General features: G+C 48.9%; 7 non-coding genes across 7 annotated transcripts; all 7 read left to right on the plus strand.

Annotated features, from left to right (window-relative positions):
* The first annotated feature begins 3,495 nt into the window (after positions 1-3,495).
* Positions 3,496-3,636, plus strand: LOC137315068 (U4 spliceosomal RNA). Its single transcript, XR_010961275.1, has one exon. It is a non-coding gene; the product is annotated as a U4 spliceosomal RNA (small nuclear RNA).
* A 5,609-nt stretch (positions 3,637-9,245) lies between these two features.
* On the plus strand, positions 9,246-9,386 carry LOC137315069 (U4 spliceosomal RNA). The gene has a single exon (XR_010961276.1). It is a non-coding gene; the product is annotated as a U4 spliceosomal RNA (small nuclear RNA).
* Positions 9,387-11,712: 2,326 nt separating this feature from the next.
* Positions 11,713-11,853, plus strand: LOC137315070 (U4 spliceosomal RNA). The gene has a single exon (XR_010961277.1). It is a non-coding gene; the product is annotated as a U4 spliceosomal RNA (small nuclear RNA).
* A 13,287-nt stretch (positions 11,854-25,140) lies between these two features.
* On the plus strand, positions 25,141-25,281 carry LOC137315067 (U4 spliceosomal RNA). The gene has a single exon (XR_010961274.1). It is a non-coding gene; the product is annotated as a U4 spliceosomal RNA (small nuclear RNA).
* A 2,279-nt stretch (positions 25,282-27,560) lies between these two features.
* LOC137315065 (U4 spliceosomal RNA) lies at positions 27,561-27,701 on the plus strand. Its single transcript, XR_010961272.1, has one exon. It is a non-coding gene; the product is annotated as a U4 spliceosomal RNA (small nuclear RNA).
* A 9,542-nt stretch (positions 27,702-37,243) lies between these two features.
* Positions 37,244-37,384, plus strand: LOC137315066 (U4 spliceosomal RNA). Its single transcript, XR_010961273.1, has one exon. It is a non-coding gene; the product is annotated as a U4 spliceosomal RNA (small nuclear RNA).
* Positions 37,385-42,756: 5,372 nt separating this feature from the next.
* On the plus strand, positions 42,757-42,897 carry LOC137315072 (U4 spliceosomal RNA). The gene has a single exon (XR_010961279.1). It is a non-coding gene; the product is annotated as a U4 spliceosomal RNA (small nuclear RNA).
* Positions 42,898-72,089: the final 29,192 nt, after the last annotated feature.

Genomic DNA, 72,089 nt, shown 5'->3' on the forward strand with positions numbered 1-72,089 from the left:
CCCGGGGACGCACACTGAGACGGACATCAACTGCTGCTGGAAGACCATCAACTCGGTGAAAGACGCCCTTTGGTCTGCCCGAAACCTGCTGGTCTTCCAGTGCAAGGAGCTGTCCTCGACCGAGTGTCGCAGACTGGCACATTCCAAGGTCCAGGACTACGTGCTCAGAGACACACTGAGGACGGGTGCGGCCTCCGCAAAGGCTCTGTGGGGAAAGGCAACCGTTTAGAGCCTTCCCGCCATTGTATACCGAGGGGCTGCAATCAGGGAAAAACCCCCTCGGGCAGAATGTAAAATTCAAATTGATGTAATGTACCTGTAATGAATCTGTAATGTACCTGCAATGAATCTGTGATCAATAATCTGTATTGAGTGTAATGTAATGAGACACCCCAGAGTGTCATGAACTGTAATTCTGTCCAATGTGTTCATTGAACTGTACTTGATGGAACCTGCAAATTGTATAATCTGTATTGTGTACGTTTGGAATGTGAGATGAGAACTGTATTTTATGGATTGCTGCAAATTTTATGAATAAAGTATATTTTTGCAAAAAAAAATTGCAATATCATGGACAGGTACAGACAATAATTATAAAGGCTAATGGAATGCTGGCATTTATATCTAGAGGACTGGAATACAAGGGGGTAGAAGTTATGCTCCAGCTGTACAAAACACTGGTTAGACCACATCTGGAATAATTAGAGAGGGTGCAGAAGAGATTTACTAGAATGATTCAAGGGATGAGCGACTTCAGTTACGTGGATAGACTGGAGAATCTGGGATTGTTCTCCTTGGAACAGAGACGGTTGAGAGGAGATTTGATCGAGGTGTTCAAAATCATGAAGGGTCCAGACAGAGTAGATAGAGAGAAACTGTTCCCATTGGCGGAAGGGTCAAGAACCAGAGGACATAGATTTAAGGTGATTGCCAAAAGAACCAAAGGGGACATGAGGGAAAACTTTTTATACACAGCGAGTGGTTAGGATCTGGAATGCACTGCCCGAGGGGGTGGTGGAGGCAGATTCAATCATGGTCTTCAAAAGGGAACTGGATAAATACCTGAATGGAAAAAATTTGCAGGGCTACGGGGAAAGGGCGGGGGGAGTGGGACTAGCTGGATTGTTCTTACACAGAGTCAGCATGGACTCAATGGGGCAAATGGCCTCCTTCTGTGCTGTAACCTTTCTGTGATTCTATTCTATTCTATTCTATGATTCTACTGTGAGCAGTTCTGCGCACCGCACCTTAGGAAGGATATATTGGCCTTGGAGGGAGTGCAGCGTAGATTTGCTCGAATGATACCTGGACTCCAAGAGTTAAATTACGAGGAGAGATTACACAGACTAGGGTTGTATTCCCTGGAATTTAGAACATTAAGGGGAGATTTGATCAAAGTTTTCAAGATATTAAGGGGAACTGATAGGGTGGATAGAGAGAAACTATTTCCACTGGTTGGGGAGTCCAGGACTAGGGGACGGAGTCTAAAAATTAGAGCCAGGACTTTCAGGAGTGAAGTGAGGAAACACTTCTACACACAAAGGGTGGGAGAAGTTTGAACTGTTTTAGGAACTCGATTGTTAATTTTCAAGCTGAGATTGGTAGATTTTTGTGAACCAAAGGTATTAAGGGAGATGGGATTAAGTGACAGATCAGCCATGATCTCACTGAATGGTGGACCACACTCGAGGGGTGAAAGGATCTCCTCCTGATCCAATGTTCCTACGAGATGAGCTCCAAGTACATTTTGTGAGACTAAACACCAGACGTAATGTTCTGTTAAATTGGTGTATAAAACCTGCTGGTCTTCCAGTAGAAGGAGCTGTCCATGGCCGAGTGTTACCGACTGGCACAATCCAAGGTCCAGGAGTACGTGCTGTGGGACGCACTGAAGCAAAGGCTCTATGGGGAAAGCCCACAGTGTAGGGCCATCCCACCTTTGTATTGTACACCATGGATTATAAGAAATGGACTGTGTTTGAATTGTAATACTGGGAGCGTATTGTGGACCATCTGTTTGAATTGTTTTGAACTGTATTGCTTTGGAATTGTGATATTTCCATTGAACTGTGTGTATCCTTCAATTCAAGGAGGGGCCCAGCGCTGTGTGTAATTTATTCACGGCAAGACCGGAGTCCCGTGCATGTGTTTGAGCAAAAGAGGAAGTTCTCTCGTGTCCGTCCCATTCCCGCATTTCAGCCCTCACCCCTTCCCCTCAATCCCAGAACCAGGAGAGGGTCCCCCTTGTCCTCACCTTGCACCCCACCAGCCTCCACATTCAACAGATCATCCTCTGCCCTTTCCCCCACCTCCAGCCCAATGCCACCACCAAACACCTTCCCCTCCCCTCCCCGTCAGCATTCCGAAGGGACCGCTCCCTCCGCGACCCCCTGGTCCACTCATCCATCACCCCCAACACCTGCTCGCCTTCCCCACACACCTTGCCTTGTGAGCGCAGGAGATGCAACACCTGCCCTTTCACCTCCTCACTTCCCACCGTCCAGGGCCCCAAACACTCCTGATTTCCGTGTCCTTCTTTCAGTTTCCTCCACTGGATTCACTGCTCACCATCAGTGTCTCCTCTACATTGGGGAGACCAAACACAGATTGGGGTCATCACTCCACTGAACACCTCCGTCCAGTCTGCAAGCCTGACCCTGAGCTTCCGGTCACTTCCCATTTTAATTCCCCGTCCCACTCCCACTCTGACCTCTCTGTCCTCGGCCTCTCCCAATGAAGCTCAATGGAAGCTCGAGGAACAGCCCCTCATCTTTCCATTGGACACTTTACAACCTTCTGGACTCAACACTGATTTCAAGAACGTCAGATCAGAACCACTGCTCCCATTTTTTCGGACAGCAGGTGCTGGGAATGGTTCTTCTGTTCCCATTTCCCCCTCCTCCAGACCCATCTTTTGTTCCTTTACTTGTCCCATTCCCGCCCTCCTTGCCTTGCACCATCATCCCTTCTGTCATTTAATCACTTCTGCCCTCCACTCTCTCACAGACCCTCCCTTTTGTTCTTTCCTCCTCTCCTCCCTCCTTTCCCTCACTCTGGACTTACTTCAAAACTGTTTAATCTTGAACTTCTTCCAGTTCTGACGAAGGGTCTTTGAGCTGAAACATTAACTCTGTTTCTCTCTCCACAGATGCTGCCTGACCTGCTGAGGATTTACAGCATTTTCTGTTTTTACTTCAGATTTCCACCATCCGCAGTATTTTGCTTTTGAGGAAGTTCTCATTCCCTCTCAATATTCAGTGTTTTTAGTTTATGCAAAGCAGCCGTATTAATTAACATATTTCCGTTCAATTATAGTTTATTCCCATTTCAATATTTTGTGAACAAAATGATTTTTTGTCGATTTTTTAAAGAAAACAATGTGATTTCCAGTTGAAAAGACGATCCGAGCTGATAATTTAAAAAGTTACCTCCACTCACCACAAATGTGAAGTGTACGAGTCGGATAGACCTCAGTGTGTCAGGGTGGATCTCTTTAACTTTGCGCAGTGACAGTATCGTAGCCGATGAGGTTGAACTGAGGCGTGATTATTGCTTATTGAAAACTTTACCCAATACCTCGCTATGCTGACTTGAAATATAGTCGGTAATGGCAATTTTTGATAGTCTCTGTGGAGACTGCTTCTTTAAACAAAAATAGTTTGAAGTTGACAATCTTTTCAAGTTGTTTCTGTTGCTGTAATGATTAGTTTGTGTTGGTGTGTTGAATGTTGCATTGACGATAGAGCCGCCAATGGTGGTGTTCAGGGATGGTCCAGAGTTGGAGGAGCGCAGGGTTCCTGGAGGGTTGTGGGGCTGGAGGAGGCGACGGACCCTGGGAGGGTCGAGGCCATGGATTCGCACACAAGGATGAGAATGTTAAAACTGAGGAGTTGGGGGGTTTTTGGGTGAACGGTCAGGATACGGGCAGCAGAGTTTTGGATGAGCTCAAGTTTATGGAGGGTGGACGATGGGAGACCGGCCAGGAGAACATTGGAATAATCAAATCTGGAGGGAACAAAAACATGGATGAGGGATTCAGCAGCAGGTGGGCTGGGGCAGGGATTGAGACAGGTGATATTATGGAGATGGAAGTCGGTGGTTTTGGGGATGGAGTGAATATGCGATTGGGAATCTCAGTTCAGGGTTAAATCGGATTCTGTTGTTGCAAACAGTCTGATTCAGCCTCAGACAGTGGCCGGGGAGTGTGATGGAATCGGGGGAGAGGGAACGGAGTTTGTGAATGGGCCAATGACAATGGCTTCAGTCTTTGTAATGATTAATTGGAGGAAATTACAACTGATTCAAGATTGGATGTCAGACCAGCAGCCTGACCATACAGAGAGAGTGGAGGGGTGGAGAGAGGTGGTGGTGAGGTCGAGCTCGGTGCCTCCAGCCTACATGGGGAACCTGTTGTCATGTCTTCGGATGATGTGACCGAGGGGCAGCATGTAGATGTGAAATAGGAGGGGTCCAAGGATAGATCCACGGGGGTCTCCACAGGTAACGGGGTGAGGGTGGGAATAGAAACCATTGTAGGTGATTCTCTGGCTACGACTGGAGAGATCAGAATGGAACCAGGCGAGTGGAGTCCCACTCAGCTGGAGGACGGAGGAGAGGGGTTGGAGGAGGATGGTGTGGTCGACCATGTCAAAGGCTGCAGACAGGTGGAGAAGGATGAGGAGAGATAGTTTACCATGGTTACAGTCACATAGGATGTCATTGGTGACTTTGATAAGGGTCGTTTCAATACTGTGGCAGGGCCGGAAACCTGATTGGAGAGATTCAAACATGGAGTTGCAGGAAAGGTGGGAACGGATTTGGGAGGCGACTGTACGTTTAAGTGGATCGGGAGGTTAGAAATAGTTGGAAGGGCAGAGGGGTGAAGGTGGGTTTTTTGTGATGGAGGTGATGACGGCAGATTTGAAAGAGAGGACAAGAGGTCAGCCATTTAGGGCCAAGATGAGTAAAAATATCTTCACTCAGAGGGTTGTGAATCTTTGGAATTCTCAACCCCAGAGGGCTGTAGATGCTCAGTCGTTGAGTATATTCAAGACTGAGATTCATATGGCAGTAATCGGGGATCTCAACTACCCTGATATTAACCGGGATAGAATCAGTGTAAAGGGTATAGAGGGTGCAGAATTCTTAAAATGCATTCAGGACAACATTTTTGGCCAGTACGTAGCAAGTCCAACAAGAGAGGGGGCAGTCCGGTGTTGAGAAGGATGGGCGTGGCCACGCTGCCATGGAACACTCCGTCTAGTTGGACCGTTCCGCCCCACCTGTCCTTCCTCGAAAGGTTTATTCAAAAAAACACCTTTGACCACAAGGCGATCAGTGAATGGTCCGCACGTAACGTCCTCGAGACCCTGCGGGAAAAGGAGATGGTGGATCCTGTCGGTTTGTTCCCCGAGCAGATTGTCAATGTCATTTGGCAGAACGCCTCATCGCCAGAGCTTTCAAACAAGCACCAAGACCCAGCTTGGCTGGTGGTGCGAAGGGCCCTTCCCATCAGATCCTTCATGTACTCCCGGACTCTCAGACCCACCGCGCGCTGTCCCCGAGGAGGCTGCGGTGGAGACGAGACCGTCACCCATCTCCTTCTGGAATGTGTCTTTGCAAAGAAGGTCTGGAGAGAGATGCAGTGGTATCTGTCCAGGTTCGTCCCGAGCAGTTCTGTAACACAGGACTCTGTGCTCTACGGGCTGTTCCCGGGGACGCACACTGAGACGGACATCAACTGCTGCTGGAAGACCATCAACTCGGTGAAAGACGCCCTTTGGTCTGCCCAAAACTTGCTGGTCTTCCAGTGCAAGGAGCTGTCCTCGACCGAGTGTTGCAGACTGGCACATTCCAAGGTCCAGGATTACGTGCTCAGGGACACACTGAGGACGGGTGCGGCCTCCGCAAAGGCTCTGTGGGGAAAGGCAACCGTTTAGGGCCTTCCCGCCATTGTATACCGAGGGGCTGCAATCAGGGAAAATCCCCCTCGGGCAGAATGTAAAATTCAAATTGATGTAATGTACCTGTAATGAATCTGTAATGTACCTGTAATGAATCTGTAATCAATAATCTGTATTGAGTGTAATGCAATGAGACACCCCAGAGTGTCATGAACTGTAATTCTGTCCAATGTGTTCATTGAACTGTACTTGATGGAACCTGCAAATTGTATAATCTGTGTTGTGTACGTTTGGAATGTGAGATGAGAACTGTATTTTATGGATTGCTGCAAATTCTTATGAATAAAGTATATTTTTTTGAAAAAAATCAATAAGATCATCCCTTAATCTTCAATACTCGCAGGAATCCAAGTCCATTCTATGTAACCAGTCTTCATTATTAGACAGACAGAGAGACAGACAGATACAGAGCGAGGGAAGAGAGACAGACAGAGAGACAGACAGATACAGAGCGAGGGAAGAGAGACAGACAGAGAGAGAGACAGATACAGAGCGAGGGAAGAGAGACAGACAGAGAGAGAGACAGATACAGAGCGAGGGAAGAGAGACAGACAGAGAGACAGACAGATACAGAGCGAGGGAAGAGAGACAGACAGAGAGACAGAGGCAGATACAGAGCGAGGGAAGGGAGACAGACAGAGAGAGACAGACAGATACAGAGCGAGGGAAGAGAGACAGACAGAGAGAGAGAGACAGATACAGAGCGAGGGAAGAGAGACAGACAGAGAGAGAGAGACAGATACAGAGCGAGGGAAGAGAGACAGACAGAGAGACAGACAGATACAGAGTGAGGGAAGAGAGACAGACAGAGAGACAGACAGATACAGAGCGAGGGAAGGGAGACAGACAGAGAGACAGACAGATACAGAGCGAGGGAAGAGAGACAGACAGAGAGAGAGACAGATACAGAGCGAGGGAAAAGAGACAGACAGAGAGACAGACAGATACAGAGCGAGGGAAGAGAGAGAGACAGAGAGACAGACAGACAAACACAGAGAGACAGAGAATCAGACGGTGGTTGGCACGAAACGTCCCAGGGGCCCTGCAGGGAATGTAGAGGGTCGATCCAATTAGGCAGCTCCCCGACCAGACAGTCGACGCCATTTCCCCGAACGTCTTATCGCTGGAACTGACCAACAGACACCAGGTTGTATAGAATAATAAAATGATCGAATGGTTACAGTGCAGAAGGAGGCCACTTGGCCCATCCAGCCCGTGCTGGCTCGTTGTAAGAGCAATCCAGTTAGTCCCACTCCCCCGCTCTTTCCCTGTCTCCCTGCAATTATTTTCCCTTCAAGTATTTCTCCAATTCCTTTTTGAAACCCACGATTGAATCTGCTTCCACTGCCCTTTCAGGCAGCACATTCCAGATCAGAACAACTCGCTGCGTAAAAAAACATTCTCCTCATGTCCCCATTGGTTCTTTTACCAATCCCCTTAAATCTGTGTTGGGATCTGTCCAAGTTCAGCCCAAAAAGCTCGGGAACACAGGGCACTGTTCCCGGGGACGCACACCGAGACAGACATCAACTGCTGCTGGAAGACCATCAACTCGGTGAAGGAGGCCCTTTGGCCCGTCCGAAACCTGCTGGTCTTCCAGTAGAAGGAGCTGTCCATGGCCGAGTGTTACCGACTGGCACAATCCAAGGTCCAGGAGTACGTGCTGTGGGACGCACTGAAGCAAAGGCTCTATGGGGAAAGCCCACAGTGTAGGGCCATCCCACCTTTGTATTGTACACCATGGATTATAAGAAATGGACTGTGTTTGAATTGTAATACTGGGAGCGTATTGTGGACCATCTGTTTGGATTGTTTTGAACTGTATTGCTTTGGAATTGTGATATTTCCATTGAACTGTGAGTATCCTTCAATTCAAGGAAGAGCCCAGCGCTGTGTGTAATTTATTCACGGCAAGACCGGAGTCCCGTGCATGTGTTTGAGCAAAAGAGGAAGTTCTCTCGTGTCCGTCCCATTCCCGCATTTCAGCCCTCACCCCTTCCCCTCAATCCCAGAACCAGGAGAGGGTCCCCCTTGTCCTCACCTTGCACCCCACCAGCCTCCACATTCAACAGATCATCCTCTGCCCTTTCCCCCACCTCCAGCCCAATGCCACCACCAAACACCTTCCCCTCCCCTCCCCTGTCAGCATTCCGAAGGGACCGCTCCCTCCGCGACCCCCTGGTCCACTCATCCATCACCCCCAACACCTGCTCGCCTTCCCCACACACCTTGCCTTGTGAGCGCAGGAGATGCAACACCTGCCCTTTCACCTCCTCCCTTCCCACCGTCCAGGGCCCCAAACAGTCCTGATTTCCTTGTTCTTCTTTCAGTTTCCTCCACTGGATTCGCTGCTCACCATCCGGGTCTCCTCTACATTGGGGAGACCAAACACAGATTGGGGTCATCACTCCACTGAACATCTCCGTCCAGTCTGCAAGCCTGATCCTGAGCTTCCGGTCACTTCCCATTTTAATTCCCCGTCCCACTCCCACTCTGACCTCTCTGTCATCGGCCTCTCCCAATGAGGCTCAATGGAAGCTCGAGGAACAGCCCCTCATCTTTCCATTGGACACTTTACAACCTTCTGGACTCAACACTGATTTCAATAACTTCAGATCAGAACCACTGCTCCCATTTTTTCGGACAGCAGGTGCTGGGAATGGTTCTTCTGTTCCCATTTCCCCCTCCTCCAGACCCATCTTTTGTTCCTTTCCTTGTCCCATTCCCGCCCTCCTTGCCTTGCACCATCATCCCTTCTGTCATTGAATCACTTCTGCCCTCCACCCTCTCACAGACCCTCCCTTTTGTTCTTTCCTCCTCTCCTCCCTCCTTTCTCTCACTCTGGACTTACTTCAAAACTGTTTAATCTTGAACTTCTTCCAGTTCTGACGAAGGGTCTTTGAGCTGAAACATTAACTCTGTTTCTCTCTCCACAGATGCTGCCTGACCTGCTGAGGATTTACAGCATTTTCTGTTTTTACTTCAGATTTCCACCATCCGCAGTATTTTGCTTTTGAGGAAGTTCTCATTCCCCGTCAATATTCAGTGTTTTTAGTTTATGCAAAGCAGCCGTAGTAATTAACATATTTCCGTTCTATTATTGTTTATTCCCATTTCAATATTTTGCGAACAAAATGATTTTTCTCGATTTTTTTAAGAAAACAATGTGATTGCCAGTTGAAAAGACGATCCGAGCTGATAATTTAAAAAGTTACCTCCACTCACCACAAATGTGAAGGGTACGAGTCGGATAGACCTCAGTGTGTCAGGGTGGATCTCTTTAACTTTGCGCAGTGGCAGTATCGTAGCCGATGAGGTTGAACTGAGGCGTGATTATTGCTTATTGAAAACTTTACCCAATACCTCGCTATACTGACTTGAAATATAGTCGGTAATGGCAATTTTTGATAGTCTCTGCGGAGACTGCTTCTTTAACCAAAAATAGTTTGAAGTTGACAATCTCTTCAAGTTGTTTCTGTAGCTGTAATGATTAGTTTGTGTTGGTGTGTTGAATGTTGCTTTGAAGATGCAGCGGCCAATGGTGGTGTTCAGGGATGGTCCAGAGTTGGAGGAGCGCAGGGTTCCTGGAGGGTTGTGGGGCTGGAGGAGGCGACGGAGCCTGGGAGGGACGAGGCCATGGATTCGCACACAAGGATGAGAATGTTCAAACTGAGGAGTTGGGGGGTTTTTGGGTGAATGGTCAGGATACGGGCAGCAGAGTTTTGGATGAGCTCAAGTTTATGGGGGGTGGACGATGGGAGACCGGCCAGGAGAACATTGGAATAATCAAATCTGGAGGGAGCAAAAACATGGATGAGGGATTCAGCAGCAGGTGGGCTGGGGCAGGGATTGAGACAGGTGATATTATGGAGATGGAAGTAGGTGGTTTTGGGGATGGAGTGAATATGCGATTGGGAATCTCAGTTCAGGGTTAAATCGGATTCTGTTGTTGCAAACAGTCTGATTCAGCCTCAGACAGTGGCCGGGGAGTGTGATGGAATCGGGGGAGAGGGAACGGAGTTTGTGAATGGGCCAATGACAATGGCTTCAGTCTTTGTAATGATTAATTGGAGGAAATTACAACTGATTCAAGATTGGATGTCAGACCAGCAGCCTGACCATACAGAGAGAGTGGAGGGGTGGGGAGAGGTGGTTGTGAGGTCGAGCTCGGTGCCTCCAGCCTACATGGGGAACCTGTTGTCATGTCTTCGGATGATGTCACCGAGGGGCAGCATGTAGATGTGAAATAGGAGGGGTCCAAGGATAGATCCTTGGGGGTCTCCACAGATAACGGGGTGAGGGTGGGAATAGAAACCATTGTAGGTGATTCTCTGGCTACGACTGGAGAGATCAGAATGGAACCAGGCGAGTGGAGTCCCACTCAGCTGGAGGACGGAGGAGAGGGGTTGGAGGAGGATGGTGTGGTCGACCATGTCAAAGGCTGCAGACAGGTGGAGAAGGATGAGGAGAGATAGTTTACCATGGTCACAGTCACATAGGATGTCATTGGTGACTTTGATAAGGGTCGTTTCAATATTGTGGCAGGGCCGGAAACCTGATTGGAGAGATTCAAACATGGAGTTGCAGGAAAGGTGGGAACGGATTTGGGAGGCGACTGTACGTTTAAGTGGATCGGGAGGTTAGAAATAGTTGGAAGGGCAGAGAGTTCAAGGTGGGTTTATTGTGAAGGGGGTGATGACGGCAGATTTGAAAGAGAGGACAAGAGGTCGGCCATTTAGGGACAAAATGAGTAAAAATATCTTCACTCAGAGGGTTGTGAATCTTTCGAATTCTCAACCCCAGAGGGCTGTAGATGCTCAGTCGTTGAGTATATTCAAGACTGAGATTCATATGGCAGTAATCGGGGATCTCAACTACCCTGATATTAACCGGGATAGAATCAGTGTAAAGGGTATAGAGGGTGCAGAATTCTTAAAATGCATTCAGGAGAACATTTTTGGCCAGTACGTAGCAAGCCCAACAAGAGAGGGGGCAGTTCTGGACTTCGTTTTGGGGAATGATTCCGGGCAGGTGGAAGGAGTATCAGTGGGAGAGCATTTTGGTGGCAATGATCATAATTCAGTTAGATTTGGAGTATTAATGGAAAAGGACAAAGATAGAACAGGAGTAAAAGTTTTCAATTGGGGAAAAGCGAATTTTACTGAGCTGAGAAGCGATTGAACAAAAGTGGACTGGAAACAGCTATTTGAAAGTAAATCAGTGTCAGAACAGCATTCAAGGAGGAGATAGTGGTGGTTCAGAGCAAATATGTTCCACAAAGAAAAAGGAGGGACTCCCAAATCTAGAGCCCCCTGGATGACAAGGAGCACACAGGGTGAGATAAGGCAGAAAAGGGAAGCTTGTGTCAGACACCGAGAACTCAATACTACAGAAAGCCCAGAGGAGGATAGAAAGTGCAGGGGTGAAATTAAAAAGGAAATTAGGAAAGTAAAGAGAGGGCATGAAAAAATATTGGCAAGTAAAATCAAGGAAAACCCAAAGATGTTTTATAAATACATTAGTTTATGCAAAGTAGTCGTAGTAATTAACATATTTCCATTCTATTAAAGTTTATTCCCATTTCAATATATTGTGAACAAAATGATTTTTCTCGATTTTTTTAAGAAAACAATGTGATTGCCAGTTGAAAAGACGATCCGAGCTGATAATTTAAAAAGTTACCTCCACTCACCACAAATGTGAAGGGTACGAGTCGGATAGACCACAGTGTGTCAGGGTGGATCTCTTTAACTTTGCGCAGTGGCAGTATCGTAGCCGATGAGGTTGAACTGAGGCGTGATTATTGCTTATTGAAAACTTTACCCAATGCCCCGCTATACTGACTTGAAATATAGTCGGTAATGGCAATTTTTGATAGTCTCTGCGGAGACTGCTTCTTTAAACAAAAATAGATTAAAGTCAACAATCGTTTCCACTGCTGTCGACTGCAGGCAGATATCAATGGACTGGGCAGAAAAGTGGCAAATGGAGTTCAATCCGGAGAAGTGTGAGTTAATGCATTTGGGGAGGGCAAACAAGGCAAGGGAGTACACAATAAATGGGAGGATACTGAGAGGTGTCGAGGGAGTGAGGGACCTTGGAGTGCATGTCCACAGATCCCTGAAGGTAGCAGGACAGGTAGATAAGGTGGTTAAAAAGGCATATGGGATACTTTCCTTTATTCGCTGAGGCATAAAATAGAAGAGCAGGGAGGTTATTCTCGAACTGTATAAAACACTAGTTAGGCCACAGCTTGAGTACTGTGTACAGTTCTGGTCACCACATTACAGGAAGGATGTGATTGCACTGGAGAGGGTGCAGAGGAGATTTACGAGGATGTTGCCAGGACTGGAGAATTTTAGCTATGAGGAAAGATTGGATAGGCTGGGGTTGTTCTCTTTGGAACAGAGGAGACTGAGGGGAGATTTAATTGAGGTGTATAAAATTATGAGGGGCCGAGATAGAGTGGATAGGAAGGACCTATTTCCCTTAGCAGAGAGGTCAGTAACCAGGGGGCATAGATTTAAAGTAATTGGTAGAAGGATTAGAGGGGAGCTGAGGAGAAATGTTTTCACCCAGAGGGTGGTGGGGGTCTGGAACTCACTGCCTGAGAGGGTGGGAGAGGCAGAAACCCTCAACTCATTTGAAAGGTGTTTGGATGTGGACTTGAAGAGCCGTAACCTACAAGACTGTGGACCAAGAGCTGGAAAGTGGGATTAGGCTGGATGGCTCTTTTTCGGACAGTACAGACACGATGGGCCGAATGGCCTCCTTCTGTGCCTGAATTTCTCTGATTCTATGATAGATTTTTGGACTCTAAGGGAATGAAGGGACATGGGGATCAGGCGGGAAAGTGGAGTTGAGGTCAAAGATCAGCCATGATCTGATTGAATGGTGGAGCAGGATCGAGGGGCCGAATGGCCTACTCCTGCCCCTATTTCTTATGTTCTTATCTCAGGTCAGAGGATAGTGTTTGAAACTGTATCTTTAATATCTTAATATAGAAATATTTTTGAATTTAGTATTTAATTTCTCAATATGGATACAATTTTCAATTTCATGCAGTCGGTTTTAAATGGGTAATGAGTGTGAGTTTGATATTGTATTAAATCTGTCCCTCTGTGAACCTCTGTAAATTATACTGTGTCTTTCAGTCTGATAGTGTATGAGATTTTTGGTCTGGGATGTAATGTGTAGCACAGTCTGCACTAATGGAATTGGCCCTGAATCTTTCAGTCTGACATTGTGTGTGATTTTCAGACTGTGTGTAATGTCCAGCTCTCGGTCCATTAATGGAATCGATAATGTGTCTTTCAATGTCACACTATGGGTGTGTTCTGAACTGGTATCTAGTTTGTATCTCAGTTTACAATATTTCTCCGCATCTCTCTACCTGATAGTGTCGGTGAGTTCTGGATTTGAATGTAATTTGTCTCTCACCCATCACTCATCTCCTTCTGGAATGTGTCTTTGCAAAGAAGGTCTGGAGAGAGATGCAGTGGTATCTGTCCAGGTTCGTCCCGAGCAGTTCCGTAACACAGGACTCTGTGCTCTACGGGCTGTTCCCGGGGACACACACTGAGACGGACATCAACTGCTGCTGGAAGACCATCAACTCAGTGAAAGACGCCCTTTGGTCTGCCCGAAACTTGCTGGTCTTCCAGTGCAAGGAGCTGTCCTCGACCGAGTGTTGCAGACTGGCACATTCCAAGGTCCAGGACTACGTGCTGAGGGACACACTGAGGACGGGTGCGGTCTCCGCAAAGGCTCTGTGGGGAAAGGCAACCGTTTAGAGCCTTCCCGCCATTGTATACCGAGGGGCTGAAATCAGGGAAAATCCCCCTCGGGCAGAATGTAAAATTCAAATTGATGTAATGTACCTGTAATGTACTGTAATGTACCTGTAATGAATCTGTAATCAATAATCTGTATTGAGTGTAATGTAATGAGACACCCCAGAGTGTCATGAACTGTAATTCTGTCCAATGTGTTCATTGAACTGTACTTGATGGAACCTGCAAATTGTATAATCTGTATTGTGTACGTTTGGAATGTGAGATGAGAACTGTATTTTATGGATTGCTGCAAATTCTTATGAATAAAGTATATTTTTTTTAAAAGAAATCAATTAGATCATCCCTTAATCTTCAATACTCGCAGGAATACAAGTCCAATCTATGTAACCAGTCTTCATAATTAGACAGAGAGAGAGAGAGATACAGAGCGAGAGAAGAGAGAAAGACAGAGAGAGAAACAGATACAGAGCGAAGGAAGAGAGACAGACAGAGAGACAGACAGATACAGAGTGAGGGAAGGGAGACAAACAGAGAGACAGACAGATACAGAGCGAGGGAAGAGAGACAGACAGAGAGACAGAGACAGATACAGAGCGAGGGAAGAGAGACAGACAGAGAGAGAGACAGATACAGAGCGAGGGAAGAGAGACAGACAGAGAGAGAGACAGATACAGAGTGAGGGAAGAGAGACAGACAGAGAGACAGACAGATACAGAGCGAAGGAAGAGAGACAGACAGAGAGACAGAGACAGATACAGAGCGAGGGAAGAGAGACAGAGAGAGAGACAGAGACAGATACAGAGCGAGGGAAGAGAGACAGACAGAGAGACAGACAGATACAGAGTGAGGGAAGAGAGACAAACAGAGAGACAGACAGATACAGAGCGAAGGAAGAGAGACAGACAGAGAGACAGAGACAGATACAGAGCGAGGGAAGAGAGACAGACAGAGAGACAGAGACAGATACAGAGCGAGGGAAGGGAGACAGACAGAGAGACAGACAGATCCAGAGTGAGGGAAGAGAGTCAGACAGAGAGACAGACAGATACAGAGCGAGGGAAGAGAGACAGACAGAGAGACAGACAGATACAGAGCGAAGGAAGAGAGACAGACAGAGAGACAGACAGATACAGAGCGAGGGAAGAGAGACAGACAGAGAGACAGACAGATACAGAGCGAGGGAAGAGAGACAGACAGAGAGACAGACAGATACAGAGCGAGGGAAGAGAGACAAACAGAGGACAGACAGATACAGAGCGAGGGAAGAGAGACAGACAGAGAGACAGAGACAGATACAGAGCGAGGGAAGAGAGACAGACAGAGAGAGAGACAGATACAGAGCGAGGGAAGAGAGACAGACAGAGAGGCAGACAGATACAGAGCGAGGGAAGAGAGACAGACAGAGAGACAGAGACAGATACAGAGCGAGGGAAGAGAGACAGACAGAGAGAGAGACAGATACAGAGTGAGGGAAGAGAGACAGACAGAGAGACAGACAGATACAGAGCGAAGGAAGAGAGACAGACAGAGAGACAGACAGATACAGAGCGAGGGAAGAGAGACAGACAGAGAGGCAGACAGATACAGAGCGAGGGAAGAGAGACAGACAGAGAGACAGAGACAGATACAGAGCGAGGGAAGAGAGACAGACAGAGAGAGAGACAGATACAGAGTGAGGGAAGAGAGACAGACAGAGAGACAGACAGATACAGAGCGAAGGAAGAGAGACAGACAGAGAGACAGACAGATACAGAGCGAGGGAAGGGAGACAAACAGAGAGACAGACAGATACAGAGCGAGGGAAGAGAGACAGACAGAGAGACAGAGACAGATACAGAGCGAGGGAAGAGAGACAGACAGAGAGAGAGACAGATACAGAGCGAGGGAAGAGAGACAGACAGAGAGACAGACAGATACAGAGCGAGGGAAGAGAGACAAACAGAGGACAGACAGATACAGAGCGAGGGAAGAGAGACAGACAGAGAGACAGAGACAGATACAGAGCGAGGGAAGAGAGACAGACAGAGAGAGAGACAGATACAGAGCGAGGGAAGAGAGACAGACAGAGAGGCAGACAGATACAGAGCGAGGGAAGAGAGACAGACAGAGAGACAGAGACAGATACAGAGCGAGGGAAGAGAGACAGACAGAGAGAGAGACAGATACAGAGTGAGGGAAGAGAGACAGACAGAGAGACAGACAGATACAGAGCGAAGGAAGAGAGACAGACAGAGAGACAGACAGATACAGAGCGAGGGAAGAGAGACAGACAGAGAGGCAGACAGATACAGAGCGAGGGAAGAGAGACAGACAGAGAGACAGAGACAGATACAGAGCGAGGGAAGAGAGACAGACAGAGAGAGAGACAGATACAGAGTGAGGGAAGAGAGACAGACAGAGAGACAGACAGATACAGAGCGAAGGAAGAGAGACAGACAGAGAGACAGACAGATACAGAGCGAGGGAAGAGAGACAAACAGAGAGACAGACAGATACAGAGCGAGGGAAGAGAGACAGACAGAGAGACAGAGACAGATACAGAGCGAGGGAAGAGAGACAGACAGAGAGAGAGACAGATACAGAGCGAGGGAAGAGAGACAAACAGAGAGACAGACAGATACAGAGCGAGGGAAGAGAGACAGACAGAGAGACAGAGACAGATACAGAGCGAGGGAAGAGAGACAGACAGAGAGAGAGACAGATACAGAGCGAGGGAAGAGAGACAGACAGAGAGGCAGACAGATACAGAGCGAGGGAAGAGAGACAGACAGAGAGACAGAGACAGATACAGAGCGAGGGAAGAGAGACAGACAGAGAGAGAGACAGATACAGAGCGAGGGAAGAGAGACAGACAGAGAGACAGACAGATACAGAGCGAGGGAAGAGAGACAGACAGAGAGAGAGACAGATACAGAGTGAGGGAAGAGAGACAGACAGAGAGACAGACAGAAACAGAGCGAGGGAATAGAGACAGACAGAGAGAGAGACAGATACAGAGCGAGGGAAGAGAGAAATACAAAGAGACAGACAGATACAGAGCGAGGGTATCGAGACAGACAGATACAGAGCGAGGGAAGAGAGACAGACAGAGAGACAGACAGATACAGAGCGAAGGAAGAGAGACAGACAGAGAGACAGACAGATACAGAGCGAAGGAAGAGAGACAGACAGAGAGACAGACAGATACAGAGCAAGGGAAGAGAGACAGACAGAGAGAGAGACAGATACAGAGCGAGGGAAGAGAGACAGACAGAGAGACAGACAGATACAGAGTGAGGGAAGAGAGACAAACAGAGAGACAGACAGATACAGAGCGAAGGAAGAGAGACAGACAGAGAGACAGAGACAGATACAGAGCGAGGGAAGAGAGACAGACAGAGAGACAGAGACAGATACAGAGCGAGGGAAGGGAGACAGACAGAGAGACAGACAGATCCAGAGTGAGGGAAGAGAGTCAGACAGAGAGACAGACAGATACAGAGCGAGGGAAGAGAGACAGACAGAGAGACAGACAGATACAGAGCGAAGGAAGAGAGACAGACAGAGAGACAGACAGATACAGAGCGAGGGAAGAGAGACAGACAGAGAGACAGACAGATACAGAGCGAGGGAAGAGAGACAGACAGAGAGACAGACAGATACAGAGCGAGGGAAGAGAGACAAACAGAGGACAGACAGATACAGAGCGAGGGAAGAGAGACAGACAGAGAGACAGAGACAGATACAGAGCGAGGGAAGAGAGACAGACAGAGAGAGAGACAGATACAGAGCGAGGGAAGAGAGACAGACAGAGAGGCAGACAGATACAGAGCGAGGGAAGAGAGACAGACAGAGAGACAGAGACAGATACAGAGCGAGGGAAGAGAGACAGACAGAGAGAGAGACAGATACAGAGTGAGGGAAGAGAGACAGACAGAGAGACAGACAGATACAGAGCGAAGGAAGAGAGACAGACAGAGAGACAGACAGATACAGAGCGAGGGAAGAGAGACAGACAGAGAGGCAGACAGATACAGAGCGAGGGAAGAGAGACAGACAGAGAGACAGAGACAGATACAGAGCGAGGGAAGAGAGACAGACAGAGAGAGAGACAGATACAGAGTGAGGGAAGAGAGACAGACAGAGAGACAGACAGATACAGAGCGAAGGAAGAGAGACAGACAGAGAGACAGACAGATACAGAGCGAGGGAAGGGAGACAAACAGAGAGACAGACAGATACAGAGCGAGGGAAGAGAGACAGACAGAGAGACAGAGACAGATACAGAGCGAGGGAAGAGAGACAGACAGAGAGAGAGACAGATACAGAGCGAGGGAAGAGAGACAGACAGAGAGACAGACAGATACAGAGCGAGGGAAGAGAGACAAACAGAGGACAGACAGATACAGAGCGAGGGAAGAGAGACAGACAGAGAGACAGAGACAGATACAGAGCGAGGGAAGAGAGACAGACAGAGAGAGAGACAGATACAGAGCGAGGGAAGAGAGACAGACAGAGAGGCAGACAGATACAGAGCGAGGGAAGAGAGACAGACAGAGAGACAGAGACAGATACAGAGCGAGGGAAGAGAGACAGACAGAGAGAGAGACAGATACAGAGTGAGGGAAGAGAGACAGACAGAGAGACAGACAGATACAGAGCGAAGGAAGAGAGACAGACAGAGAGACAGACAGATACAGAGCGAGGGAAGAGAGACAGACAGAGAGGCAGACAGATACAGAGCGAGGGAAGAGAGACAGACAGAGAGACAGAGACAGATACAGAGCGAGGGAAGAGAGACAGACAGAGAGAGAGACAGATACAGAGTGAGGGAAGAGAGACAGACAGAGAGACAGACAGATACAGAGCGAAGGAAGAGAGACAGACAGAGAGACAGACAGATACAGAGCGAGGGAAGAGAGACAAACAGAGAGACAGACAGATACAGAGCGAGGGAAGAGAGACAGACAGAGAGACAGAGACAGATACAGAGCGAGGGAAGAGAGACAGACAGAGAGAGAGACAGATACAGAGCGAGGGAAGAGAGACAAACAGAGAGACAGACAGATACAGAGCGAGGGAAGAGAGACAGACAGAGAGACAGAGACAGATACAGAGCGAGGGAAGAGAGACAGACAGAGAGAGAGACAGATACAGAGCGAGGGAAGAGAGACAGACAGAGAGGCAGACAGATACAGAGCGAGGGAAGAGAGACAGACAGAGAGACAGAGACAGATACAGAGCGAGGGAAGAGAGACAGACAGAGAGAGAGACAGATACAGAGCGAGGGAAGAGAGACAGACAGAGAGACAGACAGATACAGAGCGAGGGAAGAGAGACAGACAGAGAGAGAGACAGATACAGAGTGAGGGAAGAGAGACAGACAGAGAGACAGACAGAAACAGAGCGAGGGAATAGAGACAGACAGAGAGAGAGACAGATACAGAGCGAGGGAAGAGAGAAATACAAAGAGACAGACAGATACAGAGCGAGGGTATCGAGACAGACAGATACAGAGCGAGGGAAGAGAGACAGACAGAGAGACAGACAGATACAGAGCGAAGGAAGAGAGACAGACAGATCTTGTGGCCATTACAGAATGATCTTGTGGCCATTACAGAAACATGATCTTGTGGCCATTACAGAAACATGGCTGCAGGGTGACAACGACTGGGAATTAAATATGCCAGGGTATTTAACAATCAGGAAGGACAGGCAGGAAGGAAGGGGAGGTGGGGTGGCTATGTTAATAAAGGAAGGAATCACTGTAATACAGAGAAATGATATTGGGACAAAGCATCAAGATAATGAAACAGTTTGGGTGGAGATAAGGAATAATAAGGGAAAAAAAACATTAGTGGGCGTAGTATATAGGCCTCCTAATAGTTGCAACTCTGCTGGAAGAAGTATTAATCAGGAGATAGTCGGGGCATGTAATAAGGGAACAGCCATAATTATGGGGGATTTTAATTATCATATTAACTGGACAAATCAAATTGGGCAGAGCAGCCTTGAGGACGAGTTCATTGAGTGCATTGGGGATGGATTTCTTGAGCAGTATGTAACTGATCCTACAAGGGGGCAGGCAACCTTGGACCTGGTCCTGTGTAATGAGTCAGGATTAATTAATAATGTCCCAGTTAAGGATCCCCTTGGAACGAGCGACCACAACATGGTTGAATTCCATATCCAATTAGAGGGTGAAAAGGTTGATTCTCAAACAAGCGTACTGAGCTTGAATAAAGGAGACTATGATGGTATGAGAGCGGAATTGATTAAAGTGGACTGGGAAAATAGATTAAAGGGTAAGACGGTACATGAGCAGTGGTGTTCATTTAGGGAGTTATTTTACAACTTTCAAAATAAATATATTCCACTGAGGAAAAAAGGGTGTAAAAGAAATGACAGCCACCCGTGGCTAAGTAAAGAAATCAAGGATAGTATCCGACTAAAAACAAGGACATATAAGGTAGCCAAACTTAGTGGGAGGATAGAAGATTGGGAATTCTTCAAAAGACAGCAAAAAGTAACTAAAGGATTGATTAAGAAAGGGAAGTTAGATTATGAAAAGAAATTAGCAAAAAATATAAAAACAGATAGCAAGAGTTTCTATAGTTATATAAAAAGAAAAAGGGTGGCTCAGGCAAACATACGTCCCTTAGAGGATGAGACCGGGAAATTAATGGTGGGAAACATGGAGATGGCAAAAATGCTGAACAAATATTTTGTTTCAGTCTTTACAGTAGAGGACACTAAGAATATCCCAACACTGGACAAACAGGGGACTCTCGGGGGGGAGGAGCTAAATACGATTAAAATCACTCAGGAGATGGTACTCAGTAAAATAATGGGACTCAAGGCGGATAAATCCCCTGGACCTGATGGCTTCCATCCTAGGGTCTTGAGGGAAGTGGCAGTAGGGATTGTGGATGCTTTGGTGATAGTTTTCCAAAATTCCCTGGACTCAGGAGAGGTCCCGGCAGATTGGAAAACTGCTAATGTAACACCGTTATTTAAAAAGGGTAGTAGGCAGAAGGCTGGAAATTATAGGCCAGTTAGCTTAACATCTGTGGTGGGTAAAATTTTGGAGTCTATTATTAAGGAGACAGTAACGGAACATTTAGATAAGCATAATTTAATAGGACAAAGTCAGCATGGCTTTATGAAGGGGAAGTCATGTCTGACAAATTTGCTTGAGTTCTTCGAGGATATAACGTATAGGGTGGATAAAGGGGAACCAGTGGACGTAGTGTATTTAGACTTCCAGAAGGCATTCGACAAGGTGCCACATAAAAGATTATTACTTAAGATAAAAAAATCACGGGATTGGGGGTAATATTCTGGCATGGGTGGAGGATTGGTTATCAAACAGGAAGCAGAGAGTTGGGATAAATGGTTCATTTTCGGACTGGCAACCAGTAACCAGTGGTGTTCCACAGGGGTCGGTGCTGGGTCCCCAACTCTTTACAATCTATATTAACGATTTGGAGGAGGGGACCGAGTGCAACATATCAAAATTTGCAGATGATACAAAGATGGGAGGGAAAGTAGAGAGTGAGGAGGACATAAAAAACCTGCAAGGGGATATAGACAGGCTGGGTGAGTGGGTGGAGATTTGGCAGATGCAATATAATATTGGAAAATGTGAGGTTATGCACTTTGGCAGGAAAAATCAGAGAGCAAGTTATTTTCTTAATGGCGAGAGACTGGAAAGTACTGCAGTACAAAGGGATCTGGGGGTCCTAGTGCAAGAAAATCAAAAAGTTGGTATGCAGGTGCAGCAGGTGATCAAGAAAGCCAACGGAATGTTGGCTTTTATTGCTAGGGGGATAGAATATAAAAACAAGGAGGTATTGCTGCAGTTATATAAGGTATTGGTGAGACCGCACCTGGAATACTGCATACAGTTTTGGTCTCCATACTTAAGAAAAGACATACTTGCTCTCGAGGCAGTACAAAGAAGGTTCACTCGGTTAATCCCGGGGATGAGGGGGCGGACATATGAGGAGAGGTTGAGTAGATTGGGACTCTACTCATTGGAGTTCAGAAGAATGAGAGGCGATCTTATTGAAACATATAAGATTGTGAAGGGTCTTGATCGGGTGGATGCAGTAAGGATGTTCCCAAAGATGGGTGAAACTAGAACTAGGTGGCATAATCTTAGAATAAGGGGCTGCTCTTTCAAAACTGAGATGAGGAGAAACTTCTTCACTCAGAGGGTGGTAGGTCTGTGGAATTTGCTGCCCCAGGAAGCTGTGGAAGCTACATCATTAGATAAATTTAAAACAGAAATAGACAGTTTCCTAGAAGTAAAGGGAATTAGGGGTTATGGGGAGCGGGCAGGAAATTGGACATGAAGCTGAGTTCGGATCGGTCAATGCCCTGTGGGTGGCGGAGAGGGCCCAGGGGCTATGTGGCCGGGTCCTGCTCCGACTTCTTGTGTTCTTTAGATTTGTGGTTGGGATCAGATCAGCCATGATCTTATTGAATGGCGGAGCAGGCTCGAGGGGCCGATTGGCCTACTCCTGCTCCAATTTCTTATGTTCTTATGTTCTTATGATACAGAGCGAGGGAAGAGAGACAGACAGAGAGAGACAGATACAGAGCGAGGGAAGAGAGACAGACAGAGAGACAGACAGACAAACACAGAGAGACAGAGAATCAGACGGTGGTTGGCACGAAACGTCCCAGGGGCCCTGCAGAGAATGTAGAGGGTCGATCCAATTAGGCAGCTCCCCGACCAGACAGTCGACGCCATTTCCCCGAACGTCTTATCGCTGGAACTGACCAACAGACACCAGGTTGTATAGAATAATAAAATGATCGAATGGTTACAGTGCAGAAGGAGGCCACTTGGCCCATCCAGCCCGTGCTGGCTCGTTGTAAGAGCAATCCAGTTAGTCCCACTCCCCCGCTCTTTCCCTGTCTCCCTGCAATTATTTTCCCTTCAAGTATTTCTCCAATTCCTTTTTGAAACCCACGATTGAATCTGCTTCCACCGCCCTTTCAGGCAGCACATTCCAGATCAGAACAACTCACTGCGTAAAAAAACATTCTCCTCATGTCCCCATTGGTTCTTTCACCAATCCCCTGAAATCTGTGTTGGGATCTGTCCCAGTTCAGCCCAAAAAGCTCGGGAACACAGGGCACTGTTCCCGGGGACGCACACCGAGACAGACATCAACTGGTGCTGGAAGACCATCAACTCGGTGAAGGAGGCCCTTTGGCCCGTCCGAAACCTGCTGGTCTTCCAGTAGAAGGAGCTGTCCATGGCCGAGTGTTGCCGACTGGCACAATCCAAGGTCCAGGAGTACGTGCTGTGGGACGCACTGAAGCAAAGGCTCTATGGGGAAAGCCCACAGTGTAGGGCCATCCCACCTTTGTATTGTACACCATGGATTATAAGAAATGGACTGTGTTTGAATTGTAATACTGGGAGCGTATTGTGGACCATCTGTTTGGATTGTTTTGAACTGTATTGCTTTGGAATTGTGATATTTCCATTGAACTGTGAGTATCCTTCAATTCAAGGAGGGGCCCAGCGCTGTGTGTAATTTATTCACGGCAAGACCGGAGTCCCGTGCATGTGTTTGAGCAAAAGAGGAAGTTCTCTCGTGTCTGTCCCATTCCCGCATTTCAGCCCTCACCCCTTTCCCTCAATCCCAGAACCAGGAGAGGGTCCCCCTTGTCCTCACCTTGCACCCCACCAGCCTCCACATTCAACAGATCATCCTCTGCCCTTTCCCCCACCTCCAGCCCAATTTGGAGAGACCATACAGAGAGAGTGGAGGGGTGGAGAGAGGTGGTGGTGAGGTCGAGCTCGGTGCCTCCAGCCTACATGGGGAACCTGTTGTCATGTCTTCGGATGATGTCACCGAGGGGCAGCGTGTAGATGTGAAATAGGAGGGGTCCAAGGATAGATCCTTGGGGGTCTCCACAGATAACGGGGTGAGGGTGGGAATAGAAACCATTGTAGGAGATTCTCTGGCTACGACTGGAGAGATCAGAATGGAACCAGGCGAGTGGAGTCCCACTCAGCTGGAGGACGGAGGAGAGGGGTTGGAGGAGGATGGTGTGGTCGACCATGTCAAAGGCTGCAGACAGGTGGAGAAGGATGAGGAGAGATAGTTTACCATGGTCACCGTCACATAGGATGTCATTGGTGACTTTGATAAGGGTCGTTTCAATATTGTGGCAGGGCCGGAAACCTGATTGGAGAGATTCAAACATGGAGTTGCAGGAAAGGTGGGAACGGATTTGGGAGGCGACTGTACGTTTAAGTGGATCGGGAGGTTAGAAATAGTTGGAAGGGCAGAGAGTTCAAGGTGGGTTTATTGTGAAGGGGGTGATGACGGCAGATTTGAAAGAGAGGACAAGAGGTCGGCCATTTAGGGCCAAGATGAGTAAAAATATCTTCACTCAGAGGGTTGTGAATCTTTGGAATTCTCAACCCCAGAGGGCTGTAGATGCTCAGTCGTTGAGTATATTCAAGACTGAGATTCATATGGCAGTAATCGGGGATCTCAACTACCCTGATATTAACCGGGATAGAATCAGTGTAAAGGGTATAGAGGGTGCAGAATTCTTAAAATGCATTCAGGACAACATTTTTGGCCAGTACGCAGCAAGCCCAACAAGAGAGGGGGCAGTTCTGGACTTAGTTCTAGGGAATGATTCTGGGCAGGTGGAAGGAGTATCAGTGGGAGAGCATTTTGGTGGTAGTGATCATAATTCAGTTAGATTTGGAGTATTAATGGAAAAGGACAAAGATAGAACAGGAGTAAAAGTTTTCAATTGGGGAAAAGCGAATTTTACTGAGCTGTGAAGTGATTTCGCAAAAGTAGACTGGAAACAGCTATTTGAAAGTAAATCAGTGTCAGAACAGTATTCAAGGAGGAGATAGTGGTGGTTCAGAGCAAATATGTTCCACAAAGAAAAAGGAGGGACTCCCAAATCTCGAGTCCCCTGGATGACAAGGAGCACACAGGGTAAGATAAGGCAGAAAAGGGAAGCTTGTGTCAGACACCGAGAACTCAATATTACAGAAAGCCCAGAGGAGGATAGAAAGTGCAGGGGTGAAATTAAAAAGGAAATTAGGAAAGTAAAGAGAGGGCATGAAAAAATACTGGCAAGTAAAATCAAGGAAAACCCAAAGATGTTTTATAAATACATTAGTTTATGCAAAGCAGCCACAGTAATTAACATATTTCCATTCTATTAAAGTTTATTCGCATTTCAATATTTTGTGAACAAAATGATTTTTCTCGATTTTTTTAAGAAAACAATGTGATTGCCAGTTGAAAAGACGATCCGAGCTGATAATTTAAAAAGTTACCTCCACTCACCACAAATGTGAAGGGTACGAGTCGGATAGACCACAGTGTGTCAGGGTGGATCTCTTTAACTTTGCGCAGTGGCAGTATCGTAGCCGATGAGGTTGAACTGAGGCGTGATTATTGTTTATTGAAAACTTTACCCAATACCTCGCTATACTGACTTGAAATATAGTCGGTAATGGCAATTTTTGATAGTCTCTGCGGAGACTGCTTCTTCAACCAAAAATAGTTTAAAGTCAACAATCTTTTCAAGTTGTTTCTGTTGCTGTAATGATTAGTTTGTGTTGGTGTGTTGAATGTTGCTTTGACGATCCAGCTGCCAATGGTGGTGTTCAGGGATGGTCCAGAGTTGGAGGAGCGCAGGGTTCCTGGAGGGTTGTGGGGCTGGAGGAGGCGACGGAGCCTGGGAGGGACGAGGCCATGGATTCGCACACAAGGATGAGAATGTTCAAACTGAGGAGTTGGGGGGTTTTTGGGTGAATGGTCAGGATACGGGCAGCAGAGTTTTGGATGAGCTCAAGTTTATGGAGGGTGGACGATGGGAGACCGGCCAGGAGAACATTGGAATAATCAAATCTGGAGGGAACAAAAACATGGATGAGGGATTCAGCAGCTGGTGGGCTGGGGCAGGGATTGAGACAGGTGATATTATGGAGATGGAAGTGGGTGGTTTTGGGGATGGGGTGAATTTGCGATTGGGAATCTCAGTTCAGGGTTAAATCGGATTCTGTTGTTGCAAACAGTCTGATTCAGCCTTAGACAGTGGCCAGGGAGTGTGATGGAATCGGGGGAGAGGGAACGGAGTTTGTGAATGGGCCAATGACAATGGCTTCAGTCTTTGTAATGATTAATTGGAGGAAATTACAACTGATTCAAGATTGGATGTCAGACCAGCAGCCTGACCATACAGAGAGAGTGGAGGGGTGGAGAGAGGTGGTGGTGAGGTCGAGCTCGGTGCCTCCAGCCTACATGGGGAACCTGTTGTCATGTCTTCGGATGATGTCACCGAGGGGTAGCATGTAGATGTGAAATAGGAGGGGTCCAAGGATAGATCCTTGGGGGACTCCACAGATAACGGAGTGAGGGTGGGAATAGAAACCATTGTAGGTGATTCTCTGGCTGCGACTGGAGAGATCAGAATGGAACCAGGCGAGTGGAGTCCCACTCAGCTGGAGGACGGAGGAGAGGGGTTGGAGGAGGATGGTGTGGTCGACCATGTCAAAGGCTGCAGACAGGTGGAGAAGGATGAGGAGAGATAGTTTACCATGGTCACCGTCACATAGGATGTCATTGGTGACTTTGATAAGGGTCGTTTCAATACTGTGGCAGGGACGGAAACCTGATTGGAGAGATTCAAACATGGAGTTGCAGGAAAGGTGGGAACGGATTTGGGAGGCGACTGTACGTTTAAGTGGATCGGGAGGTTAGAAATAGTTGGAAGGGCAGAGGGGTCACGGTGGGGTTTTTGTGAAGGGGGTGATGACGGCAGATTTGAAAGAGAGGACAAGAGGTCGACCATTTAGGGACAAAATGAGTAAAAAATATCTTCACTCAGAGGGTTGTGAATCTTTGGAATTCTCAACCCCAGAGGCTGTAGATGCTCAGTCGTTGAGTATATTCAAGACTGAGATTCATATGGCAGTAATCGGGGATCTCAACTACCCTAATATTAACCGGGATAGAATCAGTGTAAAGGGTATAGAGGGTGCAGAATTCTTAAAATGCATTCAGAACAACAATTTTGGCCAGTTCGTAGCAAGCCCAACAAGAGAGGGGACAGTTCTGGACTTAGTTTTGGGGAATGAGTCTGGGCAGGTGGAAGGAGTGGGAGAGCATTTTGGTGGTAATGATCACAATTCAGTTAGATTTGGAGTATTAATGGAAAAGGACAAAGATAGAACAGGAGTAAAAGTTTTCAATTGGGGAAAAGCGAATTTTACTGAGCTGAGAAGCGATTTAGCAAAAGTGGACTGGAAACAGCTATTTGAAAGTAAATCAGTGTCAGAACAGCATTCAAGGAGGAGATAGTGGTGGTTCAGAGCAAATATGTTCCACAAAGAAAAAGGAGGGACTCCCAAATCTCGAGTCCCCTGAATGACAAGGAGCACACAGGGTGAGATAAGGCAGAAAAGGGAAGCTTATGTCAGACACCGAGAACTCAATATTACAGAAAGCCCAGAGGAGGATAGAAAGTGCAGGGGTGAAATTAAAAAGGAAATTAGGAAAGCAAAGAGAGGGCATGTTTTATAAATACATTCGTTTATGCAAAGCAGCCACAGTAATTAACATATTTCCATTCTATTAAAGTTTATTCCCATTTCAATATTTTGTGAACAAAATGATTTTTCTCGATTTTTTTAAGAAAACAATGTGATTGCCAGTTGAAAAGACGATCCGAGCTGATAATTTAAAAAGTTACCTCCACTCACCACAAATGTGAAGGGTACGAGTCGGATAGACCACAGTGTGTCAGGGTGGATCTCTTTAACTTTGCGCAGTGGCAGTATCGTAACCAATGAGGTTGAACTGAGGTGTGATTATTGCTTATTGAAAACTTTACCCAATACCCCGCTATACTGACTTGAAATATAGTCGGTAATGGCAATTTTTGATAGTCTCTGCGGAGACTGCTTCTTTAAACAAAAATAGATTAAAGTCAACAATCTTTTTCACTGCTGTCGACTGCAGGCAGATATCAATGGACTGGGCAGAAAAGTGGCAAATGGAGTTCAATCCGGAGAAGTGTGAGGTAATGCATTTGGGGAGAGCAAACAAGGCAAGGGAGTACACAATAAATGGGAGGATACTGAGAGGTGTCGAGGGAGTGAGGGACCTTGGAGTGCATGTCCACAGATCCCTGAAGGTAGCAGGACAGGCAGATAAGGTGGTTAAAAAGGCACACGGGATACTTTCCTTTATTAGCCAAGGCATAGAATATAAGAGCAGGGAGGTTATGCTGGAACTGTTAGGCCACAGCTTGAGTACTGTGTACAGTTCTGGTCACCACATTACAGGAAGGATGTGATTGCACTGGAGAGGGTACAGAGGAGATTTACGAGGATGTTGCCAGGACTGGAGAATTTTAGCTATGAGGAAAGATTGGATCGGCTGGGGTTGTTCTCTTTGGAACAGAGGAGACTGAGGGGAGATTTAATTGAGGTGTATAAAATTATGAGGGGCCGAGATAGAGTGGATAGGAAGGACCTATTTCCCTCAGCAGAGAGGTCAGTAACCAGGGGGCATAGATTTAAAGTAATTGGTAGAAGGATTAGAGGGGAGCTGAGGAGAAATGTTTTCACCCTGAGGGTGGTGGGGGTCTGGAACTCACTGCCTGAGAGGGTGGGAGAGGCAGAAACCCTCAACTCATTTGAAAGGTGTTTGGATGTGGACTTGAAGAGCCGTAACCTACAAGACTGTGGACCAAGAGCTGGAAAGTGGGATTAGGCTGGATGGCTCTTTTTCGGACAGTGCAGACACGATGGGCCGAACGGCCTCCTTCTGTGCCTGAACTTCTCTGATTCTATGATAGATTTTTGGACTCTAAGGGAATCAAGGGATATGGGGATCAGGTGGGAAAGTGGAGTTGAGGTCAAAGATCAGCCATGATCTGATTGAATGGTGGAGCAGGATCGAGGGGCCGAATGGCCTTCTCCTGCCCCTATTTCTTATGTTCTTATCTCAGGTCAGAGGATAGTGTTTGAAACTGTATCTTTAATATCTTAATATAGAAATATTTTTGAATTTAGTATTTAATTTCTCAATATGGATACATTTTTCAATTTCATGCAGTCGGTTTTAAATGGGTAATGAGTGTGAGTTTGATATTGTATTAAATCTGTCCCTCTGTGAACCTCTGTATAATTATACTGTGTCTTTCAGTCTGATAGTGTATGAGATTTTTGGACTGGGATGTAATGTGTAGCACAGTCTGCACTAATGGAATTGGCCCTGAATCTTTCAGTCTGACATTGTGTGTGATTTTCAGACTGTGTGTAATGTCCAGCTCTCGGTCCATTAATGGAATTGATAATGTGTCTTTCAATGTCACACTATGGGTGTGTTCTGAACTGGTATCTAGTTTGTATCTCAGTTTACAATATTTCTCCGCATCTCTCCACCTGATCGTGTCGGTGAGTTCTGGATTTGAATGTAATTTGTCCCTCACCCATCACCCATCTCCTTCTGGAATGTGTCTTTGCAAAGAAGGTCTGGAGAGAGATGCAGTGGTATCTGTCCAGGTTCATCCCGAGCAGTTCTGTAACACAGGATTCTGTGCTCTACGGGCTGTTCCCGGGGACACACACTGAGACGGACATCAACTGCTGCTGGAAGACCATCAACTCGGTGAAAGACGCCCTTTGGTCTGCCCGAAACTTGCTGGTCTTCCAGTGCAAGGAGCTGTCCTCGACCGAGTGTTACAGACTGGCACATTCCAAGGTCCAGGACTACGTGCTCAGGGACGCACTGAGGACGGGTGCGGTCTCCGCAAAGGCCCTGTGGGGAAAGGCAACCGTTTAGAGCCTTCCCGCCATTGTATACCGAGGGGCTGAAATCAGGGAAAATCCCCCTCGGGCAGAATGTAAAATTCAAATTGATGTAATGTACCTGTAATGAATCTGTAATGTACCTGTAATGAATCTGTAATCAATAATCTGTATTGAGTGTAATGCAATGAGACACCCCAGAGTGTCATGAACTGTAATTCTGTCCAATGTGTTCATTGAACTGTACTTGATGGAACCTGCAAATTGTATAATCTGTATTGTGTACGTTTGGAATGTGAGATGAGAACTGTATTTTATGGATTGCTGCAAATTTTTATGAATAAAGTATATTTTTAAAAAAAGAAATCAATTAGATCATCCCTTAATCTTCTATACTTGCAGGAATACAAGTCCATTTTATGCAACTAGTCTTCATAATTAGACAGACAGAGAGAGAGATACAGAGCGAGAGAAGAGAGACAGAGAGAGAGACAGATACAGAGCGAGGGAAGAGAGACAGACAGAGAGACAGACAGATACAGAGCGAGGGAAGAGAGACAAACAGAGAGACAGACAGATACAGAGCGAGGGAAGAGAGACAGACAGAGAGACAGACAGATACAGAGTGAGGGAAGAGAAACAAACAGAGAGACAGACAGATACAGAGCGACAGAAGAGAGACAGACAGAGAGACAGAGACAGATACAGAGTGAGGGAAGAGAGTCAGACAGAGAGACAGACAGATACAGAGCGAGGGAAGAGAGACAGACAGAGAGACAGACAGATACAGAGCGAAGGAAGAGAGACAGACAGAGAGACAGACAGATACAGAGCGAGGGAAGAGAGACAGACAGAGAGACAGACAGATACAGAGTGAGGGAAGAGAGACAGACAGAGAGACAGACAGATACAGAGCGAGGGAAGAGAGGCAAACAGAGAGACAGACAGATACAGAGCGAGGGAAGAGAGACAGACAGAGAGACAGAGACAGATACAGAGCGAGGGAAGAGAGACAGACAGAGAGAGAGACAGATACAGAGCGAGGGAAGAGGGACAGACAGAGAGGCAGACAGATACAGAGCGAGGGAAGAGAGACAGACAGAGAGACAGAGACAGATACAGAGCGAGGGAAGATAGACAGACAGAGAGAGAGACAGATACAGAGCGAGGGAAGAGAGACAGACAGAGAGACAAACAGATACAGAGCGAAGGAAGAGAGACAGACAGAGAGACAGACAGATACAGAGCGAGGGAAGAGAGACAGACAGAGAGACAGACAGATACAGAGCGAGGGAAGAGAGACAGACAGAGAGACAGACAGATACAGAGCGAGGGAAGAGAGACAAACAGAGAGACAGACAGATACAGAGCGAGGGAAGAGAGACAGACAGAGAGACAGAGACAGATACAGAGCGAGGGAAGAGAGACAGACAGAGAGGGAGACAGATACAGAGCGAGGGAAGAGAGACAGACAGAGAGACAGAGACAGATACAGAGCGAGGGAAGAGAGACAGACAGAGAGAGAGACAGATACAGAGCGAGGGAAGAGAGACAGACAGAGAGACAGACAGATACAGAGCGAGGGAAGAGAGACAGACAGAGAGAGAGAGACAGATACAGAGCGAGGGAAGAGAGACAGACAGAGAGACAGACAGATACAGAGCGAGGGAAGAGAGACAGACAGAGAGAGAGACAGATACAGAGCGAGGGAAGAGAGACAGACAGAGAGAGAGAGACAGATACAGAGCGAGGGAATAGAGACAGACAGATACAGAGCGAGGGAAGAGAGACAGACAGAGAGACAGATACAGAGCGAGGGAAGAGAGACAGAGAGAGAGAGAGACAGATACAGAGCGAGGGAAGAGAGACAGACAGAGAGACAGACAGACAAACACAGAGAGACAGAGAATCAGACGGTGGTTGGCACGAAACGTCCCAGGGGTCCTGCAGGGAATGTAGAGGGTCGATCCAATTAGGCAGCTCCCCGACCAGACAGTCGACGCCATTTCCCCGAACGTCTTATCGCTGGAACTGACCAACAGACACCAGGATGTATAGAATAATAAAATGATCGAATGGTTACAGTGCAGAAGGAGGCCACTTGGCCCATCCAGCCCGTGCTGGCTCGTTGTAAGAGCAATCCAGTTAGTCCCACTCCCCTGCTCTTTCCCTGTCGCCCTGCAATTATTTTCCCTTCAAGTATTTCTCCAATTCCTTTTTGAAACCCACGATTGAATCTGCTTCCACTGCCCTTTCAGGCAGCACATTCCAGATCAGAACAACTCGCTGCGTAAAAAAACATTCTCCTCATGTCCCCATTGGTTCTTTTACCAATCCCCTTAAATCTGTGTTGGGATCTGTCCCAGTTCAGCCCAAAAAGCTCGGGAACACAGGGCACTGTTCCCGGGGACGCACACCGAGACAGACATCAACTGGTGCTGGAAGACCATCAACTCGGTGAAGGAGGCCCTTTGGCCCGTCCGAAACCTGCTGGTCTTCCAGTAGAAGGAGCTGTCCATGGCCGAGTGTTGCCGACTGGCACAATCCAAGGTCCAGGAGTACGTGCTGTGGGACGCACTGAAGCAAAGGCTCTATGGGGAAAGCCCACAGTGTAGGGCCATCCCACCTTTGTATTGTACACCATGGATTATAAGAAATGGACTGTGTTTGAATTGTAATACTGGGAGCGTATTGTGGACCATCTGTTTGGATTGTTTTGAACTGTGTTGCTTTGGAATTGTGATATTTCCATTGAACTGTGAGTATCCTTCAATTCAAGGAGGGGCCCAGCGCTGTGTGTAATTTATTCACGGCAAGACCGGAGTCCCGTGCATGTGTTTGAGCAAAAGAGGAAGTTCTCTCGTGTCCGTCCCATTCCTGCATTTCAGTCCTCACCCCTTCCCCTCAATCCCAGAACCAGGAGAGGGTCCCGCTTGTCCTCACCTTGCACCCCACCAGCCTCCACATTCAACAGATCATCCTCTGCCCTTTCCCCCACCTCCAGCCCAATTTGGAGAGACCATACAGAGAGAGTGGAGGGGTGGAGAGAGGTGGTGGTGAGGTCGAGCTCGGTGCCTCCAGCCTACATGGGGAACCTGTTGTCATGTCTTCGGATGATATCACCGAGGGGCAGCATGTAGATGTGAAATAGGAGGGGTCCAAGGATAGATCCTTGGGGGTCTCCACAGGTAACGGGGTGAGGGTGGGAATAGAAACCATTGTAGGTGATTCTCTGGCTACGACTGGAGAGATCAGAATGGAACCAGGCGAGTGGAGTCCCACTCAGCTGGAGGACGGAGGAGAGGGGTTGGAGGAGGATGGTGTGGTCGACCATGTCAAAGGCTGCAGGCAGGTGGAGAAGGATGAGGAGAGATAGTTTACCACGGTCACAGTCACATAGGATGTCATTGGTGACTTTGATAAGGGTCGTTTCAATACTGTGGCAGGGACGGAAACCTGATTGGAGGGATTCAAACATGGAGTTGCAGGAAAGGTGGGAACGGATTTGGGAGGCGACTGTACGTTTAAGTGGATCGGGAGGTTAGAAATAGTTGGAAGGGCAGAGAGTTCAAAGTGGGTTTTTTGTGAAGGGGGTGATGACGGCAGATTTGAAAGAGAGGATAAGAGGTCGGCCATTTAGGGACAAAATGAGTAAAAAATATCTTCACTCAGAGGGTTGTGAATCTTTGGAATTCTCAACCCCAGAGGGCTGTAGATGCTCAGTCTTTGAGTATATTCAAGACTGAGATTCATATGGCAGTAATCGGGGATCTCAACTACCCTGATATTAACCGGGATAGAATCAGTGTAAAGGGTATTGAGGGTGCAGAATTCTTAAAATGCATTCAGGACAACAATTTTGGCCAGTACGTAGCAAGCCCAACAAGAGAGGGGACAGTTCTGGACTTAGTTTTGGGGAATGATTCTGGGCAGGTGGAAGGAGTATCAGTGGGAGAGCATTTTGGTGGTAATGATCATAATTCAGTTAGATTTGGGGTATTAATGGAAAAGGACAAAGATAGAACAGGAGTAAAAGTTTTCAATTGGGGAAAAGCGAATTTTACTGAGCAATTAAGTGATTTAGCAAAAGTGGACTGGAAACAGCTATTTGAAAGTAAATCAGTGTCAGAACAGCATTCAAGGAGGAGATAGTGGTGGTTCAGAGCAAATATGTTCCACAAAGAAAAAGGTGGGACTCCCAAATCTGGAGTCCCCTGAATGACAAGGAGCACACAGGGTAAGATCAGAGATTGGGCAGGGGGACATGGAAGCTGAACGTGAAACTGTTGACCCCGGGAAACATTGAGGAACTGACGAGGGATTACAAAGGTTGGAGAACCGTAAAGCCCCTCTTTGATTCCCCAGTGCACTGGTGGGAAGCCATCAAGGCGAACATCAAGAGGTTCTTCATCCTCAAAGGTGTTCAGAAGGCGAGAGAGAGGCAGAGGGAAACGTCCCGACTCCAGAAAAGCATGCAGAATCTTCTCCTGCTGCAGTCGATGGGGATCGATGTCGGGGAGGAACTCAGAGAGGTGAAGGACCAGCAAGCCTCGCTCTTTGCCTCCGAGGCCTCCAAGATCATCTTCCGGTCCAGAGTCCGCTCCGTGGAGCAGGACGAGACTTGCTCGCGCTTCTTCTTCCGAAAGGTGCACAGAGAGAGCTCTGTGATCAGCAGCCTGAGGGAAGAGGACGGCTCGGTCACGTCCTCGCTGCCCGACATACTGAGGATCTGCAAATCCTTTTATGCCGGACTGTACGACGTGAAGCCCACAGACAGCGCGGCCTCCCAGTCCTTCTTGTCGTCTATCACGGAGGTTCTAGACGACAGCAAGCGGGAGAGTCTGGATCACCCGCTAACTCTGGACGAACTGACAAAGGCCGTCCGATCCTTCGAGAAGAGTAAGACTCCCGGAAGCGACGGCTTACCGATGGAGTTGTACTCGGCTCTGTGGGACTGGATAGGCCCAGACCTGCTGGAAGTGTATGGGGGTATGCTTCTGGCAGGCAGCATGTCAGACTCCATGAGGAAAGGCATCATCACCCTCATCTACAAACGGATAGGGGAGAGGGAAGAAATCAAAAATTGGCGACCCATCTCACTACTTAACGTGGACTACAAAATTCTGTCCAAGGTCATCGCCAATCGGGTCAAGTCAGCCCTGGAGGTGGTGATCCACCCCGATCAGACCTGCACCGTACCCGGCAGGAAGATCTCTGATAGCCTGGCGCTACTCAGGGATACGATCGCCTACGTACAGGACAGGGGGGTGAACACCTGCCTGATCAGCCTGGACCAGGAGAAGGCCTTTGACAGAATATCCCACACGTACATGATGGACGTGCTCTCCAAAATGGGGTTTGGGGAGGGAATCCGCAATTGGAACCAACTGCTCTACACAAACATCAGTAGCGCAGTTTCAATCAACGGGTGGGAATCAGAAAGCTTTCCGATCAAATCTGGAGTCAGGCAGGGCTGTCCTCTCTCCTCCGTCTTGTTCGTGTGTTGCATCGAACCCTTTGCCGAGTCCATCAGGAGGGATGCGGGCATAAGAGGGGTGACGATCCCAGGCAGCGGAGGCACTCAGGTCAAGGCCTCCCTGTACATGGATGACGTCGCCGTCTTTTGCTCGGATCAGCTGTCGGTCCGCAGATTGATGAGCATCTGCGACCAGTTCGGACTGGCCTCGGGGGCCAGGGTAAATCGTAGCAAGAGCGAGGCCATGTTCTTTGGGAACTGGACCGACCGATCCTTTGTCCCCTTCACCGTCAGGTCGGATTACCTGAAGGTGCTGGGGATCTGGTTCGGGGGGGCCGGGGCGTGCACCAAAAACTGGGAGGAGCGTATCTCCAAGGTTAAGCAGAAACTGGGACTGTGGCATCAACGATCCCTCTCGATCGTGGGCAAGAACCTGGTCATCAGGTGCGAGGTGCTCTCGGTGTTGCTGTACGTGGCGCAGGTCTGGCCCATTCCTCGCTCCTGCGCCGCGACAGTCACCCGAGCCATCTTCCACTTTGTCTGGAGATCAAAAATGGACCATGTCCGCAGGGTCACGATGTACAAATCTCCAGAGAAAGGGGGGAAAGGCGTGCCCAACGTGGCCCTCATCCTGATGGCCACCTTTGTGTGCGGCTGCATCAAGCTGTGCATAGACCCTCGGTACACAAACACAAAGTGTCACTACGTGCTGAGGTTCTACCTGTCCCCGGTGTTGAGAAGGATGGGCCTGGCCACGCTGCCACGGAACGCTCCGTCCAGTTGGACCGTTCCGCCCCACCTGTCCTTCGTGGAAAGGTTTGTGCAGGAAAACACCTTTGACCACAAGGCGATCAGCAAGTGGTCCGCACGTAACGTCCTCGAGACCCTGCGGGAAAAGGAGATGATGGATTCTGTCGGTTGGTTCCCCGAGCAGACTGTCAATGTCATTTGGCAGAACGCCTCATCGCCAGAGCTCTCAAACAAGCACCAAGACCCAGCTCGGCTGGTGGTGAGAAGGGCCCTTCCCATCAGATCCTTCATGTACTCCCGGACTCTCAGCCCCACCGCGCGCTGTCCCCGAGGAGGCTGCGGTGGAGACGAGACCGTCACCCATCTCCTTCTAGAATGTGCCTTTGCAAAGAAGGTCTGGAGAGAGATGCAGTGGTATCTGTCCAGGTTCGTCCCGAGCAGTTCCGTAACACAGGACTCTGTGCTCTACGGGCTGTTCCCGGGGACACACACTGAGACGGACATCAACTGCTGCTGGAAGACCATCAACTCGGTGAAAGACGCCCTTTGGTCTGCCCGAAACCTGCTGGTCTTCCAGTGCAAGGAGCTGTCCTCGACCGAGTGTTGCAGACTGGCACATTCCAAGGTCCAGGACTACGTGCTCAGAGACACATTGAGGACGGGTGCGGCCGCCGCAAAGGCTCTGTGGGGAAAGGCAACCATTTAGAGCCTTCCCGCCATTGTATACCGAGGGGCTGCAATCAGGGAAAATCCCCCTCGGGCAGAATGTAAAATTCAAATTGCTGTAATGTACCTGTAATGAATCTGTAATGTACCAGAAATGAATCTGTAATCAATAATCTGTGTTGAGTATGATGCAATGAGACACCCCAGAGTGTCATGAACTGCAATTCTGTCCAATGTGTTCATTGAACTGTACTTGATGGAACCTGCAAATTGTATAATCTGTATTGTGTACGTTTGAAATGTGATATGACAACTGTTTGTATGTACTGCTGCAAATTGTTATGAATAAAGTATATTTTTTGAAAAAAAAAAATTCAGGGTAAGATAAGGCAGAAAAGGGAAGCTTATGTCAGACACCGAGAACTCAATACTACAGAAAGCCCAGAGGAGGATAGAAAGTGCAGGGGTGAAATTAAAAAGGAAATTAGGAAAGTAAAGAGAGGGCATGAAAAAATACTGGCAAGTAAAATCAAGGGAAACCCAAAGATGTTTTATAAATACATTAGTTTATGCAAAGCAGCCACAGTAATTAACATATTTCCATTCTATTAAAGTTTATTCCCATTTCAATATTTTGTGAACAAAATGATTTTTCTCGATTTTTTTAAGAAAACAATGTGATTGCCAGTTGAAAAGACGATCCGAGCTGATAATTTAAAAAGTTACCTCCACTCACCACAAATGTGAAGGGTACGAGTCGGATAGACCACAGTGTGTCAGGGTGGATCTCTTTAACTTTGCGCAGTGGCAGTATCGTAGCCGATGAGGTTGAACTGAGGTGTGATTATTGCTTATTGAAAACTTTTCCCAATTCCTCGCTATGCTGACTTGAAATATAGTCGGTAATGGCAATTTTTGATAGTCTCTGTGGAGACTGCTTCTTTAAACAAAAATAGATTAAAGTCAACAATCGTTTCCACTGCTGTCGACTGCAGGCAGATATCAATGGACTGGGCAGAAAAGTGGCAAATGGAGTTCAATCCGGAGAAGTGTGAGGTAATGCATTTGGGGAGGGCAAACAAGGCAAGTGAGTACACAATAAATGGGAGGATACTGAGAGGTGTAGAGGGAGTGAGGGACCTTGGAGTGCATGTCCACAGATCCCTGAAGGTAGCAGGACAGGTAGATAAGGTGGTTAAAAAGGCATATGGGATACTTTCCTTTATTAGCCGAGGCATAGAATATAAGAGCAGGAAGGTTATGCTGGAACTGTATAAAACACTAGTTAGGCCACAGCTTGAGTACTGTGTACAGTTCTGGTCACCACATTACAGGAAGGATGTGATTGCACTGGAGAGGGTGCAGAGGAGATTTACGAGGATGTTGCCAGGACTGGAGAATTTTAGCCATGAGGAAAGATTGGATAGGCTGGGGTTGTTCTCTTTGGAACAGAGGAGACTGAGGGGAGATTTAATTGAGGTGTATAAAATTATGAGGGGCCGAGATAGAGTGGATAGGAAGGACCTATTTCCCTTAGCAGAGAGGTCAGTAACCAGGGGGCATAGATTTAAAGTAATTGGTAGAAGGATTAGAGGGGAGCTGAGGAGAAATGTTTTCACCCAGAGGGTGGTGGGGGTCTGGAACTCACTGCCTGAGAGGGTGGGAGAGGCAGAAACCCTCAAGTCATTTGAAAGGTGTTTGGATGTGGACTTGAAGAGCCGTAACCTACAAGACTGTGGACCAAGAGCTGGAAAGTGGGATTAGGCTGGATGGCTCTTTTTCGGACAGTACAGACACGATGGGCCGAATGGCCTCCTTCTGTGCCTGAACTTCTCTGATTCTGTGATAGATTTTTGGACTCTAAGGGAATCAAGGGATATGGGGATCAGGTGGGAAAGTGGAGTTGAGGTCAAAGATCAGCCATGATCTGATTGAATGGTGGAGCAGGATCGAGGGGCCGAATGGCCTACTCCTGCCCCTATTTCTTATGTTCTTATCTCAGGTCAGAGGATAGTGTTTGAAACTGTATCTTTAATATCTTAATATAGAAATACTTTTGAATTTAGTATTTAATTTCTCAATATGGATACATTTTTGGATTTCATGCAGTCGGTTTTAAATGGGTAATGAGTGTGAGTTTGATATTGTATTAAATCTGTCCCTCTGTGAACCTCTGTATAATTATACTGTGTCTTTCAGTCTGATAGTGTATGAGATTTTTGGACTGGGATGTAATGTGTAGCACAGTCTGCACTAATGGAATTGGCCCTGAATCTTTCAGTCTGACATTGTATGTGATTTTCAGACTGTGTGTAATGTCCAGCTCTCGGTCCATTAATGGAATCGATAATGTGTCTTTCAATGTCACACTATGGGTGTGTTCTGAACTGGTATCTAGTTTGTATCTCAGTTTACAATATTTCTCCGCATCTCTCTACCTGATCGTGTCGGTGAGTTCTGGATATGAATGTAATTTGTCTCTCACCCATCACCCATCTCCTTCTGGAATGTGCCTTTGCAAAGAAGGTCTGGAGAGAGATGCAGTGGTATCTGTCCAGGTTCGTCCCGAGCAGTTCCGTAACACAGGCCTCTGTGCTCTACGGGCTGTTCCCGGGGACACACACTGAGACGGACATCAACTGCTGCTGGAAGACCATCAACTCAGTGAAAGACGCCCTTTGGTCTGCCCGAAACCTGCTGGTCTTCCAGTGCAAGGAGCTGTCCTCGACCGAGTGTTGCAGACTGGCACATTCCTAGGTCCAGGATTACGTGCTCAGGGACACACTGAGGACGGGTGCGGCCGCCGCAAAGGCTCTGTGGGGAAAGGCAACCGTTTAGAGCCTTCCCGCCATTGTATACCGAGGGGCTGAAATCAGGGAAAATCCCCCTCGGGCAGAATGTAAAATTCAAATTGATGTAATGTACCTGTAATGAATCTGTAATGTACTGTAATGAATCTGTAATCAATAATCTGTATTGAGTGTAATGTAATGAGACACCCCAGAGTGTCATGAACTGTAATTCTGTCCAATGTGTTCATTGAACTGTACTTGATGGAACCTGCAAATTGTATCATCTGTATTGTGTACGTTTGGAATGTGAGATGAGAACTGTATTTTATGGATTGCTGCAAATGTTATGAATAAAGTATATTTTTTGAAAAAAATACAGAGAGATATTAGTCGATTAAATGAATGGGCAAAATTGTGAGAGATGGATTTCAATATCGGCAAGTGTGAGGTCATCCACTCTGGACCTAAAAAGGATAGAATTAGATCAGAGTACTTTCGAAATGGGGAAAAGCTCGAAACAGTGGAGGTCAAAAGAGACTTAGGGGTCCATGTCCATCGATCATTAAAATATCATGGACAGGTACAGAAAATAATCTGAAAGGCTCATGGAATGCTGGCCTTTATATCTGGAGGACTGGAGTACAAGGGGGTAGAAGTTATGCTACAGCGATACAAAGACCTGGTTAGACCACACCTGGAGTACTTAGAGAGGGTGCAGAAGAGATTTAGATTGATTCCAGGGATGCAGAAGAGATTTGCTCGAATTGTTCCAGGGATGAGGGACTTCAGTTACGTGGATAGACTGGAGAATCTGGGATTGTTCTCCTTGGAACAGAGACGGTTGAGAGGAGATTTGATCGAGGTGTTCAAAATCATGAAGGGTCCAGACAGAGTAGATAGAGAGAAACTGTTCCCATTGGTGGAAGGGTCAAGATCCAGAGGACAGAGATTTAAATTGATTGGCAAAAGAACCAAAGGCGACATGAGGAAAAACCTTTTATACACAGCGAGTGGTTAGGATCTGGAATGCACTGCCCGAGGGGGTGGTGGAGGCAGATTCAATCATGGCCTTCAAAAGGGAACTGGATAAGTACTTGAAAGGAAAAAATTTGCAGGGCTACGGGGATAGGGCGGGGGAGTGGGACGAGCTGGATTGTTCTTACATAGAGCCAGCATGGACTCAATGGGCCGAATGGCTTCCTTCCGTGCTGTAACCTTTCTATGATTCTATTCCGTGATTCTATTGTGTTCAGTTCTGGGCACCGTACCTTAGGAAGGATATATTGGACTTGGAGGGAGTGCAGCGTAGATTTACTAGAATGATACCCGGACTCTAAGAGTTAAATTACGAGGAGAGATTACACAAACTAGGGTTGTATTCCCTGGAATTTAGAATATTAAGGGGAGATTTGATCAAAGTTTTCAAGATATTAAGGGGAACTGATAGGGTGGATAGAGAGAAACTATTTCCGCTGGTTGGGGAGTCCAGGACTAGGGGACGGAGTCTAAAAATTAGAGCCAGGACTTTCAGGAGTGAAGTGAGGAAACACTTCTACACACAAAGGGTGGGAGAAGTTTGAAATGTTTTAGGAACTCGATTGTTAATTTTCAAGCTGAGATTGGTAGATTTTTGTGAACCAAAGGTATTAAGGGAGATGGGATTAAGTGACAGATCAGCCATGATCTCACTGAATGGTGGACCACACTCGAGGGGTGAAAGGATCTCCTCCTGATCCAATGTTCCTACGAGATGAGCTCCAGGTACATTTTGTGAGACGAAACACCAGACGTAATGTTCTGTTAAATTGGTGTATAAAACCTGCTGGTCTTCCAGTAGAAGGAGCTGTCCATGGCCGAGTGTTGCCGACTGGCACAATCCAAGGTCCAGGAGTACGTGCTGTGGGACGCACTGAAGCAAAGGCTCGATGGGGAAAGCCCACAGTGTAGGGCCATCCCACCTTTGTATTGTACACCATGGATTATAAGAAATGGACTGTGTTTGAATTGTAATACTGGGAGCGTATTGTGGACCATCTGTTTGAATTGTGTTGAACTGTATTGCTTTGGAATTGTGATATTTCCATTGAACTGTGTGTATCCTTCAATTCAAGGAGGGGCCCAGCGCTGTGTGTAATTTATTCACGGCAAGACGGAGTCCCGTGCATGTGTTTGAGCAAAAGAGGAAGTTCTCTCGTGTCCGTCCCATTCCCGCATTTCAGCCCTCACCCCTTCCCCTCAATCCCAGAACCAGGAGAGGGTCCCCCTTGTCCTCACCTTGCACCCCACCAGCCTCCACATTCAACAGATCATCCTCTGCCCTTTCCCCCACCTCCAGCACAATGTCATCACCAAACACCTTCCCCTCCCCTCACCGTCAGCATTCCGAAGGGACCGCTCCCCCCGCGACCCCCTGGTCCACTCATCCATCACCCCCAACACCTGCTCGCCTTCCCCACACACCTTGCCTTGTGAGCGCAGGAGATGCAACACCTGCCCTTTCACCTCCTCCCTTCCCACCGTCCAGGGCCCCAAACACTCCTGATTTCCTTGTCCTTCTTTCAGTTTCCTCCACTGGATTCACTGCTCACCATCCGGGTCTCCTCTACATTGGGGAGGCCAAACACAGATTGGGGTCATCACTCCACTGAACATCTCCGTCCAGTCTGCAAGCCTGACCCTGAGCTTCCGGTCACTTCCCATTTTAATTCCCCGTCCCACTCCCACTCTGACCTCTCTGTCCTCGGCCTCTTCCAATGAAGCTCAATGGAAGCTCGAGGAACAGCACCTCATCTTTCCATTGGACACTTTACAACCTTCTGGACTCAACACTGATTTCAATAACTTCAGATCAGAACCACTGCTCCCATTTTTTCGGACAGCAGGTGCTGTGAATGGTTCTTCTGTTCCCATTTCCCCCTCCTCCAGACCAATCTTTTGTTCCTTTACTTGTCCCATTCCCGCCCTCCTTGCCTTGCACCATCATCCCTTCTGTCATTTAATCACTTCTGCCCTCCACCCTCTCACAGACCCTCCCTTTTGTTCTTTCCTCCTCTCCTCCCTCCTTTCCCTCACTCTGGACTTACTTCAAAACTGTTTAATCTTGAACTTCTTCCAGTTCTGACGAAGGGTCTTTGAGCTGAAACATTAACTCTGTTTCTCTCTCCACAGATGCTGCCTGACCTGCTGAGGATTTACAGCATTTTCTGTTTTTACTTCAGATTTCCACCATCCGCAGTATTTTGCTTTTGAGGAAGTTCTCATTCCCTGTCAATATTCAGTGTTTTTAGTTTATGCAAAGCAGCCGTAGTAATTAACATATTTCCGTTCTATTATTGTTTATTCCCATTTCAATCTTTTGCGAACAAAATGATTTTTCTCGATTTTTTTAAGAAAACAATGTGATTGCCAGTTGAAAAGACGATCCGAGCTGATAATTTAAAAAGTTACCTCCACTCACCACAAATGTGAAGGGTACGAGTCGGATAGACCACAGTGTGTCAGGGTGGATCTCTTTAACTTTGCGCAGTGGCAGTATCGTAGCCGATGAGGTTGAACTGAGGCGTGATTATTGCTTATTGAAAACTTTACCCAATACCCCGCTATGCTGACTTGAAATATAGTCGGTAATGGCAATTTTTGATAGTCTCTGCGGAGACTGCTTCTTTAACCGAAAATAGTTTGAAGTTGACAATCTCTTCAAGTTGTTTCTGTTGCTGTAATGATTAGTTTGTGTTGGTGTGTTGAATGTTGCTTTGACGATCCAGCTGCCAATGGTGGTGTTCAGGGATGGTCCAGAGTTGGAGGAGCGCAGGGTTCCTGGAGGGTTGTGGGGCTGGAGGAGGCGACGGAGCCTGGGAGGGTCAAGGCCATGGATTCGCACACAAGGATGAGAATGTTAAAACTGAGGAGTTGGGGGGTTTTTGGGTGAACGGTCAGGATACGGGCAGCAGAGTTTTGGATGAGCTCAAGTTTATGGAGGGTGGACGATGGGAGACCGGCCAGGAGAACATTGGAATAATCAAATCTGGAGGGAACAAAAACATGGATGAGGGATTCAGCAGCAGGTGGGCTGGGGCAGGGATTGAGACAGGTGATATTATGGAGATGGAAGTGGGTGGTTTTGGGGATGGAGTGAATATGTGATTGGGAATCTCAGTTCAGGGTTAAATCGGATTCTGTTGTTGCAAACAGTCTGATTCAGCCTTAGACAGTGGCCAGGGAGTGTGATGGAATCGGGGGAGAGGGAACGGAGTTTGTGAATGGGCCAATGACAATGGCTTCAGTCTTTGTAATGATTAATTGGAGGAAATTACAACTGATTCAAGATTGGATGTCAGACCAGCAGCCTGACCATACAGAGAGAGTGGAGGGGTGGGGAGAGGTGGTTGTGAGGTCGAGCTCGGTGCCTCCAGCCTACATGGGGAACCTGTTGTCATGTCTTCGGATGATGTCACCGAGGGGCAGCATGTAGATGTGAAATAGGAGGGGTCCAAGGATAGATCCTTGGGGGACTCCACAGGTAACAGGGTGAGGGTGGGAATAGAAACCATTGTAGGAGATTCTCTGGCTACGACTGGAGAGATCAGAATGGAACCAGGCGAGTGGAGTCCCACTCAGCTGGAGGACGGAGGAGAGGGGTTGGAGGAGGATGGTGTGGTCGACCATGTCAAAGGCTGCAGACAGGTGGAGAAGGATGAGGAGAGATAGTTTACCATGGTCACAGTCACATAGGATGTCATTGGTGACTTTGATAAGGGTCGTTTCAATACTGTGGCAGGGACGGAAACCTGATTGGAGAGATTCAAACATGGAGTTGCAGGAAAGGTGGGAACGGATTTGGGAGGCGACTGTACGTTTAATTGGATCGGGAGGTTAGAAATAGTTGGAAGGGCAGAGGGGTCAAGGTGGGTTTTTTGTGAAGGGTGTGATGACGGCAGATTTGAAAGAGAGGATAAGAGGTCGGCCATTTAGGCACAAAATGAGTAAAAATATCTTCACTCAGAGGGTTGTGAATCTTTGGAATTCTCAACCCCAGAGGGCTGTAGATGCTCAGTCGTTGAGTATATTCAAGACTGAGATTCATATGGCAGTAATCGGGGATCTCAACTACCCTGATATTAACCGGGATAGAATCAGTGTAAAGGGTATAGAGGGTGCAGAATTCTTAAAATGCATTCAGGACAACATTTTTGGTGAGCACATAGCAAGCCCAACAAGAGAGGGGACAGTTCTGGACTTAGTTTTAGGGAATGATTCTGGGCAGGTGGAAGGAGTATCAGTGGGAGAGCATTTTGGTGGTAATGATCATAATTCAGTTAGATTTGGGGTATTAATGGAAAAGGACAAAGATAGAACAGGAGTAAAAGTTTTCAATTGGGGAAAAGCGAATTTTACTGAGCTGAGAAGTGATTTAGCAAAAGTGGACTGGAAACAGCTATTTGAAAGTAAATCAGTGTCAGAACAGCATTCAAGGAGGAGATAGTGGTGGTTCAGAGCAAATATGTTCCACAAAGAAAAAGGTGGGACGCCCAAATCTCGAGTCCCCTGAATGACAAGGAGCACACAGGGTAAGATAAGGCAGAAAAGGGAAGCTTATGTCAGACACCGAGAACTCAATACTACAGAAAGCCCAGAGGAGGATAGAAAGTGCAGGGGTGAAATTAAAAAGGAAATTAGGAAAGTAAAGAGAGGGCATGAAAAAGTAGTGGCAAGTAAAATCAAGGAAAACCCAAAGATGTTTTATGAATACATAAAGAACAAGAGGATAACTCAGGAAAGAGTAGGGCCTATTAGAGACCAAAAAGGTAAACTGTGTGTGGAGGTGGAAGATGTGGGTTTGGTTCTTAATGAATACTTTGCATCTGTCTTCACAAAAGACGGGGACGATGCAGAGATTGTAATTAAGGAGGAGGAGTGTGAAATATTGGATGGAATAAACATAGTGAGAGAGGAAATGTTCAGGGGATTAGCATCGTTGAAAGTGGATAAATCACCAGGGACGGATGAAATGTATCCCAGGCTGTTAAGAAAAGCAAGGGAGGAAATAGCGGAGACTCTGACCATCATTTTCCAATCCTCACTGGATACAGGCGTGGTGCTGGAGGATTGGAGGACTGCTAACCATTGTATTGATGTTTAAAAAGGCAGAAAGGGATAGACCGAGTAATTACAGGTCAGTCAACGTAATCTCAGCAGTGGGCAAATTACTGGAATCAATTCTGAGGGCCAGTGTTAATCATCATTTAGAAAGGCACGGATTAATCAAGGACAGTCAGCATGGATTTGTCGAGGGAAGTTCGTGTCTGACTAACTTGATTGAATTTTTTGAACAGGTAATAAAGAGGGTCGATGAGGGTAAAGCATTTTTTTTATTCATTCATGGGATGCGGGCGTCGCTGGCGAGGCCGGCATTTATTGCCCATCCCTAATTGTGCTCGAGAAGGTGGTGGTGAGCCGCCTTCTTGAACTGCTGCAGTCCGTGTGGTGAAGGTTCTCCCACAGTGCTGTTAGGAAGGGACTTCCAGGATTTTGACCCAGCAACGATGAAGGAACGGCCGATATATTTCCAAGTCGGGATGGTATGCGACTTGGAGGGGAACGTGCAGGTGGTGGTGTTCCCATGTGCCTGCTGCCCTTGTCCTTCTAGGTGGTAGAGGTCGCGGGTTTGGGAGGTGCTGTCGAAGAAGCCTTGGCGAGTTGCTGCAGTGCATCCTGTGGATGGTACACACTGCAGCCACTGTGCGCCGGTGGTGAAGGGAGTGAAAGTTTAGGGTGGTGGATGGGATGCCAATCAAGCGGGCTGCTTTGTCCTGGATGGTGTCGAGCTTCTTGAGTGTTGTTGGAGCTGCACTCATCCAGGCAAGTGGAGAGTATTCCATCACACTCTTGACTTGTGCCTTGTAGATGGTGGAAATGCTTTGGGGAGTCAGGAGGTGAGTCACTCGCCGCAGAATACCCAGCCTCTGACCTGCTCTTGTAGCCACAGCATTTATGTGGCTGGTCCAGTTAAGTCTCTGGTCAATGGTGACCCCCAGGATGTTGATGGTGGGGGATTGGGATTGGGCGATGATAATGCCGTCGAATGTCAAGTGGGGCGCGGGTGGAGGGTTTGGGCAGTGTTTAGACTCTCTCCTGTTGGAGATGGTCATTGCCTGGCACTTGTCTGGCGCGAATGTTACTTGCCACTTATGAGCCCAAGCCTGGATGTTGTCCAGGTCTTGCTGCATGCGGGCTCGGACTGCTTCATTATCGGAGGGGTTGCGAATGGAACTGAACACTGTGCAATCATCAGCGAACATCCCCATTTCTGACCTTATGATGGAGGGAAGGTCATTGATGAAGCAGCTGAAGATGGTTGGGCCTAGGACACTGCCCTGAGGAATTCCTGCAGCAATGTCCTGGGGCTGAGATGATTGGCCTCCAAAATCACTACCATCTTCCTTTGTGCTAGGTATGACTCCAGCCACTAGAGAGCTTTCCCCCAGATTGCCATTGACTTCAATTTTACTCGGACTCCTTGGTGCCACACTCGGTCAAATGCTGTCTTAATGCCAAGGGCAGTCACTCTCACCTCACCTCACCTCTGGAATTCAGCTCTTTTGTCCATGTTTGGTCCAAGGCTGTAATGAGGTCTGGAGCCGAGTGGTCCTGGCGCAACCCAAACTGAGCATCGGTGAGCAGGTTATTGGTGAGTAAGTGCTGCTTGATAGCACTGTCAATGACACCTTCCATCACTTTGCTGATGATCGAGAGTAGACTGATGGGTGGTAATTGGCCGGATTGGATTTGTCCTGCTTTTTGTGGGCAGGACATACCTGGGCAATTTTCCACATTGTCAGGTAGATGCCAGTGTTGTAGATGTACTGGAACAGTTTGGCTAGAGGCGCAGCTAGTTCTGGAGCACAAGTCTTCAGCAATGCAGCTGGGATGTTGTCGGGGCCCATCGCCTTTGCTGTATCCAGTGCACTCAGCCGTTTCTTGATACCACGTGGAGTGATTCGAATTGGCTGAAGACTGGCTTCTGTGATGGTGGGGATATCGGGAGGAGGCTGAGATGGATCACCCACTCGACACTTCTGGCTGAAGATGGTTGCAAACGCTTCAGCCTTGTCTTTTACACTCACGTGCTGGACTCTGCCATCATTGAGGATGGGGATGATTACAGAGCCTCCTCCTCCCGTTAGTTGTTTAATTGTCCACCACCATTCATGACTGGATGTGGCAGGACTGCAGAGCTTTGATCTGATCCGTTGGTTGTGGAATTGCTTAGCTCTGTCTATAGCATGTTGCTTCCGCTGTTTAGCATGCATGTAGTCCTGAGTTGTAGCTTCACCAGGTTGGCACCTCATTTTTAGGTACACCTGGTGCTGCTCCTGGCATGTTCTTGCATACTCCTCATTGAACCAGGGTTGATCCCCTGGCTTGTTGGTAATGGTAGAGTGAGGAATATGCCGGGCCATGAGATTACAGATTGTGCTGGAACACAATTCTGTTGCTGCTGATGGCCCACAGCACCTCATGGATGCCCAGTTTTGAGCTGCTAGATCTGTTCTGAATCTATCCCATTTAGCACGGTGGTAGTGCCACACAACACGTTGGATGGTATCCTCAGTGCGAAGACGGGATTTCATCTCCACAAGGACTGTGCGGTGGTCAATCCTACCAATACTGTCATGGACAGATCCATTTGCGACAGGTAGATTGGTGAGGACGAGGTCAAGTAAGTTTTTCCCTCGTGTTGGTTCGCTCACCACCTGTTGCAGGCCCAGTCTAGCAGCTATGTCCTTCAGGACTCGGCCAGCTCGGTCAGTAGTGGTGCTACCGAGCCACTCTTGGTGATGGACATTGAAGTCCCCCACCCAGAGTACATTGTGTGCCCTTGCTACCCTCAGTGCTTCCTCCAAGTGGTGTTCAACATGGGGGAGGACTGATTCATCAGCTGAGGGAGGACGGTAGGTGGTAATCAGCAGGAGGTTTCCTTGCCCATGTTTGACCTGATGCCATGAGATTTCATGGGGTCCAGAATCAATGTTGAGGACTCCCAGGGCCACTCCCTCCTGACTGTATATCACTGTACCGCCACCTCTGGTGGGTCTGTCCTGCCGGTGGGACAGGACATACCCAGGGATGGTGATGGAAGAGTCTGGGACGTTGGCTGAAAGGTTTGATTCTGTGAGTATGGCTATGTCAGGCTGTTGCTTGACTAGTCTGTAGGACAGCTCTCCCAATTTTGGCACAAGTCCCCAGATGTTAGTGAGAAAGACTTTGCAGGTCGACTGGGTTTGGATTTGCCTTTGTCATGTCCAGTGCCTAGTGGTCCAATGCCGGGTGGTCCGTCCGGTTTTATTCTTATTGTAACTTTCTGTAGCAAGATTGTACAACTGAGTGGCTTGCTCGGCCATTTCAGAGGGCGATTAAGAATCAACCACATTGCTGTGGGTCTGGAGTCACATATAGGCCCAGACCGGGTAAGGACGGCAGGTTTCCTTCCCTGAAGGACCAGATGGGTTTTTACGACAATCCGGTAGTTTCATGGCCATCATTACTGATACTAGTTTTTATATTCCAGATTTTATTTAATTTATTGAATTTAAATTCCCCAGCTGCCTTGGCGGGATTTGAACTCATGATTCCGGATTATTAGACGACAGATATTCACAAACTGTGAGGGATTCCTGTTAATAATAATAAAAACAGAGGCCTCCAGTAAATGATAATATACTCACATGCGTCCCTTGTAAATCTGAGCAGTCTCAGAGACTCAGTGTCAGATCAAATATCAGAATGTCACCTTTGCCAAGTTAATACACTTCAGCACACCTTCCATCAAGAGAATCATTGTTAATGAGCGCTGTTACATTTTGATGTAACATGTTGTAACATCAACACATTCAAAGTCACCCCAATAAATATTAACACGTTCAACATAAATCCCAGTCAGTATTAAATAGAGTTTTAACTTTCAATGCACGGTGAAAATGGGAGATGTAAAAGATGCTATCGATCCCGAGTAAAAGTTCAACATTTCTCCTTTGGAATTGACTTCCTAAGATACTGAATCACCAAATCCCCAAACGACCCAGTAGATCTAGCTGACGAAATAGCCAAACTGCCCAAGCACCAAACGTTCCACAAAAGTTCATAGCAACAGAAAATGAACAGCCACTGCCCATCAGCCCAGCCGGGGTGAGTACAATAGACATTATTTTGGACTCTAAGGGAATCAAGGGATATGGAGATCGGGCAGGAAAGCGGAGTTGAGGTCGAAGATCAGCCATGATCTGATTGAATGTCGGAGCAGGCTGGAGGGGCCGAATGGCCTACTCCTGCTCCTATTTCTTATGTTCTTAAAAGGAAATCGGGCGAGGACTAAAATGCGCTGATGATTCACTATGAGCTCGTCCCATGATAAAGGTGAGGAGCAATTGGACACCCAATACCCCAAACAAACGCTGATCCTGAACTGGCTCGGGACTGCAGAGGAGAACAGGGCTCCAAACTGAGCTAACCTCCAAATCCAGCACCGTAAACTAATCCAGCACCCAAGCTGACTAGAGACACGAGCGAATCCGGCCATCCAAAGCAAACTCAAAATATAAAAATAACTCCCTATTTCGAAGCGATACAGAACGAGTAACTGAATGAACACTCCCCACATTGGCTCAACACCTCCAACTGATCCAGATGTTTGAAAATGGCCCAGCGCTTTGAATTGATTGAAAGCACCAAATGACCCTGGACTCTGAACTAATGGGAAACACCAAAATCACCCAGTACCCAAATTGAACCAGGACTCTGAACTAACGGAGAACACAAAAATAACCCAATCTCCACACTGTCCCAGCCCGGGCCGCTCGTTTTCTCTCTCGAAACATTGAAAGAACTTCCTCACCGATTTGTGCAACTGAGGGCTGGCTGCATTCTCAATCGGCGATGAAGTAGGTTCAGGACGATTGTAGAACTGAGGAAACTGCATGACTCTCTTGTCTGAGCCACTGGGTCAGCAAAAGAAACCATTAGTTAATGAGACTGCAATACATGAAAATATTTTTCAAGAAATTTCAAGTGTGATGCAACGCCTGTGGGATGAGCTGGTGAGTTGGAAATTGTTATATTTTGTGTATATCAGGCACAATGCAGATAGTGTCAGGGACTGGGAAATATGGGGTTGTGCTTTTAGTTTTTCTTTGCTTTTTTAATAAGGCCCCCAGGATGGGAAAATATTCCAGGGTGCCCTGTGACGTAAGATGTATGGCAGGAGGTACCTGGAATGGGGGATTAGTACAGGGGTCCCTGGGATGGGAGTTAATGCGGGGTGTCTCTGGGATGCGAGATGTATTCAGGAGGGCTCCAGGATGAGGAAATAATTACAAGGTGACCGCGGGATGGGAAATTATTACAGGGGATCCCTGGGATATGAAATGTATTACAGGCGGTCCCTGGGATGTGAAATATATTACAGGGGGTCCTTGGGATGTGATATGTATTACAGGGGGTCCCTGGGATGTGAGATGTATAATAGGGGGCCCTGGGATGTGATATGTATTACAGGGGGGCCCTGGGATGTGAGATGTATTACAGGGATCCCAAGGATGTGAGATGTATTACAGGGGGCCCTGGGATGTGAGATGTATTACAGGGGTCCCTGGGATGTGAGATGTATTACAGGGGTCCCTGGGATGTGAGATATATTACAGGGGGTCCCTGGGATGTGAGATGTATTACAGGGGTCCCTGGGATGTGAGATGTATTACAGGGGTCCCTGGGATGTGAGATGTATTACAGGGGTCCATGGGATGTGAGATATATTACAGGGGGTCCCTGGGATGTGAGATGTATTACAGGGGGTCCCTGGGATGTGAGATGTATTACAGGGGTCCCTGGGATGTGAGATGTATTACAGGGGTCCCTGGGATGTGAGATGTATGAGAGGGGTCCCTGGGATGAGAGATGTATTACAGGGGTCCCTGGGATGTGAGATGTATTACAGTGACCCCTGGGATGTGAGATGTATTACAAGTGTCCCTGGGATGTGAGATGTATTACAGGGGTCCCTGGGATGTGAGAGGTATTACAGGGTTCCCTGGGATGTGAGATGTATTACAGGGGTCCCTGGGATGTGAGATGTATTACAGGGCTCCATGGGATGTGAGATGTATTACAGGGGTCCCTGGGATGTGGGGTGTATTACAGGGCTCCATGGGATGTGAGATATATTACAGGGGTTCCTGGGATGTGGGGTGTATTACAGGGTCCCTGGGATGTGAGATGTATGACAGGGGGCCCCTGGGATGTGAGATGTATTACAAGGCTCCATGGGATGTGAGATGTATTACAAGGGGCCCCTGGGATGTGAGATGTATTACAAGGCTCCATGGGATGTGAGATGTATGACAGGGGTCCCTGGGATGTGAGGTGTATTACAGGAATCCCTGGGAGGTGAGATGTATTACAGGGGTCCATGGGATGTGAGATGTATTACAGGGGGTCCCTGGGATGTGGGGTGTATTACAGGGGTCCCTGGGATGTGCTATTTATTACAGCGGGGTCCCTGGGATGTGAGATGTATTACAGGGTCCCTGGGATGTGGGGTGTATCACAGAGGTCCCTGGGATGTGAGGTGTATTACAGGGATCCATGGGATTTGAGATGTATTACAGGGTTCCCTGGGATGTGAGATGTATTACAGGCGATCCAAGGAACGTGCTATGTGTTACAGCGGGTCCCTGGGATGTGAGGTGTATTACAGGGTTCCTTGGGATGTGAGATGTATCATAGGGGGTCCCTGCGATGTGGGGTGTATTACAGGGGTCCCTGGGATGTGAGATGTATTACAGGTGTCCCTGGGATGTGAGATGTATTACAGGGGTCCCTGGGATGTGGGGTGTATTACAGGGTTCCCTGGGATGTGAGATGTAATACAGGGGGTCCCTGGGATGTGAGATGTATTACAGGGCTCCATGGGATGTGAGATATATTACAGGGGTCCCTGGGATGTGGGGTGTATTACAGGGCTCGAAGGGATGTGAGATGTATTACAGCGGTCCCTGGGATGTGGGGTGTATTACAGGGAGTCCCTGGGATGTGAGATGTATTACAGGGTCCCTGGGATGTGCGGTGTATTACAGGGGTCCCTGGGATGTGAGATGTATTACAGGCTCCCTGGGATGTGAGGTGTATTACAGGGGTCCCTGGGATGTGAGATGTATTACAGGGATCCCTGGGATGTAGGGTGTATTACAGGGGGCCCCTGGGATGTGGGGTGTATTACAGGGGGTCCCTGGGAAGTGAGATGTATTACAGGGGGACCCTGGGATGTGAGATGTATTACAAGGGTCCCTGAGTTGTGAGATGCATTGCAGGGGATCCAAGGGATGCGCGATGTATTACACTGGTCCCTGGGATGTGAAATGTATTACAGGCGATCGAAGGAATGTGCTATGTATTGCAGGGGGTCTCTGGGATGTGAGGTGTATTACAGGGTTCCCTGGGATGTGAGATGTATTACAGGGGGTCCCTGGGATGTGAGATGTATTACAGGGGTCCCTGGGATGTGCAGTGTATTACAGGGGTCCCTGGGATGTGAGATGTATTACAGGGGTCCCTGAGATGTGGGGTGTATAACAGGGGTCCCTGGGATGTGATATGTAATACAGGGGGTCCCTGGGATGTGAGATGTATTACAGGGCTGCATGGGATGTGAGATATATTACAGGGGTTCCTGGGATGTGGGGTGTATTACAGGGGGACCCTGGGATGTGAGATGTATTACAGGGCTCCATGGGATGTGAGATGTATTACAGGGGTCCCTGGGATGTGGGGTGTATTACAGGGGGTCCCTGGGATGTGCGATGTATTACAGGGTCCCTGGGATGTGAGATGCATTACAGGGGGTCCCTGGGATGTGAGATGTATTACAGGGGTCCCTGGGATGTGAGATGTATCACAGGCGATCCAAGGAATGTGCGATGTATTACAAGGGGTCCCTGGGATGTGAAATTTATTGCAGGGGGTCCATGGGATGTGAGATGTATTACAGGGGGCCCTGAGTTGTGAGATGTATTGCAGGGGATCCAAGGAATGTGCTATGTATTGCAGGGGGTCTCTGGGATGTGAGGTGTATTACAGGGTTCCCTGGGATGTGAGATGTATTACAGGGTTCCCTGGGATGTGAGATGTATTACAGGGTTCCCTGGGATGTGAGATGTATTACAGGGTTCCCTGGGATGTGAGATGTATTACAGGGGGTCCCTGGGATGTGAGATGTATGACAGGGTTCCCTGGGATGTGAGATGTATTACAGGGGTCCCTGGGATGTGAGATGTATTACAGGGGGTCCCTGGGATGTGAGATGTATTACAGGGTTCCCTGGGATGTGAGATGTATTACAGGGTTCCCTGGGATGTGAGATGTATTACACGGTTCCCTGGGATGTGAGATGTATTACAGGGGTCCCTGGGATGTGAGGTGTATTACAGGGGTCCCTGGGATGTGAGATGTCTTACAGGGTTCCCTGGGATGTGGGGTGTATTACAGGGGGTCCCTGGGATGTGGGGTGTATTACAGGGGGTCCCTGGGAAGTGAGATGTATTACAGGGGTCCCTGGGATATGAGATTTATTACAGGGGTCCCTGGGATGTGAGATGTATTACAGGGGGTCCCTGGGATGTGAGATGTATTACAGGGTTCCCTGGGATGTGAGATGTATTACAGGGGGTCCCTGGGATGTGAGATGTATTACAGGGATCGCTGGTGGGTGAGATGTATTACAGGGTCCCTGGGATGTGAGATGTATTACAGGGTTCCCTGGGATGTGGGGTGTATTACAGGGGGTCCCTGGGATGTGGGGTGTATTACAGGGGGTCCCTGGGAAGTAAGATGTATTACAGGGGGACCCTGGGATGTGAGATATATTACAAGGGTCCCTGAGTTGTGAGATGTATTGCAGGGGATCCAAGGAATATGCTATGTATTGCAGGGGGTCTCAGGGATGTGAGGTGTATTACAGGGTTCCCTGGGATGTGAGATGCATTACAGGGGGTCCCTGGGATGTGAGATGTATTACAGGGCTCCATGGGATGTGAGATGTATTGCAGGGGGTCACTGGGATGTGAGATGTATTACAGGGGGTCCCTGGGATGTGAGATGTATTACAGGGCTCCATGGGATGTGAGATGTATTACAGGGGTCCCTGGGATGTGGGGTGTTTTACAGGGGGTCCCTGGGATGTAAGATGTATTACAGGGTCCCTGGGATGTGAGATGCATTACAGGGGCTCCCTGGGATGTGAGTGGTATTACAGGGGTCCCTGGGATGTGAGATGTATTACAGGGGTCCCTGGGATGTGAGATGTATTACAGGGGTCCCTGGGATGTGAGATGTATTACAGGGGTTCCTGGGATGTGGGGTGTATTACAGGGGGTCCCTGGGATGTGAGATGTATTACAGGGTTCCCTGGGATGTGAGATGTATTACAGGGTTCCCTGGGATGTGAGATGTATTACACGGTTCCCTGGGATGTGAGATGTATTACAGGGGTCCCTGGGATGTGAGGTGTATTACAGGGGTCCCTGGGATGTGAGATGTCTTACAGGGTTCCCTGGGATGTGGGGTGTATTACAGGGGGTCCCTGGGATGTGGGGTGTATTACAGGGGGTCCCTGGGAAGTGAGATGTATTACAGGGGTCCCTGGGATATGAGATTTATTACAGGGGTCCCTGGGATGTGAGATGTATTACAGGGGGTCCCTGGGATGTGAGATGTATTACAGGGTTCCCTGGGATGTGAGATGTATTACAGGGGGTCCCTGGGATGTGAGATGTATTACAGGGATCGCTGGTGGGTGAGATGTATTACAGGGTCCCTGGGATGTGAGATGTATTACAGGGTTCCCTGGGATGTGGGGTGTATTACAGGGGGTCCCTGGGATGTGGGGTGTATTACAGGGGGTCCCTGGGAAGTAAGATGTATTACAGGGGGACCCTGGGATGTGAGATATATTACAAGGGTCCCTGAGTTGTGAGATGTATTGCAGGGGATCCAAGGAATATGCTATGTATTGCAGGGGGTCTCAGGGATGTGAGGTGTATTACAGGGTTCCCTGGGATGTGAGATGCATTACAGGGGGTCCCTGGGATGTGAGATGTATTACAGGGCTCCATGGGATGTGAGATGTATTGCAGGGGGTCACTGGGATGTGAGATGTATTACAGGGGGTCCCTGGGATGTGAGATGTATTACAGGGCTCCATGGGATGTGAGATGTATTACAGGGGTCCCTGGGATGTGGGGTGTTTTACAGGGGGTCCCTGGGATGTAAGATGTATTACAGGGTCCCTGGGATGTGAGATGCATTACAGGGGCTCCCTGGGATGTGAGTGGTATTACAGGGGTCCCTGGGATGTGAGATGTATTACAGGGGTCCCTGGGATGTGAGATGTATTACAGGGGTCCCTGGGATGTGAGATGTATTACAGGGGTTCCTGGGATGTGGGGTGTATTACAGGGGGTCCCTGAGATGTGAGATGTATTACATGGCTCCATGGGATGTGAGATGTATTGCAGGGGTCCATGGGATGTGGGGTGTATTACAGGGGTCCCTGGGATGTGAGATGTATTACAGGGGTCCATGGGATGTGGGGTGTATTACAAGGCTCCATGGGATGTGAGATGTATTACAGGGGTCCCTGGGATGTGGTGTGTATTACAGAGGTCCCTGGGATGTGAGGTGTATGACAGGGATCCCTGGGAGGTGAGATGTATTACAGGGGATCCAAGGGATGTGCGATGTATTGCAAGGGGCCCCTGGGATGTGGGGTGTATTACAGGGGTCCCTGGGATGTGCTGTTTATTACAGCGGGTCCCTGGGATGTGAGATGTATTACAGGGTCCCTGGGATGTGGGGTGTATTGCAGAGGTCCCTGGGATGTGAGGTGTATTACAGGGATCCCTGGGATGTGAGATGTATTACAGCGGTCCCTGGGATGTGGGGTGTATTACAGGGGTCCCTGGGATGTGAGATGTATTACAGGGCTCCCTGGGGTGTGCGGTGTATTACAGGGGTCCCTCGGATGTGAGATGTATTACAGGGGTCCCTGGGATGTGAGATGTATTACAGGGGTCCCTGGGATGTGGGGTGTATTACAGGGGTCCCTGGAATGTGGGATGTAATACAGGGGGTCCCTGGGATGTGAGATGTATTAAAGGACTCCATGGGATGTGAGATATATTACATGGGTCCCCGGGACGTGGGGTGTATTACAGGGCTCCAAGGGATGTGAGATGTATTACAGGGGTCCCTGGGATGTGGGGAGTATTACAGGGAGTCCCTGGGATGTGAGATGTATTACAGGGTCCCTGGGATGTGGGGTGTATTACAGAGGTCCCTGGGATGTGAGGTGTATTACAGGGGTCCCTGGGATGTGAGATGTATTACAGAGATCCCTGGGATGTAGGTTATATTACAGGGGGCCCCTGGGATGTGGGGTGTATTACAGGGGGTCCCTGGGAAGTGAGATGTATTACAGGGGGACCCTGGGATGTGAGATGTATTACAGGGATCCCTGGGAAGTGAGATGTATTACAGGGGTACCCTGGGATGTGAGATGTATTACAGGGGTCCTTGGGATGTGAGATGTATTACAGGGGTCCCTGAGATGTGGGGTGTATAACAGGGGTCCCTGGGATGTGATATGTAATACAGGGGGTCCCTGGGATGTGAGATGTATTACAGGGCTCCATGGGATGTGAGATGTATTGCAGGGGGTCACTGGGATGTGAGATGTATTACAGGGGGTCCCTGGGATGTGAGATGTATTACAGGGCTCCATGGGATGTGAGATGTATTACAGGGGTCCCTGGGATGTTGGGTGTTTTACAGGGGGTCCCTGGGATGTAAGATGTATTACAGGGTCCCTGGGATGTGAGATGCATTACAGGGGCTCCCTGGGATGTGAGAGGTATTACAGGGGTCCCTGGGATGTGAGATGTATTACAGGGGTCCCTGGGATGTGAGATGTATTACAGGGGTCCCTGGGATGTGGGGTGTATTACAGGGGGTCCCTGAGATGTGAGATGTATTACAGGGCTCCATGGGATGTGGGATGTATTGCAGGGGTCCATGGGATGTGGGGTGTATTACAGGGGTCCCTGGGATGTGAGATGTATTACAGGGTTCCATGGGATGTGGGGTGTATTACAAGGCTCCATGGGATGTGAGATATATTACAGGGGTCCCTGGGATGTGGGGTGTATTACAGAGGTCCCTGGGATGTGAGGTGTATTACAGGGGTCCCTGGGATGTGGGGTGTATTACAAAGGTCCCTGGGAAGTGCTGTTTATTACAGCGGGTCCCTGGGATGTGAGATGTATTACAGGGTCCCTGGGATGTGGGGTGTATTGCAGAGGTCCCTGGGATGTGAGGTGTATTACAGGGATCCCTGGGATGTGAGATGTATTGCAAGGGGCCCCTGGGATGTGGGGTGTATTATAGGGGTCCCTGGGATGTGCTGTTTATTACAGCGGGTCCCTGGGATGTGAGATGTATTACAGGGGTCCCTGGGATGTGCTGTTTATTACAGCGGGTCCCTGGGATGTGAGATGTATTACAGGGTCCCTGGGATGTGAGATGTATTACAGCGGTCCCTGGGATGTGAGATGTATTACAGGGCTCCCTGGGGTGTGCGGTGTATTACAGGGGTCCCTGGGATGTGAGATGTATTACAGGGGTCCCTGGGATGTGAGATGTATTACAGGGGTCCCTGGGATGTGGGGTGTATTACAGGGGTCCCTGGGATGTGAGATGTAATACAGGGGTCCCTGGGATGTGAGATGTATTAAAGGACTCCATGGGATGTGAGATGTATTACAGGGTTTCCTGGGATGTGGGGAGTATTACAGGGAGTCCCTGGGATGTGAGATGTATTACAGGGTCCCTGGGATGTGGGGTGTATTACAGAGGTCCCTGGGATGTGAGGTGTATTACAGGGGTCCCTGGGATGTGAGGTGTATTACAGGGTTCCTTGGGATGTGAGATGTATCATAGGGGGTCCCTGCGATGTGGGGTGTATTACAGGGGTCCCTGGGATGTGCGGTGTATTACAGGGGTCCCTGGGATGTGAGATGTATTACAGGTGTCCCTGGGATGTGAGATGTATTACAGGGGTCCCTGGGATGTGGGGTGTATTACAGGTTTCCCTGGGATGTGAGATGTAATACAGGGGGTCCCTGGGATGTGAGATGTATTACAGGGCTCCATGGGATGTGAGATATATTACAGGGGTCCCTGGGATGTGGGGTGTATTACAGGGCTCGAAGGGATGTGAGATGTATTACAGCGGTCCCTGGGATGTGGGGTGTATTACAGGGAGTCCCTGGGATGTGAGATGTATTACAGGGTCCCTGGGATGTGCGGTGTATTACAGGGGTCCCTGGGATGTGAGATGTATTACAGGCTCCCTGGGATGTGAGGTGTATTACAGGGGTCCCTGGGATGTGAGATGTATTACAGGGATCCCTGGGATGTAGGGTGTATTACAGGGGGCCCCTGGGATGTGGGGTGTATTACAGGGGGTCCCTGGGAAGTGAGATGTATTACAGGGGGACCCTGGGATGTGAGATGTATTACAAGGGTCCCTGAGTTGTGAGATGCATTGCAGGGGATCCAAGGGATGCGCGATGTATTACACTGGTCCCTGGGATGTGAAATGTATTACAGGCGATCGAAGGAATGTGCTATGTATTGCAGGGGGTCTCTGGGATGTGAGGTGTATTACAGGGTTCCCTGGGATGTGAGATGTATTACAGGGGGTCCCTGGGATGTGAGATGTATTACAGGGGTCCCTGGGATGTGCAGTGTATTACAGGGGTCCCTGGGATGTGAGATGTATTACAGGGGTCCCTGAGATGTGGGGTGTATAACAGGGGTCCCTGGGATGTGATATGTAATACAGGGGGTCCCTGGGATGTGAGATGTATTACAGGGCTGCATGGGATGTGAGATATATTACAGGGGTTCCTGGGATGTGGGGTGTATTACAGGGGGACCCTGGGATGTGAGATGTATTACAGGGCTCCATGGGATGTGAGATGTATTACAGGGGTCCCTGGGATGTGGGGTGTATTCCAGGGGGTCCCTGGGATGTGCGATGTATTACAGGGTCCCTGGGATGTGAGATGCATTACAGGGGGTCCCTGGGATGTGAGATGTATTACAGGGGTCCCTGGGATGTGAGATGTATCACAGGCGATCCAAGGAATGTGCGATGTATTACAAGGGGTCCCTGGGATGTGAAATTTATTGCAGGGGGTCCATGGGATGTGAGATGTATTACAGGGGGCCCTGAGTTGTGAGATGTATTGCAGGGGATCCAAGGAATGTGCTATGTATTGCAGGGGGTCTCTGGGATGTGAGGTGTATTACAGGGTTCCCTGGGATGTGAGATGTATTACAAGGTTCCCTGGGATGTGAGATGTATTACAGGGTTCCCTGGGATGTGAGATGTATTACAGGGTTCCCTGGGATGTGAGATGTATTACAGGGGGTCCCTGGGATGTGAGATGTATGACAGGGTTCCCTGGGATGTGAGATGTATTACAGGGGTCCCTGGGATGTGAGATGTATTACAGGGGGTCCCTGGGATGTGAGATGTATTACAGGGTTCCCTGGGATGTGAGATGTATTACAGGGTTCCCTGGGATGTGAGATGTATTACACGGTTCCGTGGGATGTGAGATGTATTACAGGGGTCCCTGGGATGTGAGGTGTATTACAGGGGTCCCTGGGATGTGAGATGTCTTACAGGGTTCCCTGGGATGTGGGGTGTATTACAGGGGGTCCCTGGGATGTGGGGTGTATTACAGGGGGTCCCTGGGAAGTGAGATGTATTACAGGGGTCCCTGGGATATGAGATTTATTACAGGGGTCCCTGGGATGTGAGATGTATTACAGGGGGTCCCTGGGATGTGAGATGTATTACAGGGTTCCCTGGGATGTGAGATGTATTACAGGGGGTCCCTGGGATGTGAGATGTATTGCAGGGATCGCTGGTGGGTGAGATGTATTACAGGGTCCCTGGGATGTGAGATGTATTACAGGGTTCCCTGGGATGTGGGGTGTATTACAGGGGGTCCCTGGGATGTGGGGTGTATTACAGGGGGTCCCTGGGAAGTAAGATGTATTACAGGGGGACCCTGGGATGTGAGATATATTACAAGGGTCCCTGAGTTGTGAGATGTATTGCAGGGGATCCAAGGAATATGCTATGTATTGCAGGGGGTCTCAGGGATGTGAGGTGTATTACAGGGTTCCCTGGGATGTGAGATGCATTACAGGGGGTCACTGGGATGTGAGATGTATTACAGGGCTCCATGGGATGTGAGATGTATTGCAGGGGGTCACTGGGATGTGAGATGTATTACAGGGGGTCCCTGGGATGTGAGATGTATTACAGGGCTCCATGGGATGTGAGATGTATTACAGGGGTCCCTGGGATGTGGGGTGTTTTACAGGGGGTCCCTGGGATGTAAGATGTATTACAGGGTCCCTGGGATGTGAGATGCATTACAGGGGCTCCCTGGGATGTGAGTGGTATTACAGGGGTCCCTGGGATGTGAGATGTATTACAGGGGTCCCTGGGATGTGAGATGTATTACAGGGGTCCCTGGGATGTGAGATGTATTACAGGGGTTCCTGGGATGTGGGGTGTATTACAGGGGGTCCCTGAGATGTGAGATGTATTACATGGCTCCATGGGATGTGAGATGTATTGCAGGGGTCCATGGGATGTGGGGTGTATTACAGGGGTCCCTGGGATGTGAGATGTATTACAGGGGTCCATGGGATGTGGGGTGTATTACAAGGCTCCATGGGATGTGAGATGTATTACAGGGGTCCCTGGGATGTGGTGTGTGTTACAGAGGTCCCTGGGATGTGAGGTGTATGACAGGGATCCCTGGGAGGTGAGATGTATTACAGGGGATCCAAGGGATGTGCGATGTATTGCAAGGGGCCCCTGGGATGTGGGGTGTATTACAGGGGTCCCTGGGATGTGCTGTTCATTACAGCGGGTCCCTGGGATGTGAGATGTATTACAGGGTCCCTGGGATGTGGGGTGTATTGCAGAGGTCCCTGGGATGTGAGGTGTATTACAGGGATCCCTGGGATGTGAGATGTATTACAGCGGTCCCTGGGATGTGGGGTGTATTACAGGGGTCCCTGGGATGTGAGATGTATTACAGGGCTCCCTGGGGTGTGCGGTGTATTACAGGGGTCCCTGGGATGTGAGATGTATTACAGGGGTCCCTGGGATGTGAGATGTATTACAGGCTCCCTGGGATGTGAGGTGTATTACAGGGGTCCCTGGGATGTGAGATGTATTACAGGGATCCCTGGGATGTAGGGTGTATTACAGGGGGCCCCTGGGATGTGGGGTGTATTACAGGGGGTCCCTGGGAAGTGAGATGTATTACAGGGGGACCCTGGGATGTGAGATGTATTACAAGGGTCCCTGAGTTGTGAGATGCATTGCAGGGGATCCAAGGGATGCGCGATGTATTACACTGGTCCCTGGGATGTGAAATGTATTACAGGCGATCGAAGGAATGTGCTATGTATTGCAGGGGGTCTCTGGGATGTGAGGTGTATTACAGGGTTCCCTGGGATGTGAGATGTATTACAGGGGGTCCCTGGGATGTGAGATGTATTACAGGGGTCCCTGGGATGTGCAGTGTATTACAGGGGTCCCTGGGATGTGAGATGTATTACAGGGGTCCCTGAGATGTGGGGTGTATAACAGGGGTCCCTGGGATGTGATATGTAATACAGGGGGTCCCTGGGATGTGAGATGTATTACAGGGCTGCATGGGATGTGAGATATATTACAGGGGTTCCTGGGATGTGGGGTGTATTACAGGGGGACCCTGGGATGTGAGATGTATTACAGGGCTCCATGGGATGTGAGATGTATTACAGGGGTCCCTGGGATGTGGGGTGTATTACAGGGGGTCCCTGGGATGTGCGATGTATAACAGGGTCCCTGGGATGTGAGATGCATTACAGGGGGTCCCTGGGATGTGAGATGTATTACAGGGGTCCCTGGGATGTGAGATGTATCACAGGCGATCCAAGGAATGTGCGATGTATTACAAGGGGTCCCTGGGATGTGAAATTTATTGCAGGGGGTCCATGGGATGTGAGATGTATTACAGGGGGCCCTGAGTTGTGAGATGTATTGCAGGGGATCCAAGGAATGTGCTATGTATTGCAGGGGGTCTCTGGGATGTGAGGTGTATTACAGGGTTCCCTGGGATGTGAGATGTATTACAGGGTTCCCTGGGATGTGAGATGTATTACAGGGTTCCCTGGGATGTGAGATGTATTACAGGGTTCCCTGGGATGTGAGATGTATTACAGGGGGTCCCTGGGATGTGAGATGTATGACAGGGTTCCCTGGGATGTGAGATGTATTACAGGGGTCCCTGGGATGTGAGATGTATTACAGGGGGTCCCTGGGATGTGAGATGTATTACAGGGTTCCCTGGGATGTGAGATGTATTACAGGGTTCCCTGGGATGTGAGATGTATTACACGGTTCCCTGGGATGTGAGATGTATTACAGGGGTCCCTGGGATGTGAGGTGTATTACAGGGGTCCCTGGGATGTGAGATGTCTTACATGGTTCCCTGGGATGTGGGGTGTATTACAGGGGGTCCCTGGGATGTGGGGTGTATTACAGGGGGTCCCTGGGAAGTGAGATGTATTACAGGGGTCCCTGGGATATGAGATTTATTACAGGGATCCCTGGGATGTGAGATGTATTACAGGGGGTCCCTGGGATGTGAGATGTATTACAGGGTTCCCTGGGATGTGAGATGTATTACAGGGGGTCCCTGGGATGTGAGATGTATTACAGGGATCGCTGGTGGGTGAGATGTATTACAGGGTCCCTGGGATGTGAGATGTATTACAGGGTTCCCTGGGATGTGGGGTGTATTACAGGGGGTCCCTGGGATGTGGGGTGTATTACAGGGGGTCCCTGGGAAGTAAGATGTATTACAGGGGGACCCTGGGATGTGAGATATATTACAAGGGTCCCTGAGTTGTGAGATGTATTGCAGGGGATCCAAGGAATATGCTATGTATTGCAGGGGGTCTCAGGGATGTGAGGTGTATTACAGGGTTCCCTGGGATGTGAGATGCATTACAGGGGGTCCCTGGGATGTGAGATGTATTACAGGGCTCCATGGGATGTGAGATGTATTGCAGGGGGTCACTGGGATGTGAGATGTATTACAGGGGGTCCCTGGGATGTGAGATGTATTACAGGGCTCCATGGGATGTGAGATGTATTACAGGGGTCCCTGGGATGTGGGGTGTTTTACAGGGGGTCCCTGGGATGTAAGATGTATTACAGGGTCCCTGGGATGTGAGATGCATTACAGGGGCTCCCTGGGATGTGAGTGGTATTACAGGGGTCCCTGGGATGTGAGATGTATTACAGGGGTCCCTGGGATGTGAGATGTATTACAGGGGTCCCTGGGATGTGAGATGTATTACAGGGGTTCCTGGGATGTGGGGTGTATTACAGGGGGTCCCTGAGATGTGAGATGTATTACATGGCTCCATGGGATGTGAGATGTATTGCAGGGGTCCATGGGATGTGGGGTGTATTACAGGGGTCCCTGGGATGTGAGATGTATTACAGGGGTCCATGGGATGTGGGGTGTATTACAAGGCTCCATGGGATGTGAGATGTATTACAGGGGTCCCTGGGATGTGAGATGTATTACAGCGGTCCCTGGGATGTGAGATGTATTACAGGGCTCCCTGGGGTGTGCGGTGTATTACAGGGGTCCCTGGGATGTGAGATGTATTACAGGGGTCCCTGGGATGTGAGATGTATTACAGGGGTCCCTGGGATGTGGGGTGTATTACAGGGGTCCCTGGGATGTGAGATGTAATACAGGGGTCCCTGGGATGTGAGATGTATTAAAGGACTCCATGGGATGTGAGATGTATTACAGGGTTTCCTGGGATGTGGGGAGTATTACAGGGAGTCCCTGGGATGTGAGATGTATTACAGGGTCCCTGGGATGTGGGGTGTATTACAGAGGTCCCTGGGATGTGAGGTGTATTACAGGGGTCCCTGGGATGTGAGGTGTATTACAGGGTTCCTTGGGATGTGAGATGTATCATAGGGGGTCCCTGCGATGTGGGGTGTATTACAGGGGTCCCTGGGATGTGCGGTGTATTACAGGGGTCCCTGGGATGTGAGATGTATTACAGGTGTCCCTGGGATGTGAGATGTATTACAGGGGTCCCTGGGATGTGGGGTGTATTACAGGGTTCCCTGGGATGTGAGATGTAATACAGGGGGTCCCTGGGATGTGAGATGTATTACAGGGCTCCATGGGATGTGAGATATATTACAGGGGTCCCTGGGATGTGGGGTGTATTACAGGGCTCGAAGGGATGTGAGATGTATTACAGCGGTCCCTGGGATGTGGGGTGTATTACAGGGAGTCCCTGGGATGTGAGATGTATTACAGGGTCCCTGGGATGTGCGGTGTATTACAGGGGTCCCTGGGATGTGAGATGTATTACAGGCTCCCTGGGATGTGAGGTGTATTACAGGGGTCCCTGGGATGTGAGATGTATTACAGGGATCCCTGGGATGTAGGGTGTATTACAGGGGGCCCCTGGGATGTGGGGTGTATTACAGGGGGTCCCTGGGAAGTGAGATGTATTACAGGGGGACCCTGGGATGTGAGATGTATTACAAGGGTCCCTGAGTTGTGAGATGCATTGCAGGGGATCCAAGGGATGCGCGATGTATTACACTGGTCCCTGGGATGTGAAATGTATTACAGGCGATCGAAGGAATGTGCTATGAATTGCAGGGGGTCTCTGGGATGTGAGGTGTATTACAGGGTTCCCTGGGATGTGAGATGTATTGCAGGGGGTCCCTGGGATGTGCAGTGTATTACAGGGGTCCCTGGGATGTGAGATGTATTACAGGGGTCCCTGAGATGTGGGGTGTATAACAGGGGTCCCTGGGATGTGATATGTAATACAGGGGGTCCCTGGGATGTGAGATGTATTACAGGGCTGCATGGGATGTGAGATATATTACAGGGGTTCCTGGGATGTGGGGTGTATTACAGGGGGACCCTGGGATGTGAGATGTATTACAGGGCTCCATGGGATGTGAGATGTATTACAGGGGTCCCTGGGATGTGGGGTGTATTACAGGGGGTCCCTGGGATGTGCGATGTATTACAGGGTCCCTGGGATGTGAGATGCATTACAGGGGGTCCCTGGGATGTGAGATGTATTACAGGGGTCCCTGGGATGTGAGATGTAACACAGGCGATCCAAGGAATGTGCGATGTATTACAAGGGGTCCCTGGGATGTGAAATTTATTGCAGGGGGTCCATGGGATGTGAGATGTATTACAGGGGGCCCTGAGTTGTGAGATGTATTGCAGGGGATCCAAGGAATGTGCTATGTATTGCAGGGGGTCTCTGGGATGTGAGGTGTATTACAGGGTTCCCTGGGATGTGAGATGTATTACAAGGTTCCCTGGGATGTGAGATGTATTACAGGGATCCCTGGGATGTGAGATGTATTACAGCGGTCCCTGGGATGTGGGGTGTATTACAGGGGTCCCTGGGATGTGAGATGTATTACAGGGCTCCCTGGGGTGTGCGGTGTATTACAGGGGTCCCTGGGATGTGAGATGTATTACAGGGGTCCCTGGGATGTGAGATGTATTACAGGGTTCCCTGGGATGTGAGATGTATTACAGGGTTCCCTGGGATGTGAGATGTATTACACGGTTCCCTGGGATGTGAGATGTATTACAGGGGTCCCTGGGATGTGAGGTGTATTACAGGGGTCCCTGGGATGTGAGATGTCTTACAGGGTTCCCTGGGATGTGGGGTGTATTACAGGGGGTCCCTGGGATGTGGGGTGTATTACAGGGGGTCCCTGGGAAGTGAGATGTATTACAGGGGTCCCTGGGATATGAGATTTATTACAGGGGTCCCTGGGATGTGAGATGTATTACAGGGGGTCCCTGGGATGTGAGATGTATTACAGGGTTCCCTGGGATGTGAGATGTATTACAGGGGGTCCCTGGGATGTGAGATGTATTACAGGGATCGCTGGTGGGTGAGATGTATTACAGGGTCCCTGGGATGTGAGATGTATTACAGGGTTCCCTGGGATGTGGGGTGTATTACAGGGGGTCCCTGGGATGTGGGGTGTATTACAGGGGGTCCCTGGGAAGTAAGATGTATTACAGGGGGACCCTGGGATGTGAGATATATTACAAGGGTCCCTGAGTTGTGAGATGTATTGCAGGGGATCCAAGGAATATGCTATGTATTGCAGGGGGTCTCAGGGATGTGAGGTGTATTACAGGGTTCCCTGGGATGTGAGATGCATTACAGGGGGTCACTGGGATGTGAGATGTATTACAGGGCTCCATGGGATGTGAGATGTATTGCAGGGGGTCACTGGGATGTGAGATGTATTACAGGGGGTCCCTGGGATGTGAGATGTATTACAGGGCTCCATGGGATGTGAGATGTATTACAGGGGTCCCTGGGATGTGGGGTGTTTTACAGGGGGTCCCTGGGATGTAAGATGTATTACAGGGTCCCTGGGATGTGAGATGCATTACAGGGGCTCCCTGGGATGTGAGTGGTATTACAGGGGTCCCTGGGATGTGAGATGTATTACAGGGGTCCCTGGGATGTGAGATGTATTACAGGGGTCCCTGGGATGTGAGATGTATTACAGGGGTTCCTGGGATGTGGGGTGTATTACAGGGGGTCCCTTAGATGTGAGATGTATTACATGGCTCCATGGGATGTGAGATGTATTGCAGGGGTCCATGGGATGTGGGGTGTATTACAGGGGTCCCTGGGATGTGAGATGTATTACAGGGGTCCATGGGATGTGGGGTGTATTACAAGGCTCCATGGGATGTGAGATGTATTACAGGGGTCCCTGGGATGTGGTGTGTATTACAGAGGTCCCTGGGATGTGAGGTGTATGACAGGGATCCCTGGGAGGTGAGATGTATTACAGGGGATCCAAGGGATGTGCGATGCATTGCAAGGGGCCCCTGGGATGTGGGGTGTATTACAGGGGTCCCTGGGATGTGCTGTTTATTACAGCGGGTCCCTGGGATGTGAGATGTATTACAGGGTCCCTGGGATGTGGGGTGTATTGCAGAGGTCCCTGGGATGTGAGGTGTATTACAGGGATCCCTGGGATGTGAGATGTATTACAGCGGTCCCTGGGATGTGGGGTGTATTACAGGGGTCCCTGGGATGTGAGATGTATTACAGGGCTCCCTGGGGTGTGCGGTGTATTACAGGGGTCCCTGGGATGTGAGATGTATGACAGGGGTCCCTGGGATGTGAGATGTATTACAGGCTCCCTGGGATGTGAGGTGTATTACAGGGGTCCCTGGGATGTGAGATGTATTACAGGGATCCCTGGGATGTAGGGTGTATTACAGGGGGCCCCTGGGATGTGGGGTGTATTACAGGGGGTCCCTGGGAAGTGAGATGTATTACAGGGGGACCCTGGGATGTGAGATGTATTACAAGGGTCCCTGAGTTGTGAGATGCATTGCAGGGGATCCAAGGGATGCGCGATGTATTACACTGGTCCCTGGGATGTGAAATGTATTACAGGCGATCGAAGGAATGTGCTATTTATTGCAGGGGGTCTCTGGGATGTGAGGTGTATTACAGGGTTCCCTGGGATGTGAGATGTATTACAGGGGGTCCCTGGGATGTGAGATGTATTACAGGGGTCCCTGGGATGTGCAGTGTATTACAGGGGTCCCTGGGATGTGAGATGTATTACAGGGGTTCCTGAGATGTGGGGTGTATAACAGGGGTCCCTGGGATGTGATATGTAATACAGGGGGTCCCTGGGATGTGAGATGTATTACAGGGCTGCATGGGATGTGAGATATATTACAGGGGTTCCTGGGATGTGGGGTGTATTACAGGGGGACCCTGGGATGTGAGATGTATTACAGGGCTCCATGGGATGTGAGATGTATTACAGGGGTCCCTGGGATGTGGGGTGTATTACAGGGGGTCCCTGGGATGTGCGATGTATTACAGGGTCCCTGGGATGTGAGATGCATTACAGGGGGTCCCTGGGATGTGAGATGTATTACAGGGGTCCCTGGGATGTGAGATGTATTACAGGGGTCCCTGGGATGTGAGATGTATTACAGGGGTTCCTGGGATGTGGGGTGTATTACAGGGGGTCCCTGAGATGTGAGATGTATTACATGGCTCCATGGGATGTGAGATGTATTGCAGGGGTCCAGGGGATGTGGGGTGTATTACAGGGGTCCCTGGGATGTGAGATGTATTACAGGGGTCCATGGGATGTGGGGTGTATTACAAGGCTCCATGGGATGTGAGATGTATTACAGGGGTCCCTGGGATGTGGTGTGTATTACAGAGGTCCCTGGGATGTGAGGTGTATGACAGGGATCCCTGGGAGGTGAGATGTATTACAGGGGATCCAAGGGATGTGCGATGTATTGCAAGGGGCCCCTGGGATGTGGGGTGTATTACAGGGGTCCCTGGGATGTGCTGTTTATTACAGCGGGTCCCTGGGATGTGAGATGTATTACAGGGTCCCTGGGATGTGGGGTGTATTGCAGAGGTCCCTGGGATGTGAGGTGTATTACAGGGATCCCTGGGATGTGAGATGTATTACAGCGGTCCCTGGGATGTGGGGTGTATTACAGGGGTCCCTGGGATGTGAGATGTATTACAGGGCTCCCTGGGGTGTGCGGTGTATTACAGGGGTCCCTGGGATGTGAGATGTATTACAGGGGTCCCTGGGATGTGAGATGTATTACAGGCTCCCTGGGATGTGAGGTGTATTACAGGGGTCCCTGGGATGTGAGATGTATTACAGGGATCCCTGGGATGTAGGGTGTATTACAGGGGGCCCCTGGGATGTGGGGTGTATTACAGGGGGTCCCTGGGAAGTGAGATGTATTACATGGCTCCATGGGATGTGAGATGTATTGCAGGGGTCCATGGGATGTGGGGTGTATTACAGGGGTCCCTGGGATGTGAGATGTATTACAGGGGTCCATGGGATGTGGGGTGTATTACAAGGCTCCATGGGATGTGAGATGTATTACAGGGGTCCCTGGGATGTGGTGTGTATTACAGAGGTCCCTGGGATGTGAGGTGTATGACAGGGATCCCTGGGAGGTGAGATGTATTACAGGGGATCCAAGGGATGTGCGATGTATTGCAAGGGGCCCCTGGGATGTGGGGTGTATTACAGGGGTCCCTGGGATGTGCTGTTTATTACAGCGGGTCCCTGGGATGTGAGATGTATTACAGGGTCCCTGGGATGTGGGGTGTATTGCAGAGGTCCCTGGGATGTGAGGTGTATTACAGGGTTCCCTGGGATGTGAGATGTATTACAGGGTTCCCTGGGATGTGAGATGTATTACAGGGGGTCCCTGGGATGTGAGATGTATGACAGGGTTCCCTGGGATGTGAGATGTATTACAGGGGTCCCTGGGATGTGAGATGTATTACAGGGTCCCTGGGATGTGAGATGTATTACAGGGGTCCCTGGGATGTGAGGTGTATTACAGGGGTCCCTGGGATGTGAGATGTCTTACAGGGTTCCCTGGGATGTGGGGTGTATTACAGGGGGTCCCTGGGATGTGGGGTGTATTACAGGGGGTCCCTGGGAAGTGAGATGTATTACAGGGGTCCCTGGGATATGAGATTTATTACAGGGGTCCCTGGGATGTGAGATGTATTACAGGGGGTCCCTGGGATGTGAGATGTATTACAGGGTTCCCTGGGATGTGAGATGTATTACAGGGGGTCCCTGGGATGTGAGATGTATTACAGGGATCGCTGGTGGGTGAGATGTATTACAGGGTCCCTGGGATGTGAGATGTATTACAGGGTTCCCTGGGATGTGGGATGTATTACAGGGGGTCCCTGGGATGTGGGGTGTATTACAGGGGGTCCCTGGGAAGTAAGATGTATTACAGGGGGACCCTGGGATGTGAGATATATTACAAGGGTCCCTGAGTTGTGAGATGTATTGCAGGGGATCCAAGGAATATGCTATGTATTGCAGGGGGTCTCAGGGATGTGAGGTGTATTACAGGGTTCCCTGGGATGTGAGATGCATTACAGGGGGTCACTGGGATGTGAGATGTATTACAGGGCTCCATGGGATGTGAGATGTATTGCAGGGGGTCACTGGGATGTGAGATGTATTACAGGGGGTCCCTGGGATGTGAGATGTATTACAGGGCTCCATGGGATGTGAGATGTATTACAGGGGTCCCTGGGATGTGGGGTGTTTTACAGGGGGTCCCTGGGATGTAAGATGTATTACAGGGTCCCTGGAATGTGAGATGCATTACAGGGGCTCCCTGGGATGTGAGTGGTATTACAGGGGTCCCTGGGATGTGAGATGTATTACAGGGGTCCCTGGGATGTGAGATGTATTACAGGGGTCCCTGGGATGTGAGATGTATTACAGGGGTTCCTGGGATGTGGGGTGTATTACAGGGGGTCCCTGAGATGTGAGATGTATTACATGGCTCCATGGGATGTGAGATGTATTGCAGGGGTCCATGGGATGTGGGGTGTATTACAGGGGTCCCTGGGATGTGAGATGTATTACAGGGGTCCATGGGAGGTGGGGTGTATTACAAGGCTCCATGGGATGTGAGATGTATTACAGGGGTCCCTGGGATGTGGTGTGTATTACAGAGGTCCCTGGGATGTGCTGTTTATTACAGCGGGTCCCTGGGATGTGAGATGTATTACAGGGTCCCTGGGATGTGGGGTGTATTGCAGAGGTCCCTGGGATGTGAGGTGTATTACAGGGATCCCTGGGATGTGAGATGTATTACAGCGGTCCCTGGGATGTGGGGTGTATTACAGGGGTCCCTGGGATGTGAGATGTATTACAGGGCTCCCTGGGGTGTGCGGTGTATTACAGGGGTCCCTGGGATGTGAGATGTATTACAGGGGTCCCTGGGATGTGAGATGTATTACAGGCTCCCTGGGATGTGAGGTGTATTACAGGGGTCCCTGGGATGTGAGATGTATTACAGGGATCCCTGGGATGTAGGGTGTATTACAGGGGGCCCCTGGGATGTGGGGTGTATTACAGGGTGTCCCTGGGAAGTGAGATGTATTACATGGCTCCATGGGATGTGAGATGTATTGCAGGGGTCCATGGGATGTGGGGTGTATTACAGGGGTCCCTGGGATGTGAGATGTATTACAGGGGTCCATGGGATGTGGGGTGTATTACAAGGCTCCATGGGATGTGAGATGTATTACAGGGGTCCCTGGGATGTGGTGTGTATTACAGAGGTCCCTGGGATGTGAGGTGTATGACAGGGATCCCTGGGAGGTGAGATGTATTACAGGGGATCCAAGGGATGTGCGATGTATTGCAAGGGGCCCCTGCGATGTGGGGTGTATTACAGGGGTCCCTGGGATGTGCTGTTTATTACAGCGGGTCCCTGGGATGTGAGATGTATTACAGGGTCCCTGGGATGTGGGGTGTATTGCAGAGGTCCCTGGGATGTGAGGTGTATTACAGGGATCACTGGGATGTGAGATGTATTACAGCGGTCCCTGGGATGTGGGGTGTATTACAGGGGTCCCTGGGATGTGAGATGTATTACAGGGCTCCCTGGGGTGTGCGGTGTATTACAGGGGTCCCTGGGATGTGAGATGTATTACAGGGGTCCCTGGGATGTGAGATGTATTACAGGCTCCCTGGGATGTGAGGTGTAT

This window comes from Heptranchias perlo, unplaced genomic scaffold (genome assembly GCF_035084215.1).
Source record: "Heptranchias perlo isolate sHepPer1 unplaced genomic scaffold, sHepPer1.hap1 HAP1_SCAFFOLD_53, whole genome shotgun sequence".
Taxonomy (NCBI): Eukaryota; Metazoa; Chordata; class Chondrichthyes; order Hexanchiformes; family Hexanchidae; genus Heptranchias; species Heptranchias perlo.